This window comes from Abramis brama (assembly GCF_963993115.1).
Source record: "Abramis brama genome assembly, chromosome: 1".
Taxonomy (NCBI): Eukaryota; Metazoa; Chordata; class Actinopteri; order Cypriniformes; family Leuciscidae; genus Abramis; species Abramis brama.
In genome coordinates this window covers 67,511,339-67,567,505 of record NC_139963.1, presented here as the reverse complement: position 1 = coordinate 67,567,505, position 56,167 = coordinate 67,511,339, and the positions used below count along the sequence as shown (strand labels likewise).

The window sequence follows — 56,167 nt, the reverse complement described above, 5'->3', positions numbered from 1 at the left end:
ATGCACACTTAAGTGAATACACAGCAGTGAAAGTCCCGCCGAATGAATTCCCGCGTCTCGGCATTTTAGTTATTGAATAAGGCACTAAAATTCATAAAAGTAATCTCTCTGTGTACGTCTATGCAGTGTTGAATATGTTTTTCATTTCTTTCATTGTGTACAGTTGTTCGAGATTGCAGTGTGCTGAGGATGAGTTTTGCTCCTTCATTAAAAACAGAGGTAAGTCATTTTCAGTTATTGAATAATGCACTAAAATTCTTAAAAGTAATATCTCTGTGTACGTCTATGCAGTGTTGAATATGTTTTTCATTTCTTTCATTGTGTACAGTTGTTCGAGATTGCAGTGTGCTGAGGATGAGTTTTGCTCCTTCATTAAAAACAGAGGCAAGTCATTTTCAGTTGTTGAATAATGCACTAAAATTCATAAAAGTAATCTCTCTGTGTACGTCCATGCAGTGTTGAATATGTTTTTCATTTCTTTCATTGTGTACAGTTGTTCGAGATTACAGTGTGCTGAGGATGAGTTTTGCTCCTTCATTAAAAACAGAGGTAAGTCATTTTTAGTTATTGAATAAGGCACTAAAATTCATAAAAGTAATATCTCTGTGTACGTCTATGCAGTGTTGAATATGTTTTTCATTTCTTTCATTGTGTACAGTTGTTCGAGATTGCAGTGTGCTGAGGATGAGTTTTGCTCCTTCATTAAAAACAGAGGCAAGTCATTTTCAGTTATTGAATAAGGCACTAAAATTCATAAAAGTAATCTCTCTGTGTACGTCCATGCAGTGTTGAATATGTTTTTCATTTCTTTCATTGTGTACAGTTGTTCGAGATTGCAGTGTGCTGAGGATGAGTTTCGCTCTTTGCTTGGCCCTGCCAAGTCTGGAGTGTTTCTAGTTTAATGAATTAAATTTAATAAAGAATTTTAAACTTACTTCTGTGTGTTGTCATAATTGACGTAACATCTAAAAATCAGTAATATAACTTTGTGAAATATTTTTTGCATACATAACTTTAGCTTTCATTCTTTTTTTAAGTGTGTAACAGATTGTAGTTGGTTATATGTTCTGTGTATAAAAATACCATAATCAATTATACTGCATAGTAACTTTACAGTATTTTAAAATACAGTGCAAAAACAAGCACTGTAATTAATTTTACAGTATAAAAATGCTGTAAGTTATTATACGGTATGCTGTTAACTATTGTATTTTAAAATACAGTGCAAAAACAAGCACTGTAATTAATTTTACAGTATAAAAATGCTGTAAGTTATTATACGGTATGCTGTGAAGTACTGTTGTCAGATTTACAGTAATTTTACCGTGGAATAAAATACAGAAGCTTGCTGGATATTTGTTGCCAGTAAGTTACTGTTGATTTTACGTTAAATTTTTTACAGTGCATATATGTTTTTATTTAGTACTAACAATGAGATTTATTTATTAAACTCATTCCCCTGTTTTCATTCTCTCCCACAGACATTATGGACACATCAGCGCACCATGAACGCCTCCGAACCCCCGTCTCCAACTCTCCTCTGTTTCATAATGTCATTGTCCTGTGGACATAATACTGCTATAATAAAAACACATCCTGAAAAAAACATCCACATCCTTGTCACACAAGCAGATTTGGGGGTCATAAACACACAACCATAAACACACCGGACGCACACATGGTCAAATGTCACAAACCACCTGCTGGTTGTAAAAAAAAAAAACATAAATGGTCATATCATGTCATAGGGTATCAAATCATTGGGTCATAAATCATTTTTTATATAAACTACTATGGTGCAATCACTATTGAAGAGTGTTGGAGGTTGGGATGAACCTCTGCCAGCTGACCTCTTCTCAGAATGGCACGCATGGGAAGAAGAGCTTCTTAACTTACAGAGAATAACACTGCCTAGGTGTTACACACCAGCATCCTCCTCCATTGTCGATACGCATGTCTTCTGTGATGCCTCAGAGAAGGCATATGGCTCTGTATTTACGGGTGGAAACGGGTGATGACATCCAAATTGCATTCATCATGGCGAGGTCACGGGTGTCACCCAAGAAGCAACTCTCACAGAACTTACACTCAACCTCCGACAGACAATCATGTGGTCCGATTCAACAACCGTGCAACTATAAAGTGTTTGTTGGCACGCGAATCGCAGAGATTCAAGACCTCGTTGGATACGACAACTGGAAATACGTGGATTCGAATAACAACCCAGCCGACGATATAACCCAGGGTAAGACCCTCATAGATCTGTCCCACACCTGCAGATGAAAGCAAGGTCCAGAATTTCTGCACCAATCTCCAGACCACTGGCCAATCCACCCTTCAGTGCCAGTAGAAGATTCAGAAGAACTCAGTAAATCCACATTCTGTGGTAATGTCACAATCAGTCATGCCTCTTTACCTGATGTAGAAAACTGCAAATCATGGGACGACCTCATCTTGACCACATATCAGTCTCTGCATTATTCGGCAGAACCCCCTATGTCTGAAGACTGAAACTGCTGTACTCTAGACATACACAAACTGTTTTCTAAGGAAGTGCATGCCCAATTTAAATGTAAAGCCAATAAATCTGTGCATGCAAACAGTCGATTATACTCCCTTGCTTCCAACTTCACTCGAACCGGCTTCTGCACTGTACAATTTCCAGATTTGCCAACTGCATATAAGTGATGTTGGTCATCAAAACATGAAATCTGTATGAAACACATATGTGACCCTGGATCACAAAACCAGTCTTATGTTGCACAGGTATATTTGTGGCAATAGCCAACAAAACATTGTATGGGTCAAAATTATAGATTTTTCTTTTATGCCAAAAATCATTAGGATATTAAGTAAAGATCATGTTCCATGAAGATATTTTGTCAATTTCCCACCTTAAATATATAAAACATTTATTTTTGTGAATGGATGCAGCACTATCGCCAATAGAAATGGACAACTTCAAAGGCGATTTTCTCAATATTTCGATTTTTCTGTACCCTCAGATTCCAGATTATCAAATAATTTTATCTAATATCCAAATATTGTCCTATCCTAACAAACCATACATCAATGGAAAGATTATGTATTCAGCTTTCAGATGATGTATAAATCTCAATTTAAAAAAAATTACACATAAGACTGGATTTGTGGTCCAAGGTCACATATAAACAAATGACACAACATGTGTATAAATCCTATATGACTTTAATTTGACTAGCATATGACTCAATATAAGAACTTTAAATGATTTGTTTATGAACATCAGTTATTTTCTACTAATACTATACACCATTGCATACTTTTGTCATGTAAAACTCATATAAGACTTTTTACAGTATTAATATATAATGCAAACATCCCCTACAAGTTGCATGTGTGCTATTTAGCATGAAGGTGGCCACAATCGGTCTGATTTCCTATAGGACATGTATTGGCCTTACATGAAACAGAAGGTAATTCTGGCTGATTTATGTAAGGAAGATATATGGTTGCTGTATATGAACCATGCAGGTTTTTTGTTTTCATATGGGTATATTCCCTGTGTTCTTCCTCTGTCTGATGTTGGATAGTGTTTCTCCTGAGTTTCTCCATGTAATGTTGTGTTATATGATTAAAGTCTTCCTTCTACAGTGAGTACTTCTATGCACCACCTGACGTAACAACCTGGGCTTGCCTTAATAAAATAATTATTGACAAATGTAAAATTTAGACAATGATATGAAATTGAAAAAAATCACTTAATTCACTGCATCAGTCCATTACCAGATATTTACAACGTTTAGAAGACTTATGATTATAAACTTGCTACAAAAACAGTTACACTGTTTATGAAAATTATTTACTTGCAATAATTATGTTTATATAAGACATTTCTCCAAGAGGCTGGTGCCACAGGTCTACAGTATGCTGTTTTTTTTATAGTGTGGTTTCATGTAACTTTGTAGTGTTTGGCCAGAGCTCTTCTCTGAGAGGCTTCCCAATAATTTTTTTTTCTAGAACATTCCAATAATATTTTAGCCTGAGCCCCTGCTTTACCAACGTGTCAAATAGAAGGTTAATTGTGAGAGGGCTACACCTGGCAGTTTACTGGTGATATAGCAGTGTTATAAAAACTGTGCTGTTTCACTTCAGAAAGCAGCATATTGAGGTCAAGGCCCAATAATTACATTTAGAACTGATGTCACATCCATTTGAAAATGCTTGTATTTCAGGTGAGTGTCGAGTAACAGTAAGCAGTTGTAATTGACACGCCCAGAAAATGTATTTTTGGCTCATGCACTTGCTTCGCTGCCCTAGGAGGCCACTCCCAAGCCACACCTACCGGTAAGAGAGCGCAGTTGAAAACAACAAGGCTAAGCTACTAGCGAGTCTCCGTGATGAGTTTGCCAGGGATTTCGAGATCGCCCAAAATGTCCGGGATTCGGCTTTTGCGTTCTACAGTCGACATTCATCATGTTTACTGTGGCGAGCAGTACAAGGCTGACGGCCGCGGGAGAACGGCAAGAGGCCAGTGGTGTCATTAATGACACCACTACAAGATTCTTAATACGAGTATTAGTAGACTGTTAGGATAGTTAAAAACTTACTTACATCTGTTATGGAGCATCAAAATCAGATTGGCTCGGACAGGCTGTGCGCCTCTAGAAAGATATTCAGTTTGGCTCCAAGTCTCAGTCTTGCTGGAACTAGCATGATAAACCTGACAGTATGTGTTTACACTGACCAGACTGGGAAGTTGTGTACTTACTTTGGTCCCGAGTCAAGAGCTTGATTGCCACTGTAAACACAAACAAAATACTTTACATTTATCATGTCGTTCCAAACCCATAAGTCTCCCGTTCATCCTCAATGCCAAAACTATATTTTTAATGACACATCAGATATTTCTGCTATCCACCCAAAACTTTGACGTTCATAAAAACATTGTACAAGTAATCCATATTATTTGAGCAGTTTAATTCAAGTCTTCCAAAGAGCAGATCATTTAATATATTACAAACAGATTTAATTTACACTGTAAAAGTTGTGAGTGTTTAAAAAAAAAAATGTTTTAGTCTTTCTACTTCGTGTTTTAATTCAGTGTGTTACATGCTGTTGCGAAAAACAAGTGTTTACCTTTTTATGTATTTTTTTTAATTAATCATGGGCTTCTGTTGCTCTTCTGAACTACTGAAACTAGTTACTCAAGATTGTCCTCATCTGTCTTGTTATTTGATTAATAAGTGAAAAAATAAATAAATAAATAAATCACAAATCAACCATTAAAATTCAAGAAACCTTGTAATTTTGTAATTGGATACCAACAGTACCCATAAAAGCGGTGGAATAAGCAGCCTCAAAATGAGAAGATGGCAACAGTGGGAGAGCTGAAATAAGAAACATCCCTCCTCCTTCTAAAGCAAAAAATAAAATAAAATATATATATATAAAAAACTCAAGCACTCTTGGCCTCTGATTGGTGAGGAGACCACATAGAAAGCAGTAGTGCTGTCAAGATTCGAGTAGTTGAGTTTTCATCAAATCAGTTTACAATCCATGATGATTAACCGAAAAAAACCCAGAAGTGCTGCGTCCCACAGACCAGAATCTATGAATCGCATGACTGTCACACTCACACACACATCAGATGGACTTTGTTTTCAGTTTGCACCATTTGTCATTTACATTTATATAGTGTTTTTAACAATATAGATTGTTTCAAATGAGCTTTAGAGTGATAATAGGAAATTTTACAGAGATTGTTTTGGCTTTACAGCAGCTCTAGAATAAAGTTATTCTCCAGCTAAATTTATTACCTTGTTTGTTATTACCTTGTTACCTAAATTACCTTGTTTGTCTCTTGTATTTACAGTAAGTTCCTGTGTTTCAGTTCTTAGTTTCGCCAAAAATATGTGTGGTTGTGCTTAACCTGTTTGGATCTATGTTTGCCTTTTGTATTATATATTAAATATGTTTATTTGATGACTTTCAAATTACTATCATTTGATGACTATAAGATGACTATCATCTTCATCGTCGTGTGCATATCTGCAACCGGAAGTTTTGACAATGAACTTTGAAATCATAATATGTAATGGTACTATTGTGAGGGCAATCTGACCAATCATAACGCTGCATTTTGTCAGAAAAACACACAGGAGAGTTAAAATATGTCAGTGTACTCAAACTTAAAATATGGTGTGCATTGACGTCTTTCTGCAGATGAAACAACAAACTTTCTGATGTTCATTCATGTTTATTACGTGCTATAACTAGAAGAGATGATCGGTTCACATGCTGCTTAAAGTGAGGTGCTACATACAGTATAAAACCTTATTTCACATCAATAGTAACTGCTCTGTCTTATCTGTTGGCAGTTTGTCAGTGTCCTCATATTGCTCTACCATGGATTGACGCAACAGTGACTACATGTTTCTCAGAGCTGCTCCATTAACAGTAAATGCTGCTCCACACAATCTCAGTCTCTGCATGAACTGCTTGTTTGGGTTTCCAGTAAAGTGCATTCAGGGACGCATATAAAGCGCATATGTAAGCGCATATGTATATGTACCGTTTTATTAAATCAATAAGGTACTCGAGTATTGTGAATAAGTCACGACTGAAGGGTGTTGTTAGGCATGACGTGAAGCGGAGTAACCCCTTCAGCCGTGACTTATTCACGATACAGCACATGCCTCCAGTACCTTATTGTTTTTATAAAATGGTTAACACACAATAAAAAATATTTAAGCCAAAAAATATATCAATGCATCTTTTATGAAGTAAAATCCCTAAAAGCCTTCCTTCCGCTAGAAAAAAAAAAGTCCCTGACCGTGGACAGTAACAGAGTGTTCCTATGCGTCATCTCATGGAGCTAAAAAAAAAAAAAACAGACTAACTATTCCCATACACTGTGTCATTATTTTTATCTGACATTTCCAGCACATCTTCTGAGATGTACACAGTGACTAACAGTGATTTTGCCAAGTTAGACATGATGTTGTTCCAGGAATATGTTGTACTGTAAACACATCATATAATAACAGCATTCATTGGTGGACAGGTTTGCTCTCACTGGCTGCTAGGCTGTAACAACAGCACTCTGTATACCTTGTCTAACCTCTCGAAAAAGGTGATGTTGTCAAACTTACCTCCGTTTATCTCTGATAAAGCGGTTTAGAGTATTTTAGCTCGTTATGGAAAATTGGTTGGGCAATAAAAATGATTCCTCTGGGTTTGAAAACCCAAGAGTTGAAACATGTCATGTCATTCAGACATCAGGCTGTTAAAACAAATGCTGAATTCACAACACTTGAGGTGTCTGTTGAAAATATATGGTCACATTAAAACTAAGGGTGTGAACCTACACTGCTCTCATGGTTCGGTTCAATTACGATTATCTCTGTCATCGATTCAGTTCAATTTGATATCACAATGCATCACCGAAAACCTAATCAGAGATTAAGAGTATTGGGATGGTGGGGTTGATGGATAAGTGTTTGAGTGAATGTCAATGTTAAATGTATGTTAAATGTTGTGGTAAACATGGATACTGTCATGTAAGAAACATTTCAGACTTCAGTCTGACAATAAAGTATAAAGTAAAGTAAAGTATCACGATGCACTGCATCCTCGATTTTCAGTTTTACTTCACAAGTGATGTGTACGTATGCCTGTTTGCCTGTTCGGGAAGTGGCAGTGACATTCCAGTTTAAGTTTCAAGGGAGTAAAGCCTGTTTATGCCAATAAGAAAATGAAATTCTGTCAAATCAATTTTGTTTTAAAGAAATGTTCATTTAAAGCAGCGCTCATTCCTCAGTGTATTATGTGATTAGATGCAGGAACCATGAGCACATATCCAGGCCGGGTCTCAGATTTGCTGAGAGTTAGCCAGCCCGAATTCCAGGCACGATTCGTTGACCGAAAATGTGTGCAAGTCCCTACCCTCTAGAGAGAGACCAAACAAGCAGGAGAACGGTTTCTCTGAAAACAGGATGTTTAACTCACTGCCTGCAGGGCTCAAGGGATGTCTCTGCAGTGCCAGATATAAGTCCCAAGAGGGTAAAGAGCGGATTCTGTCTCCTTGCTCCCCTCAGTAACCTGACAATCAAGTCGTGCTTCCCACGGATTTGTATCCACTGCATCATAATGTGCGTCAATACAAAAACAACATTTTGAGGTGGAGGAGACAGCCCTCGGTCCAACCCATTAGCAGGAAAGAAGCACTGAAGTGATTGAACACCTTCGGGATCTCCTCACAGAGAGAAGACTCAATTTGACGAATAGGTTCCACTTCTAAGGGGGAGCGTGCCTCATTTTGAGAGGGTGCTCTCACAGAAGTTTTTTTTTTTTACCTAAAACCACGTAAATTGCATTTACCCAAATATACAAAATAATGTTTTATTAAGAACCATCATATGACCCCTTTAACAATACAGACTGTTTCAAAGCAGCTTTACAGTGATAATAGGAAATTAAAGTGCACATCGGCCCAACGGGAAAGTGCCAAAATTATTAAAACATACTGGAACAGATACTGAGAAATACTTTACAGTGAGCCTATAATGAGCCATGTGAGACATTTTAAATCTATACATAAATGTTAATATAGATAAATATGAATACAGTTTGACAGAGAATTTTTTTCAATGTCAGTTTTTGTACATATAAAAACTGTAACATGTCAATGATCTAATTACATAATCACAGTGAATGTAGGTTTAAAATCAGACTATATATATATATATATATATATATATATATATATATATATATATATATATATATATATATATATATATGGACATATCATGGTGCTGTATTTATTAAGGTGTAGTGGTTAATCAAATTGAGTGTCATTGGTGTTTGTTTTTTTATTATTGATGTTTTGTCCATGTCATATTGCGAGAACAGTATTAAGGCCCGTTCACACCAAGAATGATAACTACAAAGATAACGATAAAGATATAGTTCTTAAAATTGTTCTACATAAAGAATAGCTGAGTTCACTTCACAGTTTTAATGATAACGGCACAGAGAAACATTATTGTTGGAATTACTTTTAGAACTATTTTCTCCAGCTGATAAACGTGTTTTGGATATTGATGTTGATATTGCTATTCAAAAGAAACCTGTATCACATAAATGTTATTTTGCTTGCTTTTAAGTTAATGCCATATAAAGATGTTTGAATGTTGCTTGGAAAGAACCTGCAATACTTGAAACTTGTATTTGACTTCCACTTTTTGAAGAAGAAGAAGAAGAAGAAGAAGAACTGGGCGAGATGGGCAATAGTTGAGAAAGTTAGTTTCCTGAACCTAATGTTTTTTAACCAACCATGAGAGGGAAGAGAACCTTTTTGAAACCACCAGACAGACGAAGACTACAGTGAAGAAGAGCAAGAGTGCTTGAAGAAGACAACAATGTATATGACAGAAGAAGGACGGTTTGTATAAAACTGAACCTCAAAAAAAGAAGCAGCACAAGTTAGTCTCCGTCAATTCTGAAAGTCTTCAACCTGCGGGCGGGGGAATATTACGACTGTGTTGTTTCAACTGAAGCACATCCTTCAAAATGACAATAATGTACAGCTATAGGATATAACAATGACAAATCATGCATTCAGTTAACATCCAACAGTCATCTGCTATGAATACACAGAGTATGTGTCTTGAGACATCTCAAGATCAAATAAGACATTCATGTTCATTTCCAAAGTCAAAATCCTGCCTCCCACTCTCCCACCCAGACCCATACTGTTTTTTTTTTCTTTTTCGTTTTTTTCTGAAAGTTATGTAATTTACTGGAAAGCAGACATATGATATCTCAGTAACATGCAGATCCTGATTGGCTGACATGCATCTTACGTCACATGAGTCGTATATAAGCCCACAATGTCGTGGCAAAAGAATACAGCAAAATAATTCAAGAAAACAAGACACATCTCTTATAAACTATCCAGCAGAAAAACTGTTTGCTGTTTGGAACACAGATTTCCTCAGGTTTGACTTTTTCACATTCACATTTACATTCCCAGAACAGAGCCTAGATTATTATTTATTTTAGTTATTAAGAATGTAGCCTGTGTTTTATGTTGTGCATGTGTGTCTCACAGCATGTGTGTCTTATAGGCAGATTAGTGATTGTAAAATGCTCAATGTGGAACCGCTGAATGTGCTTTAATGCATTAGACAGTAATGTTGGAGGATACGCCTCATCTATGCAGCCCTCTTGATAATCTCTGTGCTTGGTTAAGAAACATTATGTTCAAGAACCTAACTTTCAAAACTTTTGCTTATCTCATCATGCGCTACAAAAAAAGAGGAAGTCAAATACAGTTGTTTCTACATTAACTCCATTTTAAGAAATGCAGGTTCTTTCCAAGCATTATTTAAGCATTGCATTTCAACCCAAGGTCCATACCAGCCTGATCTCATTGTTAATACGTAGGTAATAGTATGTAATTTTCAAAGATAGTTTGTATAGATATGGACGTATGATATGAAACGTATGACCCACATAGCAACATTGTTTCGGCCCAGATCTGGCCCACATCTGGCACACGTGGAAAGATGATCTGGCCCTCATGCAGTGTGGAATGACGGCCCTTGGGCGGACCGCTCCTGTTTGCCAGATCTGGGCCACAAGCAGGCCATAGCAATGCCACATGTCAGCCAAGAGCAAAGAAATAAACCAGAACTGGACCTTATCTGAGCCACAAAACCTGTGTATATTAAATATGGAGTCACCTCAGCCTTAATAAGCCTGTTAACAAGCATAATCACTGAACAGAACAGAAAAAGAGACGAGCAGAAACACAAGAACTACGACTGACTTCAGACACAGTTTTAGATGAAATCAACTGAAGATAAAGACATTAAATCTGTGAAGATCTCAGCAGAGGAGGATTATACAACTCCACAAACAGTATTACCAGCTTCACTTATTACTAACCCGACTGACTTTATTTCTGTCAGACGTGTACACAAGTTTTATTGAGAATTAACAGAGGTTTAACTCTAATGTGTTTCATTTGAAGTCAGCATAACAGTGATTAGTGTTTCCATTAGTTGGGCTCTTAACTCTTATTATATCTATTGTCTTTTTCTGGCTGCAGTGACAGTGTGTTTGTTAAAGACATTTGCAGCAGCAAAGAAAGCTAAAGTGAAATGAGATCAGGTGATGATTGTTTCCTGTTGATGGATTTACAATCATCATGCAAGACTTATCCACTGATATTTTTTTGTATATAACAGTTGTGTTGTACCATTAATATATTCACATCACAAACCCTATGTGAGATCCCTGTGTGAGAGGGTTTGGACGTTTTTCGGATTTCCAAATTCGGGGAACAGACACCGTCTCTATATGATGATAGCTAGGTGAAAGAGGCTCTATGTGATGGGATTTATCTGACCTTGGTGACGCGAGGCCGCTAGCAGACGGTCGGTTTAGCCAGTCTGTCTGCTTCCTGACCTGAGCCCCAGATTGTCATGTTTGAACTCTAAGACTATGTGCCATATTACTAGAGAGAAGAGCAGCACCATCCCAGGAGGGATGAATACCATCTCTTTTCAACAGGTCAGGTTTGCCCCAAAAACTTTTCCAATTGTCTATGAATTCTATATTATTACACGGACACCACTTAGACAGCCAGCCATTCAGTGAACACAATCTACTAACTATCTCATCACTCCTGCGAACAGGAAGGGGGCCAGAGCAAATTACAGTGCCTAACTGTCTCCTTGCATTTATCACATATAAATCCTATATTGCTGACAGAGAAGGCTATGCTAAACATGTGACATGAAGTGCAGGTGACAACAACAGGACAAGACATTACTCACCGTGTTTGTTGAGTGATTCTTACTCACCTGAGCTTTTTATGAACTCAAAGGCGCGAGCGCGCGAGAGAAAATAAATAATAAATAGCTGAGCGCACGGGTGGCGCGTTAACAGCCTAGCGAATTACTCGCGTGATGTGCAAGTACAGTAGTAACGGAAGCTAGCGATGTCAGGTTAATCCGAGATGTTGGGTAAGCTGTATTTAGTAGTATAAACAACTAGAAATTATAGTAAATGATGGTTCAAAACAGAGAGAAATACGAAGCTATACGAAGCTTACAGCACCGAAGCAAACAAACTCACACAGCAGGCAGCGAGGCAGACAGGAGCAGCATTTAGTGCAGTTTCGCATCTTGATGCAAGATTCTCTGAAAACTTTAATACATTTTACTTAGGGTGACGATACGTCTTCTTTTTCCCTGACATGTCCTCTTTTTTAACCTAAAAATTGCATCCAGCCGGGATTTCTAGATCACCCAAAATGTCTGTGATTCTGCTTTTGCTTTCTACAGTCACCATTCCTTATGTTTACATGCACAACTTTTGTTTCATTAAGACTGAATTCATTCTGATTGATGAATCTGAATGTAGTGTTTACATGAACGCTAAACAAGTGATTGGGTTGATGTGCGTTTTTGCATTGCTTTAGGTCCCGCCTTCTCACACGCCACCATTGGTCGGTCATGTACGTAACACTAAACATTGGTCAAACTACATGTTGTAACAAAAAAGCAAGCTTCATTTTTTTTATGTTTTAAATACTGCTGTTGACGCCTGACTGGATGACTTTTCTGATCTTCTCTCATCAATGTTCCTGAGCAACTGAAGAACCTTACAAAAAAAAATTACCATATTCCAAGGTAATTTACATTTACATTTAATCATTTAGCAGACACTTTTATCCAAATTGACTTACAAATGAGAAGAGCAATATAAGCAATCAAACTAACAGTAGGACATTCATACTCAGTTACAGTACATGTAGCAACGTTTATATATATATAAACCTAGAGATTGGCATGGTTTTATTTCAGTTAGCCTAATAGCTAGTTTGATTTGCATTGAGAGATGATCTTATGGAAAGTACCCCATGCCAATCTCTAGGTATGGTGAAGGCTATGTGATGATGTGGGGCTATTTTAATTCCAAAGGCCAAGGGAACTTTATCAGGATGCATAGTATCCTATTTTTTTTTTTTTTTTAAATACTTAAAAATAAAAATCTGCCTGCCTCTATGGGAATTTAACATAGGGGTGTACTCACTTATGCACCATGTATTTTAAGGAAGAACATTTATTTTTTTTTACGATACATTATTCATTCACAAAGAAAATTGGTGTCCTTAAAGGTTGGATTTTTCCTAATTTTTTAAATTAAGGCATTAAGTTCAATTTCCAAAATATGATTTTTTATTCCTCTTTTTAGTCAACTTTAGCATGGGTGTATTCACTTATGCATTGCACTGTATATATATATATATATATATATATATATATATATATATATATATATATATATATATATATATATATATATATATATATATATATATATATATATATTACTTACAAAAAAATTGGGATATGCGATTTTCGGGTGAAATTTCAGAATGCCCCTAAAATGCAACCTTTACACGTGAACTTAATTTTGCATTTCTACTTAAATGCCCTACTTTCATGATATAATATCACTTTTTGTAAAATTTTCTATAAATTTCATACGAAACGAAAGTCGAATATCCCTAACCTTTTGTGAGTAGTGTATAGAATAGATATAGAATAGTAAGTGTTAATGGGTCAAGTGTTAACAAAAGAGATGCGTCTTCAGCAGTTTCTTGACAATGGCTCAAACATTAGCAGCTCGGTTTGAGTTAGGCAGGTCATGCCACCAGCTTGGAACAGTCAAGGTAAAGTCAATAGTAGTGATATTGTGTCTTTTTGGGATGGCACCACAAGGCGCCGTTCACTTGCAGAATGCAAGCCTCTGGATGGCAAGAGGTTTTTTTTTTTTTAAATATTTCAAGGGATTAAATGTATTATTCTTTTTTTTTTAATAAATTCACTGATTAATTCCTTCATTCATTATTTTCAAATGGTTTGCAATCTAGCAGAACATTCCAAGGACACCAGGGTAAAATCTGTACATATTCCTCTTGGAGTGATTGGAGATTTTGTGAAATACTGTTCTCGTTGTCTTTCATCATCCGTTCTTCACTAGATCTACTAGATCATCTGAAGGATTTGACTGAATCAAAATGCTGCTCATCATTGAAGCTCTTCTTCTCATTCTAGCTGCTCTAGGACAGGTAAGCTTGTGTTCTAGTTTGAATATTACAGACATGAATACTGATGATGTGATCAATATGATTCATGTTTTTTGCAGGATCACAGAGCTGCTGCTGCTGCTGCTGTTGAAGGACAGATATATCCATTAGATATGGCACCGAATTCAGTTGATGATCAATATATGGCCTGTGGTAAAAAAATGGCATATTTGGTGAGGAATAAATATCTAAAGAAGGAAATCAATAACTCAGCTGAATTTGAAAAGGCTTGGCAAGAAGGTGAAAATAATGCCAGAGCCCCAGAAGATAAATTGACAAAGAATCATTCTATTGCCTTGTATGTGTACACTAACCTTAATTCTAGCATATATAGCAATTTTGAGATGGCTGTTTATAATGGTAAACAAAACTACAGAAACCGGACATTCAAATGGTATTCACTTCAATTTTTGATAACAGATGCAATACAGATATTGACTAAAAAACAAAAGAAATGCAAGTCAACATATCGTGGTACAAAAGCTGAATTTTATAAGAATGTCACAGGCGCAGAGATTCGTTTCGGCTCGTTTGCTTCGTCCTCTCTTGATCGTAAAGTAGCACAGGGTTTTGGAACTAAATCTTGTTTTGAAATCAAAACTTGCAACGGTGTTAATGTGATCAAATACTCCAAGTATCCTGAACAGAAAGAGGTGCTGATTCCTCCATATGAGACGTTTAAAGTCACTGCTGTCAAGACAAGAAAAGACCAGAAAAATCTCTGGTGTGAGACTGTGTACAAGTTGGAAAGCTCTGGAAAAAGAAGTGAGCTGAATTGTTCAGTGGCTTTCCAGAAAGCACCTATATTTACATGCGGATGCTCAAAGGCAACGGGCGAATGCACAATGTATGGAATATCACGGTAAAGCTACTCTGAAACTACAATCTGTATTGTATAAATAAATATCTAAAAGTGCTATATACATAAAATGACAATGTCTCCAAGCAATCAGTACGAGGGCTTTTTCTAGGGTGGAACAAAACTGACAGGATAACAATTGAGCGAACTCAATCCCACTGAAGGAGAAATTCACATTAGGCAGAAAATTGGTCAAAATTTGTATTCCCTGTTATTTGATCCCATGATCTTGGCATTACTAAAGCCTTGCTGTACCGCTTGAACTAAAGTAATACTTCAAAATGTATGCTGAGTGCTTTGAATTTACATCCTTACATTGTTTACTTCACTTCCACACTTAATTACCCACTTTTTTTTTTTTATTCTTCGAAAATAATTTGATTATGTAATTGTGACGTAAATGATTTAAAGATCTGTATTGATTTCTGTTTTTTTTTCTATTACTGTAATCTTATGTTGTGTGCTGTATTGTCTTAGTAAGTAAGTTAGATATAAGCGAATGATAATGTTGTGTAGCAGTTTCCATTGCTTTTGCTTTGCTTGAATAACATATGTTGAATTTGTGCTATAGTCAGATGGAGATTATTCAATAAACACAATAAATGCTCATTTTTATTATAACTTGGTCTCCTGAATCATGCTCTGTCTGCATCAGTTAGTTGGAAAGAGTTAAGCTTGTTCACACTGTATGATTTTGGTCAATATTTGGGCAACTTTTGTGAATCCTAAACGATTATTTTCATCCTAGGCAAAAATCTCAAGTCTTCCATCACTAGTTTGACATGTTCGCCGAAAGCTGATTAATGACCATTGTGATCAAGTTTTGCCTTCGACGAAATTCTGGCAGTGTCAGAAGTTTTGAGACACAGTCCTGCAGTGTGACTTCTTTGACAAACATCACATCAAAAACCAATAGGAGCACAGAATCTGAAGACGCAACTTTAACGAGACAACAACAAAACACCACTTGCTCCATAAATAGATAAACTAAAATATTGTTTCAATAAAAGCCATTTATTTACTGTAGTTGTTAAAAAAAGTATTAAGCCCATGAGAATGAACAAACAACACAACAAAGTCAGCAAAAACAATATCAATAAACAAAGCAATAAACACATATCTTATCCTTAAGAGTTGAATTACAGTATTAGAGGCCATTCACCAAAGATGCATTGACATATATTGTATCTGTACATTTTCTTATTATTCTGCTCTCTTTGCCACTGACAGGCAGAACTGTACGATAACATGTTACGAAATTTGGCAGTTATAAGGGCAGTTTCTGAAAAATAATCTAACCAAATTTATTAGTCACTCAAACTCACTAGCGCCACCAACAGGTCATATTTTATTTCATTTTTAGCTAACAATTTTTTTTTGAATAAACGGTTTAACCACATTTAACCCTCCTGTTACCCTCAAATCTACCAACATTTCTTACCCAGCAATTTAAACCTCCAGAATGTGACAGTTCTTGTGTTTCTGCTTGTCTCTTTTTCTGTTCTCTTCTTTCCTTCAGTGATTCTGCTTGTTAATACAGTGCAGTCACCCTGTCCCATGTGCAGAAAAACACCCCCAAAGCATGATGCTACCACCCCCATGCTTCACAGTAGGGATGGTGTTCTTGGGATGGTACTCATCATTCTTCTTCCTCCAAACACGTTTAGTGGAATTATGACCAAAAAGTTCTATTTTGGTCTCATCTGACCACATGACTTTCTCCCATGACTCCTCTGGATCATCCAAATGGTCATTGGCAAACTTAAGACAGGCCTTGACATGTGCTGGTTTAAGCAGGGGAACCTTCCGTGCCATGTATGATTTCAAACCATGACGTCTTAGTGTATTACCAACAGTAACCTTGGAAACGGTGGTCCCAGCTCTTTTCAGGTCATTGACCAGCTCCTCCCGTGTAGTTCTGGGCTGATTTCTCACCTTTCTTAGGATCATTGAGACCCCACGAGGTGAGATCTTGCATGGAGCCCCAGTCCGAGGGAGATTGACAGTCATGTTTAGCTTCTTCCATTTTCTAATGATTGCTCCAACAGTGGACCTTTTTTCACCAAGCTGCTTGGCAATTTCCCCGTAGCCCTTTCCAGCCTTGTGGAGGTGTACAATTTTGTCTCTAGTGTCTTTGGACAGCTCTTTGGTCTTGGCCATGTTAGTAGTTGGATTCTTACTGATTGTATGGGGTGGACAGGTGTCTTTATGCAGCTAACGACCTCAAACAGGTGCATCTAATTTAGGATAATTAATGGAGTGGAGGTGGACATTTTAAAGGCAGACTAACAGGTCTTTGAGGGTCAGAATTCTAGCTGATAGACAGGTGTTCAAATACTTATTTGCAGGTGTATCATACAAATAAATAGTTAAAAAATCATATATTGTGATTTCTGGATTTTTTTTTTTAGATTATGTCTCTCACAGTGGACATGCACCTACGATGACAATTTCAGACCCCTCCATGATTTCCAAGTGGGAGAACTTGCAAAATAGCAGGGTGTTCAAATACTTATTTTCCTCACTGTATATATATATTTATGCATTTGGCAGATGCTTACATTGCATTTCAAGGTACACATTTACATTCTTATCAGTTCTTGCTTTCCCTGAGAATCGAACCCGTGACTTTGGTGTTGCAAGTGCCAACGCTCTACTGTTTGAGCTTCAGGAAAGCTGTATTCCTGTTTCTTGGTGTGAACGGGCCTTAATACTGTTATTTATCACAATATGACATGTATAAAACATAAATAACACAAAAACAAACACTAATGACACTCGTCTTCAACCACTACAGATAAATAATTACAGCAGCATAATACGTATTGAGATTCATATGCTGATTCTTGACGTTTGTGTGTGTATCTAAAGTTTTTTTCTTTTTTTATGAAATAATTAATTAAATTCAGAATGTTTGATATCTGACAAGAAAGCATTGCTGCTGAAAATCTATTAATAACAAGCAACAACTTTTGATCACATTAGTCAATTTTCCTTTATGATGATGAGTGATGTATCACCTGACCATCTTTGTTAGCTAATAGTGACCTACCACATTCAGCAGAGTTATTAGAATGTCAATAGTGCATTACTCATTTGTTGCTGTGTAGTTATTCATTAATGAAGGAACAGTATTCAAAAGTCTTACCATTCACAGTATATTCCAGTAGGCTACTTTCTTGAAAACAACAAATATTACCCAGAATTCATTGTTTTCTACGGTATCTACGGTTCATTGATCTCAGTACAGTGTTAATGAAAAATGATATGTTACGGTCAGAATTTGGCCTTTTTTTTACAGCAAGGTTTTACAGTGTAAATATTTGTACATATTTGCTGATGACAGCAACAATCCTCCATTCATTCCAGGTGAACAAAGAGCATCTTATGAAGAGTGTGAGAAATAAACCATGTACATAAAACATGCACACTGATGCAATTACAGAATAGATGAATAATATCTATTCATTTATTCTGTATCCATACCGAGAACACACATAAAATACACATAGAACAAACTATACAAAAACAGTGTTTGCACAGGAAGAGTATGTGATGGATGATGCTGATGAACACACTCCCCTCCAGTATATAAAAAGATGAACCATTCTTTCTTTTTTTTTTCTCTCCTCTGGTGTATGTTCCGTTTCGTGTTTTCATGTTGATAATTTTATATTTGTTAACTTGTGTTTCTTTATATCTAATAAAAAAAAAAAATATATATATATATATATATATCCTATATAAAAAAATAAAAAAAAATAAAAAGATGAACCAGGGCTCCGCTCAACAACACAATATCCAGACGTTGACATTGAACTACTGAACTGGTTCGTGTCACAAAAATACAAAACTTTGTAATAATTAATTCTGTATATTTCTGTTTCAGTATTCAGAGAAACAATGGCGGCCTGGACTGTCTACCTGTCTCTCTGTCTTCTCATAGCTTTGACTGCTTCAGGTAAGAGCATTATTCCACGTTTCACATCATTACTGTTATTTTAACATGAACTATAGCACACCTGGGACTCTGTAATGACTAATCAGAAGAATGATCTAATAGAGTATGTGCACTAAAGTAAACCTGAGTTTGTTTCTTAATTATTATGATAACATTTAGACAATAAAACAACAACAATTATATCAGCTAACGTTATTGATTCTTATGAATGTATTTTATATTTGTATTTGTTGACAATAAACAAATACGCATGTTAAATCTATAGTATATTTATTATTTCCCAAGCCCTGAAAGGGCGAAGGCCCTATTGTTTGCGTTAGGATTATTTGTTATTATTATTTTTTTCTACTTCTCGGGCACTTTTGGGGCCCTTAACATGCTCGAAAACTCTTGAAACTTTGCACACAGGTCAGATACCCGCGGCCATCAGGGCCGGACTGAAGCTGGTACCCGGGCGTGGCAGGGGGGCTTGACAGCGCCCCCTTGAACGGGGTCCGAAAACTTGGTCCATATATCAAACACGCTTGGATGAATTAATATGAAACTCGGTACACATATAGATCTCATCGGGCCGAACAACTTCCGCACTCTAAGTTATTAGGAAGTCGGCTATTATGGGTTGTTTGAAAAACGCATGCTGTGGAATTTATCTCAAACGGTTTTGCTATGGCGAGGGATTAAAGTAATGTCAAAAAAGGAAACACTAAAAGCCTCATATCTTCTAAAAATATAATTAAACACCATTTATTTCTATATAAAATTATACAAATATCAGAACAAAACCCATTTTATTCTTTTTTTTTTCAATTTAAGAATTGTTTTGTTTAAAAACAGCCAGAATGTTTTATTTTTGTCCAAAAAATAAATAAATCATGTTATTTATAGTGCTATACTGCCCTCTTGTGTTCAAAATCAGGTAGGCCTATTGTATCTATATAAAAATAAACTAGGTATGTGGATGATTTTTTTCCGTCGATATTGGAACACAAGTGAAGTACAAAGCCTATAATAAAGAATTTAGCATCCAAATACATGGCAAATGTTGAAACATTTTGATTCTAATGAGAGGGTTACGTGAGACCAACACTGCTTACTTTCGTTCTTATTTTTACATTACATTTAAAGATTTGTTGTGGAATATTTTGAGTGTATCATCAAATCAGAATAAGGCAAGACAAGTAATATTTTCTGTCTCGTCAAGTGAGGTTGCTTAACTCTATCATATGTTATAAAATAAATAAAAACTCCATATTTGTAATTTTTATAATCAGTATGTTGTTAACTGGGTTTCTTTTTTGTGTGCTGCACTCATTTGTTTACATTTCTCCTGGAGAAGCTGCACGAGCCTCAGCAGCGCAACCTTGTTACCATTGATCAGTAATACATTTATTATCAACTGTTGATTGCAACTTAAAATGAATGTAATAAAATTAGAATAATCTCTCGTTTTAGTGATTCCCAAGTTATTTTTTTGTCATTGACGTTCTAATCAGGCTACTCTGGTCGGGCAAGCTAAATTCTCTTTCAGGTAGGCCTATTGTATTTATATATAAATATATATTAGGGATGTGACTGTGGGAAAATTTTCCCACCGGTTAATCGACGTGTGACACCGCTGGGGGCTTTTAAATCACTAACTTAAAGTAAGATACAGACGTCTGCACAGACTTTAAAGGTCCCATTCCATGGATTATTTTATTATTTTATAATGTTTCCTGGGGTGCCCTTATAATGTTAGTATGTTTTCTAGATTTTTTTTTTAATATAATTTAGAAATAAAAGGCATATTTCCTAGCCTGATTCCATCCCCTGATCTGAACGCTCTGTTTGAAGGGGCGTGTCTGCTGTGAGACTTCAGCGTAAACGCCCTCTGCTGTGATTGGCTGACATGCTTGCATATGAAATATCTGGCATTACATGTAGAACTATCTGGAAAACTTTTACTATTACAGCTATTATACGTTTTTACTATTACAGCTATCGGGATTAACGAATCGTGAGAAGTTTTTTAAGTATTTAGATATATTTCAATCACATAAAAGGTTGCAGTGATGAGCATTGAGCAGATGACAGCCTGCTGATCGCGTGAATGAAGATCTTATCATTGCAATGCAGTTTCTGCACTCTCACTAATGATTTCACCAATGCAAACATGAGGTATATAAATACAGTAAGAGCTTCGTTGTGCAGTGTAACAGCGTCATTGATTTCATAAAGAGTTTTGGCAAGTGTCCAGATAAACTCGCGCTGTGTGATTGACAGCTTGGGCGATTGGAAAGGGATTGTTCTTTGATCGCTTTCTGTATATATTAATCACAGTTTAAGTAAGATTATTTTCATCCTACTAAGAGAAACGATGTGAAGTTGATCGCTACTTCCATAGTAAATCACTACTTACCGCTTGCTGGAATATAGTTGAAATTGCCCCCTTCGTCAGTAAGAGACGCTGAGAGAAGCCTGCTTGATACTGTATTATCCCAGGTTAGAAAAACAGTCCGTGGTGAAATGGACAGAGCAAACTAACAACTTCGAATTAAACTTTTGCGGTATCCGATTAACGTTAGATAAACATCAACCACGTCTGTTGACATTTCGCCATCAATACGCCTGTATTCCTGTGGGCGGAGGTTAGTCAAAAAACGGTTTTACTGACGTCATTAAAGAAAGAAGTAGAGGGGTGTAGTCCAATCCAGCCATTTTCAATGAATTCCTATGGAAGTAGGAATGAACTAAAAAACGTTCGCTCTGTTCTGCTCGTTCCTCGCTGTGGGCGCACACAGTTATGAATGCCTGTTTAGCCATGAGCTTTTAGTTTAATTTTAAAATTAACGCCATTTTTGGGGGCGGATTGCTTGAATTTATTTTACAAAAGCACAATGTTGTGTTTTATTGCGAGTGTACATAAATATAAGTGAACACTTTGCAGTTTGAATGATGTCCTGAATGAACAAAATTACAGAGTATGTTTTTATGTCTACTGTTAAATCACACACATATTCCAGCATTGCAAACTTGACATCGCCGCCTGTTCATTATAGCCTTAATAAAATATAATAATAAAATAGTCAACCTAACATATAAAAATTACACTGCTCTGTTTAAATAGTCAGTAGTACAATTCGTACATCCACAGTAAGCAGAGCTCCACTGTGATTTTTCCAAGCACATTTTTGCACGTGTGAAGAGGATGATTTTTTCCGTCGATATTGGAACACGAGTGAAGTACAAAGCCTATAATAAAGAATAGTTTAGCATACAAATACATTGATTGCAAATGTTGAGGGTAATGTCAGCCCAACACTGCTTACTTTCGTTTTTATTTTTACATTAAATTTAAAGGATTTGTTGTGGAATATTTTGAGTGTATCATAAAATCAGAATAAGGTAAGTCAAGTAATATTTTCTGTCTTTTATATATATATATGTATGAGGCCGATCTCATGGATATAAATATTGTGAGTCGAATGAACCTCATTGGTTGTTCCGAAGTTGAACGAAAGTTTTGGAACAACATGAGGGTGACTTGGAAGAACTTTTTGGAGAACTAACCCTCCAAGTAAATTCTATAATCGCTGGTACGTTTACCTTGAAGGTCGTCCCAAGACCCAGTGTGAGGAGCAGAGAGACAGTTCTCACCTGCCTGGAGCTTTCATCCCTCAGTGTAATGAGGAGGGTCAGTACAGGCCTCGGCAGTGCTGGTCGTCCACAGGTTACTGCTGGTGTGTGGACAGTAAGGGGCAGGAGATACTGGGAACCCGAACTCCACCTGGAACCCCGCCAATAAACTGTGTCAAGCCTGGTAAGCATGTCTACCTGAACTTGAAGTTTTTTGTAGAAAATTGTCATAGTCCTCTCTCAATAGGTCACTTGTCCCATTTTAAATAACTATTTCTAATGTTTTTTTACTAATTAATTGTCTTGGGATCTGATATAGAGAGGTAGCAAATGCTTTTTTGTTTTTTGGGGTCAGTTTTAAAGTTCTTAAAATACGTCTCTTCTGCTCATGAAGGCTGCATTTATTTGATCAAAAATACAGTAAAAACTGTAATATTGTTAAATATTATTACACTTTAAAATAACTGTTTTATGTTATTAGGGCCCAAGCCCTGAAAGGGCGAAGGCCCTATTGTTTTCCTTAGGATTCTTTATTATTATTTTTCTTTCAACCTTTCGGGCACTTTTGGGGCCCTTAACATGCTCAAAAACTCTTGAAACTTTGCACTCAGAACCCGCGGCCATTAATATGAAACTCAGTACACATATAGATCTCATCGGGCCAAACAACTTTCCCTTTGTCAAGTTTTACGCCATCCCAACAGGAAGTCGGCTATTATGGGTTGTTTGGAAAACGCTTGCTGTGGAATTTGAAATACCCCTTCTAGGAAATTCATCCAATCGCCACCAAACTCGGTCAACATTAAGACATTGAGGATGCTAAATTGCGGACAGATTTTTGATATCTCGAACGCTTTGGCAGTGGCGAGGAAACTAATTTATGGCGAATAAGGGACACAGGAAGTGTATTATAACTTCAGCGTACATTAACTGATCTTGGTGAAACTTCAAGCAGTGTGTTCATTGTAAGAGGCCAATCACATGGATGCAACTATTGTGAGTCAAATTAATAGCGCCACCAACGGGCAGCAGGAAGTGTGTCACTTTCAAAATGCTTTTGACAAAAGTGTGTGTGTGGGGGGGGGGGGGGTTAGTTTTACATACAGTAACAAAAATCAAGACGTTTATTGTTCTCATCGAGCCGGACAACTTTCTAATTTACAGTCATTAGCTCCGACCACCAAACTTTTTCAACATGATGAAAATACATTAAAGATGCTAAATTGTGAATGGATATTAAACATCTCAAACGGTTTTGCTATAGAGAGGGATTAAAATAATGTCCAAAAAGGAAACACTAAAAGCCTCATATCTTCTAAAAATGTAATTATACACCATTTATTTCTATATAAATGTATACAAATTAGGGCTGCACGCAAGGCCGGACTTACCATTGGGCTTGACTGGGCTCAAGCCCATGGGCCCCGCCCAATAGGGGGCCCCGCCGGTTTACGTTTGATTTTTTTCAATAATATGTCAGTCATTTAATTTTTCATTTAAAGTTTGTTGATTGGTCTAGCATTGTTACCTGGCCCTGCCCTGCAATGAAAAATGTAATTTAATTAGCTAAATTAAATGTCAGTCATCTTGAGGTTTGCTGATTGGTTATTGGCAGTTACTTAGAGCCTCGTTTACTGCCGAACCGTTGAAAAAACCTGTCTGCATTAGACAGTAGCCGCGTTTCCATTAGGCCTACCCTTCAAATTGCGCAAATTGAAAATGCGAATTGAAAATATGCACAATGGAAACACGTCAATTTCGCAAAAACTCCCGTTTATCGCAAAAAAATTTTTTTACGCTCGCATGAGGTGGTTTTTCAGGCAATTCGAAAAAGGAATATTTCGCTAAACTGCAATGGAAACAGTTTTTGCGCATTACAGTCACCTGACTTAGAAGACGCGGTGTGTTTGAGGTCCATGTATAGCTACGCAAATAATAATAATTTTATATTATTTAATTATAATATCTAATAGGCTATATTTAGCAGACGCTTTTATGCAAAAAAGGAACAAAGCTGTGTGGAGCGCGCACTGCATGACACGGAGGCGCGGGCGCGCCGCGAACACTTGCATTTTCCAACATTGGAAACAACTTAAAATACTCTATCATTTCTGGTCATACAGTAAATAATAATACATTATTCTCAACTACTTTTATTTGTGTAAACTCACAATAACAAGAAAACGTGTTTTTGTAAAATAAAAGAAAACAACCAGACGCACTTTCTTGATCTCCGTAAACTGGAGCGCGAGAACTGAAACAAAATAGCCTATGTAGGCTAAAGCTTGAAATGTCCACTTTAAAACGAACAAATTCGAATCGAAAGCGAATAATTTCTGATTAATCTGTATGAAAGGAGCATTTCTCTCTGAAAGCGCATCTGCTTAACAGCGGAGATGGAGATGTGATTTTAGCCAAAACAATAGTTTTTTAATAGGCTAATATTAATGGCTCTTCTCATCCAGCACTGCGGGAAAAACACCAATTCCAGGTTCTAATTTGGCCTTAGAAAACCAGTAAAATCGACATGTTTTCCATATTAATTTGTGAATATTTTAAATGTTTAATAAAGGGGCAAAAAGTCATAAACAGAAATCTGAAAATTCGTCGATATTTACTTTTTTGCGCAGCAGTTGGTGTAGCCAGTTCAAATTAAAATGTTGGTGTTCAACTTTGCGTTTTAAAAAGACAACAACCGTTCATTTTTCGTTTTTCAATTACGGGTTAAAAAAGGAAAAACGAATGGACACAAAAGTAGCCTACATGGATCGTATGGACAGAATATGAGACAGAGTTCTTTATTAAATTCATAAAAGAAACAATAATTAGCCTATAGGAATACTGGATTCTAAATCTCAAAGAAATGCCACAATCAAAACATAATGTTTTCCAGGTAAATAAGTGTTTTATTCTCATTCTGACCAAGACATTTGTGCATTGCAATAAACATGATCACTTTGAACTTTTTTAATCATTATTTATTTATTGGAAAAAACTTTTTCAAGCATCAATCAGTGGTCATATAAATAAATTATTACGTTTTTTTTAACATGTAACACTGTCTATGGTACCAGTCACCTTTTGAAAGTAGCTTTGCACTTCAAATAACGATTGGATCGATTATATTGTTACACCACCAGATGGCGACAAATGACTTTTAAAAAACATTTGTCATTGAATCGTTCATTCAGGAGCTTCGTTCAAAAATGCTGATTCATCTATGAAACAAGTGTATTTGATTGAGGAATTGAATCATTCATTCAAACCCAAGTTTTTTTTAAAAATAATTCAGATTAATTAAACATTTTTAATAGACTTCAGCAATTAACATAAATTATGTTATTTTGTTTAGCCTAGTTGTTTGTTCAGAATCGTGATCTCTATTTTTATTCTCAGTTTATCCAGAATTGTGTAGCTCTAATACATAGCTTGTGTATGTATCATTTTGTTCTATTTAAAGTAATGTATAGAAGGTAGGGCCCGAAAGTGACTCAAGCCCAGGGGCCCCCACCACCCTAAGTCCTGCCCTGGCTGCACGATATTGGGAAAAAATTACATTGCGATATTTTTTCCCCCAACGATATATATTGTGATATTGAGAGCCATAAATCCAGGCTAAAGTCAATAATTACCATTCCATGATATTAATAATTTCACTAATAAGCAAGCTTCATTACAAGTGACAAAAAGGTCACTTAATATTTTATTCCAAAATTAGAACATTTCTGTAAACACAAAAGCAGAACACAGCAGCTTTACACCAACCCCCCTGATTGGTTTACAACAATATAACTTAAAATAAATAATTTTTTTATAAAACAAATTATAAGAAGCATTTTGGTTCACAATCTTTTAAGTCAACTTTTCTTAACTAAAGTGTCAAAGTAAAACAGTGTTGGTGTTGGTCATCATAATCATGAAATAAACAAAATGAAATAAAACTTTAATATATTTTGTATTAAATCTTCTAAACAGATTAGAGAACATACTTCTGTAAACAGAAAAGCCGAACACGTTTAAACAGCAGCTTTACAACACCAACCCCCCGATTGGTTCATAACATAACTTAAAATAAATATAATTTTTATTAAAAAAACTTATAAGCATTTTGGTTGACAATCTTTTGTTTTTAAGTCAACTTTTCTTAGCAAAAGTGCCAAAGTAAAACAGTGTTGGTCATCATCATAATCATGGCTAAACAAAATGAAATTAAACTTCTAAACTGAGTATTCTTTTGCATGATCATGATCATGCATGCTTATGTATGCTGTATGCTTTGCTTACTCAAGGTTTTTAGCTAAGAACACAAGTCTATCAACCTTTGCAGGCTTAAGACAGGTTCGTTGGCAAGTGACGATGTTGCCACTAGTACTGAAAAGTCTCTCCGACGGCGAGCTTGTCTCAGGAATACACAGGTATTTGCGGGCAAGTCTGGCGAGACGAGGAAAGCTTAGTTTGTGTACTTTCCACCATGCAAGTGGATCCTCCTCTTTGTCTATTGGAGGTGTTAGCAGGTAGGTGTTTAACTCTGCTTCCAAAGCATCCTTTAGGGTCAGAGAGGAATCACCCTTTGCTGCAGTTTCACTCTGTTTAAAGAAGCTTCCCAATGACTTCTTTGCTTTCTTTGCCTGGGGTGCACTGGTAACGTTGGGCTCCATGTCAGTGCTGCAGCTTGATTTCTCCTGGCATTCCATCATCTCTGATGCCACTCTGGCCTTAACTTGAGTCTTGTCTGCACTGATGAAGTCCATCTTGAACCGGGGGTCCAAAAAAGATGCCATATCTAGCAGCTTCTGAGTATCATCATCTTCGTATTTCTCGTTGAGGTAGTCCAGCATCTTCTTCTTTATGTTCTTGGTCAGGTCTGTGTCTTCCTCTCGCATTTCCAGTAGTGAAGTGTTGAAGAGCTGAAGAACTGGCTTTACAAAGGAGACACTGACGTATTCATCCCCTGAAAGTGCATCAGTGAAATCCAGCATTGGGCCCAGTGACTTGCTTACAGATTCCAGGACATCTATATCTTGCCAGGTTGGAATTAGATGCCGCAACTTCTTGTCTGCAGACAAGACCTGAGTTAAAGCCTGCTGCTGCTCTAATATCCTGCTGATCATCATCTGTCTGGAACCCCATCTTGTTTGGCATTCTGAGATGAGACAATGTGATGGTAGATTGAGCTCCTTCTGGACTTTTGCCAGGGCATCGCTGGCCTTCCAGCTGTGAGAGAAGTGGCTCACCAGCTTCTTGCAGACTCCTACAGCACGATCAATGCGGCCATCCTTTTTCACTGCATTTTCTAAGCGGAGAAAACAAAAAAAAAAACATTGCAAACTTTAATCATTGAAGCACAGTTTTAATTTAAACAATAAATGAATAGCTCTTTTCCAAAACGCGATAAACGATAATAATAATTTCCTTGTTTAAAATGTACTGCAAGATGCAGTTTCTTTTCAAACCCCAATATGCGCCGAACCTATTTTTAGCCTAAACGCGATAAATCCTCTCGACTAATCAGAATTCGGTGAACGTTCTACGCAATCCTCTCTCTCTCTCTCTCTCTCTCTCTCTCTCTCTCTCTCTCTCTCTCTCTCTCTCGGTGCTAATGCAGTGACGCGTTCATGTAAACGGCACCTAAAAGCTGTCACAAAGAACCAGCAAAAGTATAAATATGTCAAATATTCTTCCATATTTTTGTAAAATATTGCAATGAGACATTTTAATTTTTTATTAATAAACAAGTGTTTTCTGTGTGGGCTGCAAAGATGAAGTTACTATACGATACTGACTCGCGATCTTCGCAGTAGTGAACGCGCCAGAGAGAAATGCACATTTCATACGAATTACATAGTTTTATTTTGTTTTGAATGGTTCTATTTAAAAGTAGAGATTTCTGTAGATAATAGATATATTTCTATTTTTTTAGGTGTGTGAGGCGAGTAGGCTACCTTATACGCTGGGTTTCGGTTCATGGATGATAGTTTAAGTTCCAGTTCAGGCGCTGTCGTGATCAATTGTCTGCTATATTTACTTTTTATTTATTAAAAGGAAATTGGATAACGAAACACTGATTGAAATTAAGATACAATTAATACAAAACGAAATTCGCTTTAAAGAAAGGCTTTGTGATTTCTGTTTGAGGTCTCTGTGAAGGTTTTAAATCAGTCTTAGTGCTGCTTTCAGAGCGCTCGCGTCCGTAATGGAGAACTGATACGTAACATTGTGTTTTCCTCATAAATGCGAACACGAAAAATAAAAGCCTTTAAAAAAATTACAAATAATTTTTTTTTTTCATTTTTGGAAAAAAATGGATGGATTTATAGCGTTTTGAAAAAGAAAAACAACAATATAGTTGTTTGATTTAATAATCATTATTCAACATGTTCAGACTGAGCAAAAAAAAAAAAAACACAAAAAAACACACACATTTTAACAGGATAAATTGAATATTCACAAAATGTGTGGGTCTAGGTAATAATGTAATTTTCCTGAAAACTACTGAAATGGATTTATCGCGTTTTGGAAAAGAGCTCCTCAAATGTGCTCAAACTCAAAACTATTTTTTGCCACTGATTCAATAATAACTTGTTTAAAATTAAATGTTTTGTGTCTGTATTTTTTCTTACGTTTTAAAGCTCAACACATGCAACACATTCATTTTACAAGTTTTGTTCAGGACATGTTATTAAGTAAAACAGCTGAGTACAAATGTATATTTATTTAGGATAAAGATCATGGTCATTACTCACCAACTGCAAGATGCAGTCTGTGGCCGAAGCACTGTAGTCTGGTCCACTTGTTCAGATCGACAGCTTTTACCATGTTCGCTGCATTATCTGTTGTTATACAGACTTGACGTGTCTCGTCTAAGCCCCAAGCGGTCACCGCTTCTCTCAGGGCCTCTGCGATATTCTCGGCTGAAAAATGCCGTCTGCAAACAGCGACTTTTTAGCTCGAAGTCCTCTGTGATGAAATGGACCGTCAGACTTATGTAGGGCTCCGTTGTCCTGCTGGACCACAAGTCTGTTGTAGTTGCATAGTATTCCACGTGCGACAGTTCTGCTTCAATCTTAGATTTGCATTTTTCATACAGCTCTTTTATCGCAACTTGGGAAAAATATGTGCGGGATGGTATAACATACCGCCTGTCAAGCGTTCGGATCATTTTCTTAAATCCCTCTTTGGCGACGGTATTTAATGGCAACATATCTTTAGCAATATGAAACATTATTGCGTCTGTTATTTCTTTCTGTCGTTGAGAGCCTTTCTGGTAAGGTGTTGCACTGGCAAAGGCATCGCAAATATTTGGTTGTTTTGGTTGACATCCAGATTTGACTTTGTATTCGTCATAAAGAGCTTTGTGGTGCCGTTTTAAGTGATCAGACAAATTGGTGGTGTTTCCTTTTTTTGTGGCCACAACTTTACGACACTCCATGCAAAGTACCTCTTTTTGGTCGACATCCTCCTTTTTGTAGCCGAAATAGTCCCAAATAGATGATTTCGACTTTCTGTTTGGTACGAATAAATAATTTTTTTGCGGCGGATCCTCTTCGTCGCGCATTTTTAGCAGTGATGTTGGCTGTGAGCAGTGAGCAGCAGCTGCACAGCGAACCAATCACTGTCCAGGCACGCGGAACGTGCATGTCACCCCAGCAACAAGCCATACAACAAACTCGTGTTTACTGTGTGCTACCCTGGTGGTGCTACTACAAACCTTAACATCGCATGTTCCGGCGATGTGACTATCGCTCACGCGCACATCGCGATGTCGATGTTAAAACAGAATATCGTTCAGCCCTAATACAAATATCACAACTAAACCCATTTTATTCTTTTTTATTTATTTAAGAATTATTTATTATTTATTTATATAATTTAACTTATTATTTATAAGTTTGAAAACAGTAAAGTAAAAAAAAAAAAAAAATCAAGTCATACATAGTGCTATACTGCCCTATTGTGTTCAAAATCAGGTATGGCCTATTGTATCTATATAAAAATATACTAGGTATGAGACAGAGAAAATATTTTACAACCGATTAATCGACGTGTGACACCGCTGGGGGCTTTTGAATCGCTAACTTAAAAACGAAAGTAAAATATGTTCGTCTGCACAGACATTGATAATGATGCGGAGCAGAGCGAGCGTTTTCAATTAATTCCTATGGAAGTAGGAATGAACTAAAAAACACTAAAAACACTAAGAACTAAAAACGTCCTCGCCGTGGACGCGCACCGTAATGAATGCCCGTGCAGCCATGAGAATTTTTGTTTAATTTTAAAATTAGTGCCTTTCGGGAGGCGGATTGCTTGAATTTATTTTACAAACGCACAATGTTGTGTTTTATTGCGAGTGTACACAAATATAAGTGAACACTTTGCAGTTTGAAAAATGTCCTGTATGAACAAAATGACGGACTATGTTTTTATGTGTCCACTGTTCAATCGCGCCCGCGCCACACACACACACACATTCCAGAATAGCAATCTTGACATCGCAGCCTGTTCATTATAGCTTTAATAAAATGTAATAATAAAATAGTCAACCTAACATATAAAAATTACACTGCTCTGTTTAAATAGTCAGAAGTACAATTTGAACCATTCACAGTAAGCACCGCTCCACTGTGATGTTTCCAAGCTAATTTTTGTGCGTGTGAAGAGGATGATTTTCTCCGTCGATATTGGAAAGTGAGTGAAGTACAAAGCCTATGATAAAGAATAGTTTAGCATCCAAATACATTGCAGATGTTGAAACATTTTGATTCTAATGAAAGAGTTACGTGAGCCCTACACTGACCAATTGACCAAGTGATAGTGTCATAACCATGACAAGTTTGACAACCAGTGTGGACCTGCCAAAAAACAGTTTCAACAGATTATTATTATTTTATTTTTTTTATGAGTTTTACATGAATTCAGTGCATATCAATAAATATTTTTGGAGATACACAAGACAGATGCTACTGTAGGAAGAGAAGCATCAGAGGCTATTATAGAATAGTTTCAAAAGGGTTTAAAATGGTATGTGGCAATGCCATGTCTGATTGTACATGTAGGTGAAGACGACACATCGAACTCAGAGGCAGGCAGTGGATTGACACCATGGGATTCTGGCCAGCCTAGGCCATCAGCAGGTGTGTGCATGTTTCTCATATGAAATACTGCTGTAATAGTTACTCTCATACACTGTATTTAATACACAGTATTATACACAGTATATTTTGCATACTTGAATTTAGGCAATTCTGCAATAATTATTAAATGTTTTCCTTAATGTTATGTTGTTGTTGTTTTTTATGGATGGTGCAAAACGTTGGTATGGTGTTGGGAGGGTGGAGCCATAAGAAACATCATGATGTGAAAAGACATTTAAGATTTTGCACTAATCAAATAAGTATTTTTTGAAGGATCAATTTTCATGGGAAATTGCGTATACATCACTCGCCTGTGTCAGGTTTTTGCAGGTTAAAGATGAGGAGACAGGATTTCAATACATCTGGTTTATTCCCAAACACAGATTACATGCACACTCAACACAAACCTTGACACTACAACGACCGACCATGACTGAAGGAACACACAGGGCTTAAATACACAAGGAAACAGATCAGGGAAATAAGACACAGCTGGGGCAAAACAAACGAGATAACTAAATGAGGTGATTAACAGGGCACAGGTGAGACAGGTGAATTAAAAACAATGACAACACAGTCCAAACACAACGGAAACGTGACAGTACTCCCCCCCTCCCCGAAGGCGCATCCTCGCGCCATATAACATCCAAAGGGGTGGGAGGGTGGGCGCCCTGGAGGCAGATGAAGGCGTGGTTGCACAGGACAGGGAGCCTCCAGGGCGGAGCTGGCTGCTCAGGGAACCAGGGCAGAACAGGCTGTGGGCGTGGCCACGACAGAGCTGTCGGACCCTCGAGCGTCCATGGCGGTGAAGACACTTCAGGTGACCAAGGCGGTGAGGACCCTTTGGGTGGCCATGGCAGAGAAGACCCTTCGGGCGGCCATGGCGGTGAAGACCCTTCAGGTGACCAAGGCGGTGACGACCCTTTGGGTGGCCATGGCGGTGAGGACCCTTCGGACGGCCATGGCGAAGAGGACTTATAGCCCCCCCCAAAAAAATTTCCTAGGGGAAATTCTCAGGTTTTGACACTGGGCTGGATGAGGCAGGGGGCGAAAGTGGCTCTGGGCTGGACAGGACCAGTGACGAAGGCGGCTCTGGGCTGGACAGGACCAGCCGCGACGAGGGCTCTGAGCTGGACAGGACCAGCGGTGAAAACGCCTTTGGGAAGACTGGTTCTGGCTCTTGCTCGAAGACTGGCTCTGGCTCTTGCTCGACAGGGCAGCCGACTTCATGACTCGGAACTAGACTCGAAACTAGACTCGGGACTGGACTCGGAACTGGATCTGGCCTCTCTGGGCCAACAACTGTCTCAGGCTCGGCGGGCATGACGCGAACTGCCTTGGCTTCGGCAGATCTGGCGTGAAGTGCGGGCTCGGCTGGACTCGGAACTGGACTCGGAACTGGACTCGGAACTGGATCTGGCCTCTCTGGACCAACAACTGTCTTAGGCTCGGCGGGCATGACGCGAACTGCCTTGGCTTCGGCAGATCTGGCGTGAAGTGCGGGCTCGGCTGGACTCAGAACTGGACTCGGAACTGGATCTGGCCTCTCTAGGCCAACAACTGTCTCAGGCTCGGCGGGCATGACGCAAACTGCCTTGGCTTCGGCAGATCTGATGTGAAGTGCGGGCTCGGCTGGACTCAGAACTGGACTCGGAACTGGATCTGGCCTCTCTACGCCAACAACTGGCTCAGGCTCGGCGGGTATGACGCTCTCAATCTCAGGCGCGGCGGGCATGACGCAAACTGCCTTTGCTTCGGCAGATCTGGCGTGAAGTGCGGGCTCGGCTGGACTGGCGTGAAGTGCAGGCTCGGCTGGACTGGCGTGAATTGCAGGCTCGGCTGGACTGGCGTGAAGTGCAGGCTCGGCTGGACTGGCGTGATGCAACAGATTGCGGCTATCCCGAGCCAAAGCCGCGATCTGTCCAGTGAGCTCCCAGCTCATGATGTGGTCGGTCGTTCTGTCAGGGTTTTGCAGGTTGAAGACGAGGAGACAGGATTTCAATACATCTGGTTTATTCCCAAACACAGATTACATGCACACTCAACACAAACCTTGACACTACAACGACCGACCAAAACTGAAGGAACACACAGGGCTTAAATACACAAGGAAACAGATCAGGGAAATAAGACACAGCTGGGGCAAAACAAATGAGATAACTAAATGAGGCACAGGTGAGACAGGTGAATTAAAGACAATGACAACACAGTCCAAACACAACGGAAACGTGACAGCCTGTGCGTGTCTCGTCATATACGTAAAGAGAGAAAAGTTGTTCTGGCTACTTTGCCATGTGTCTGGTGTGTGAGTGGCAGGGGTTAGCTTTCACATGAGCAAGAAAGGAAGAGATGGAGCAGCTAAATCTCCAACCTCTTGAGATTCACCCTGTAGACTTTGAAAAAAAAAACATTAAACAGTAAAAAAATTTGTCTTCACACCCGTTTTAAATAGAGATGCACCGATTGATCGGCTGGTGACCGGAATTGGCCGATTTTCACGTGATCAGGATTTTTATTTCTGTGCCCCTGAGAGTACGGTGCCACATTTACAATGTTCAGTGACGTTGCATAACTGCCAGATTCAAACTGTGCTTTCGCGCATTGGCTAGCGCTGAGCCAGAGTCGGACGCGTTCAGCGCTGTCATATATCAACTATGCAGTGTTTTCAATGTTTATTTTAGGTTTCAGATATTTAAATACACATAAGCACGAGTAAAACAATACATTTGGAGTTTGTAAAACACACACTGATGTCTGTGGAAGCAGCAATAACAATCTATTCAAATATAATTTGCCGACATGTGTTATTCATATCAGACAAACAGAGAGGAAGAAACTATAAAGTTTACTCTATTCTTCTCAGTTCACCGGCCACTTTCTTGCATTTATTTCGGGAGAAACTGATGAATTCACGTGCTGTAAATCCGACGGACAGGACAACATTGTGGCGCCCATCTCATGTTAAAGATCAAGATTATTTATAAAGGTTTTTAAACGACCAAACACACTCACTTACACGTATTTGAGAATCGGAATATCAGATAGGCTAGTTGATGACATGGTAAGCAAGTTTGTGAATATTTTGAATAAAAAAGAAAAGCGAAATAAAAGCGACACATCTGTCATACAGTATTATTGTGGCTGCGGTGTATCGCGTGACGCGTCGCCATGGAAACATTAAAGGGAACGTTCGCCTTGAAAAAACTCACTCTGGGGGTGGGGGTGTCAGTTAGAATATTTTAAACTTACGCGTGAAAGGGTTAAAGAAAAGATCGAAAATAAATATTTGTGTGTGCTGTAAAGTAATTAGAAAAAAATGTAATCGGTATCGGCAGGTCAAACTCAATGAAAAATCAGAAATCGGAATCGGCCTAGAAAATTGTAAACGGTGCATCTCTAGTTTTAAACAAACTCCGAACAGACGAGAGTCTGCTGGAGAAAAGAGAACGAGACAGAGCTTGTAATAAAACAAGAATCAACATCAGCTTGGCTTTAGGAGATGGAGAGAACTGAGGGATTTGAAAAGTTGTAAAAGCGAAGTGGAGATGATGGTGTTTTTATTACTCGACTGTTGAATAAGGTGTTTTATTGAACAGATGTCATATGTATCTCTCTAACAGAGTTCACTGTAAAGCATCTATTGTGAAGCGTCGCCTTCATCTGCACTGTCATGCAAAGCCGAAGCATGACCAAAACAATGTTGCATGCCTTTTTTGTTTTTTAACCGGTAAAGGGACAAAAATTACATACTGTACCTTAAAATTATTAATTTAATTAGATGAAAGGTCATTAATGCTAAAAAATGTTTCAAAAAAATAACACACAAAACTTCCCTTTAACAGCCTGTTGGGCAGGATGGTCTGCCTTTGGAAGCAGATGCTTCAAGTTTTTCTATTACTTTCAAACATGGATTGATGCAGAGGTATGATACATTCATCTTCTAATATGACATAAAAATCATATAAGTATATTCTTGGTTAAATACAACTTAAGCTCTGTAAACACCCGTGACACCTGTTAATTATTGCAGGAAAATAATTTCATCGTGTTCCTCAGTTTAAAAACAAAAATATGTTAATAGTAAATAAAATACAATGGAGCTCTAGGCTGTAAACATATATCACTGATAATAAAACATCACAATGGTATGAAAATAAAGACAACACATTTCATGTTATCATGAGAGGATAACTGAAAAACTTTATATATGTGAAGTTATATCTAATCTACATCTACAGTATAACCAGAACCTTTTCTAGAAAAGTAGTCCCACCTCTAATGGCAGATTTTAGACTTAACCAAATCAAAAAATAAACAGCACGAGTAAAAATTATTTTGATGGTAACTGAAGGCATGTCACAGATTTTGGAATATTAATTTAAAATAATATATATATTTTTATATATATATAAATAGTGGTGTTTGTTCATGTCTCTGTCTCTACAGAAATTCTGTTTGCAGTCTGATGGGAACCTTGCTTCTGTGCACAGCCTTGATGAGTACACTTTTATACAGAACCTGATTAGATCCGAAACTGCGAACTCAACTCGTGCCTGGATCGGAGGAAATGATGCTGTTCATGTATGTAATTCTTTTTTTGATCATGCTTTTTGTGCTACTGTGCATTTACAGTTACATTTACATTAAAACATTTTTCAAAATGCATAAAGATAGATGTGTTTTAATCTTTTTTGGTCCTTAGAATAGTTAGCTTAGGGCATTGGAAATCATGAGAAATCGTGAGACCACATAAGCCCTTAAGTATTTTTAACATATTCTTCACTGATACCCTGTTTGTGAAATCATTTCTGTTCATTTCTGTTTAGATTTCTGACATTTTTAAATTAAGCCATGTGAGCTGTGGACATAAACACAATGTCTTTTTTCTCTTCTGTTCACAGGAGGGAGTTTGGCTCTGGAGTGATGGATCCAGAATGAACTTTCAAATATGGTCGCCTGGAGAGCCCAATAACCTTCAAGGAGAGCACTGCCTTGGGATGAACTATGGCTGTAAGTAACTGCTGTTAATGCTCATCTAAATAGACTAAATAAACATTATTATATATATATATATATATATATATATATATATATATATATATATATATATAATACAAAAATATTTTGTTCTATCTTGCAACAGATGGTAACTGGAATGATGACATATGTTCCAGAAATAGGCCGTTTGTGTGTGTGAAGAGAATCAGCATGTGAAAAATCAATAGAAGAAACACCTTTAACTCATTTACTTTCCTTTAGAAATGTTCAATGGAGGTAATAAATGTGTTTTAAAGAAGGTTCATTTTGTTTCTTTGATTGTGTTTTGTGAATGATAAGTTAATGACTTGGTGACGCCTGTTAAACACCATTTTTTTTTATAATTTGGGTATCACTCCACAGTCTCTCTTTTTTCACACTAACACAAGTTAGAATAAGTAATTTGGCATCCTAAAATGGCACCAAGAGTTAAAACAACAACAAAAACACACACGGAGATTGCTAGAATAAATCCCAATAAATAAATAAATGAATAAACAAGTAAAATTATAATGTGAAAAAGTTAGTCACTGTGGAAGAAGTTTAATATGTTCTATATGTTTGCATTTAATTATATTTATAGAATCTTAGAAATATGATGGTAATTAGATTAATGTAGTGTTGATACATACCCTTATGAATATGTATGTGTATGACCTTGTATATGACCTGACAAAAGTTAATGTGTGACTAAGTGTATGATCGAGATCGAGAGTCTCCATTCAAGGGTATAATATGATTAATATGAGACAAATCTAAACAGTGTGTTAGTTATGGCTGAGAGATATCTTCATTTATCCTCGGGAAAACAGCCTTGGGGGAGGAACAACTATAAAGAAGGAAAGATCCCCCCACTCGTGGTCACACTCTGCAGGCTCTTTGTAATGACTGTATGACTGTTGACCTTTCCTTGCAAGAAAATAAATAACCTTAAAGACAATTGATACATGTTTGTCTCTTATTCGGTAATATAAATTTGTTTGCCACCCCATCACACTCACCCAATATATTAAAGTCACTCTTATTTTGTGTCTCACTATCAGGTTATTATCCTGTACCTTTAATAAATGTCAAGTATTTACTCCACTTTCTCCAAAACCAAGTAGTCTATATGACATTTTTTCATATGCATCAACTTTCTGTAAGGCATGAAGGACGGCGATCATGGCAAATCCACAGACTAACTCGTGATGACGTGATTGGCTGCCAAAAAAACCCTGTTAATCTTTAAGGTTTTATAAATTTAGATTTTATTTATTTATTTATATGTATTGGTTTATTTATTTTAAAGTTTTTATGGGATACCAAATAAAATATACGTTTTATTTTTCATAAACACAAACTGCCCTCCACCCAGTGTTATTCCATCCAGTTACATTTTAACACACATTGTGTGTTAAAAATCTACACAACATGTGTCAAAATACCATAAACACACTCTGTTGTTTTTAACACATCTCTTTTTACAGTGTGTAGACTTTAAGATCCTGTACGCAACGTCTCTTTAAAAACTAATGTGCAGATAACGGCAACATTGCTGATCTCGTGCTGTACAACCACAATCATAAAAACCTTTTTAAAAGTCACCAATCAGACATTACACACTTGCTGAGATTAACAATACTGTATAATATTATCATATGATTATATTTTTCATATCACATGGCTATTCTTGCTGCTTCAAATGTGCAAAATAAACACACAGTTAGTGTAACCAGAGAGAAACTAATGTTAAAGAGTCAAGGGCCCAAATAAAGCTGACACTAATCACGATTCTGGTGACTTCAAATGAAACATTCAATGAAACGTCTACATTTAAACATCTGTTAATTCTCAACAATAACTTCTGTAGACGTCTGACAGAAATAAAGTCAATCTGGTGACGACATAAGGGGGAAATTCAAGATCAGCCCGTCTGAGATTTCATTTTTTCGAAGGCAGAGAAAGATAGCCAAAAGCTCGGTTTACACCGACTGAAATTTCTAGCCACTTGGGGACCATATACTAGCCTGGCTCCGCCATCCTACGTACTTCCGCTCAATTTCATTTTCATTTTCCTTCAGTAACTCCGTCTGGGATTGTGGTGGATTCTTTGGTTTTCTCTGATCCTAAAAGATATCTATCAATGTAAGCAAATATCATTTGGGAATTACTTGTCTTTCGAATATCTGGGTATTGTGTTAAAAGGTGCTCCACGCATTTTACTTTTCATTATTTACAGGCCTCCAAAATACTCTCCAGCCTTTGCTGAGGACTTTACAGAACTGTTATCAACAATTACCTCAGAGTTTGACTGTTTTGCCATTGCTGGAGATTTTAACATCCATATAGATAATGCAGAAAACAATATGGCAAAAGAAATCAAAACTGTTTTAAAAACTTTTGATCTGACTCAGCATGTACATGGACCCACACACAATCGTGGACACACTTTAGATTTACTTATCAGTAAGGGTCTAAACATTTCATCGATTGTTATTAAGGATGTAGCACTGTCTGATCATTTCTGTATTTTCTTTGATATATTGATCTCTCCTGCCACTGAAGCTAGATCTGTGTCTGTCAAGAAGAGATGCTTAAATGAGAACACTAGTGTCCTATTTATGAAGGCTATATCTTTAACACCAAGCATATCTGCAGACTCTGTTGATTTTCTCCTTGATTCTTTTAACTCAAAAGTTAAAGGTGTAATTGATGATATTGCTCCTGTGAAAGTCAGGAAGAAGAGTGGCAGACAAAAGGCACCTTGGAGAAACTCAACAGCAGTGCAAAATATGAAAAGACAATGCAGAAAAGCAGAGCGCATGTGGCGGAAGACAAAACTTGTAGTCCATTATAACATCTACAAAGACAGCCTTCATGCTTTCAATATGGAACTAGGCAAAGCTAGACAGACTTTCTTCTCAAATATTATAAACAGCAATTTAAACAACACACGCACTCTTTTTGCTACTGTAGAGAGACTGACAAACCCCCCAAACCAGATTCCCAGTGAAATGCTCTCAGACAGCAAGTGCCGTGAGTTTGCTTCTTTCTTCTCTGAGAAAATCAATAATATCAGAAAGGTGATCAGCACATCCTTGACTTGCGCTGGGGTCAGACAGATCAAACCACCTGAGAAAGTAGTTACTATGTCTGATTTCAAAGAAATTGATGGCAAAATTTTGGAAGAAACCGTACAGCACCTTAAAACATCAACCTGCGCTCTTGACACACTTCCCACATCTTTTTTCAAAAGTGTGTTAAACAGTTTAGAAGCAGATCTTCTAGAAGTGGTAAATGCTTCACTTCTCTCTGGGAGTTTTCCAAACTCCCTGAAAACTGCAGTTGTCAAGCCCCTCCTGAAAAAGAACAATCTGGATAAGACCATATTAAGCAACTATAGGCCGATCTCAAATCTTCCTTTCATAGGCAAGATCATTGAAAAAGTTGTCTTCAATCAGCTGAACAAATTCTTATGCTCGAATGGATACTTTGACAATTTTCAATCTGGTTTCCGACCGCACCACAGCACAGAGACAGCGCTCATAAAGATAATAAACGATATTCGCTTAAATACTGATTCAGGCAAATTATCAGTGCTGGTACTACTCGACCTCAGTGCTGCATTCGACACTGTCGATCATAACATACTTCTTGACAGGCTGGAAAACTGGGTGGGGCTTTCTGGGATAGTCCTTAAATGGTTCAGGTCATACTTAGATGGGAGAGGTTATTATGTGAGTATAGGAGACTATAAGTCTGAGTGGACATCCATGACATGCGGAGTCCCTCAAGGCTCAATTCTTGCGCCACTCCTGTTCAACCTGTATATGCTCCCAATGAGCCAAATAATGAGAAAGAACCAAATTGCTTACCACAGCTATGCAGACGACACACAGCTCTACTTAGCCCTATCGCCCAACGATTTTAGCCCCATTGACTCCCTGTGCCAATGCATTGATGAAGTCAACAGTTGGATGTGTCAAAACTTTCTTCAGTTAAACAAAGACAAAACTGAAGTCATTGCGTTTGGAAACAAAGATGAAGTTCTCAAGGTGAACGCATACCTTCACTCTAGGGGTCAAACAACCAAAAATCAAGTCAGGAATCTTGGTGTGACACTAGAGTCAGAGCTTAGTTTCAGTAGTCATGTCAAAGCAATAACTAAATCAGCATACTATCATCTGAAAAATATTGCAAGAATTAGATGCTTTGTTTCCAGACAAGACTTAGAGAAACGTGTGCATGCTTTCATCACCAGCAGGGTGGATTATTGTAATGGACTCTTCACTGGCCTTCCCGAAAAGACCATAAGACAGTTGCAGCTCATACAGAACGCTGCCGCCAGGATTCTGAGCAGAACCAAAAAATATGAACATATCACACCAGTCCTCAGGTCTTTACACTGGCTCCCAGTTAAATTTAGGATTGATTTTAAAGTATTATTACTGGTATATAAATCATTCAATGGCCTAGGACCTCAATACATTGCAGATATGCTCACTGAATATAAACCCAACAGATCACTCAGATCATTAGGATCATATCAGCTAGAAATACCAAGGGTTCACTCTAAGCATGGCGAGTCTGCTTTTAGCTATTACTGTATGCCAGCCGCAGCTGGAACCAGCTTCCAGAGGAGATCAGATGTGCTCCTACAGTAGTCACATTCAAAGCCAGACTCAAAACACATCTGTTTAACTATGCATTTACTGAATGAGCACTGTGCCAATGTTCGTCCGACTGTTTGTACTGTATTTTATTTTTTATTTTTCTAAACTGTTTTAATTATTCTTATTTCTTTTTATTATTTTAATTTCTTCTATGTAAAGCACTTTGAATTGCCATTGTGTATGAAATGTGCTATATAAATAAACTTGCCTTGCCTTGCCTTGCCTTGATCAATTTTTAAACGGTCCAATCAGCGAACAGAGGCAGTGGCTGAGAACGATGACGTTGAGATTGTGCGCTAGTTTGAGTTGACATACGTCACGACCAAACGTTAGCAATTGGTTATGGCAGATCCAGAGTGACTCTGGGCAGATCCAATAGTTTTAAACTTCAACAGAGTACCCGCCTACAAGGAAGTTAACGCTTGTCAATGGAGAGAGGCCAGACTCTCTGTACAAATGAAATGTACGAGAGTCTGGTAGAACCAGGCTAGCCATATACAGGCTAAGGGAACTCATATTAATGTTAAAAAACCTCAGAAAATGAAAATTTCATGGAATGGGACCTTTAACACATCTCTTTTTACAGAGTAGACAGAGAAGAAAGGACACCGACTGAAAGCCCTTGAGAAAGTCCAGTGATTAAATGATGAACAAAATAGACATTGGGTGAGATGAAAGAAAGCTGGAGAGTGTTGGCGAGTAATGGAGGCTTTCCTCTCGTCGCAGGTTTGCAGTGTTGAGGGCAGAGAGCTTACAGGTGCGGGTCCTTGCAAAAACTACAAACATGCGAGAATTTACATTTAGGATAAGTCCAAACAGATTCGTTGAAATGATTACAAACGATGGACAGGCCTCTTATATCTAATGGAGCGTCTACATATTCAGCACCATGGACAGCAGATCCGACAGATTCAGCACCATGGACAGTGACTGGAGCTTTAGCCAATAACAGACTAATCTGGTGTTGAATACAGAGATGAATGAAGCAGATTTAGCTGAAAATGATCTGTGGTGTTCGTATCGGTGGCTAAAGTCTGCCATCATAGCCAGATAAAGCTCTAGTTCCTCCCTGTGCTCTGGGAAAACTTGACTGAGGATATCTCTGTAAATACCTAAAGCAATTCAATAACAGAGAAAGTTTTCAGGAAGACCACAGCCATGTCTCCACAGTTATCAGATGTGTTATTATGTGTGGAGACTCAGTAACAGCAGCAGCTGGAGAAGAAACATCTACTGGAAACCAGTGCTGGAACTGGAGAGGTGATGATGAGACGGCGAAGGAGGAGAAGATGCGGCAGTGCAAATCCATTTACTGAATAATGCTAACTTGACTGCTTCATTTCCACTGTAAGAGAGTCATTAAAATCCTTTGTGTTGCAGTTACATCAGAATCAGCTCTTCCTCATCCTCTGGTCAGCTGGAGAACCCAAAGCTAGAGCTGTTGTGTGCTAACAAGTTTCTATAACTCGTTCATATGGACAATCAGTGTGAAATGATACTGTTGAACTCTGACACTGAACAGAGAATGATACAAACATGAACTGTAATTGCCCAGTGGTTTTGTTAACAGTTTTGTCTTTTCAACTTTTATGAAGCTAGTGCTGCCTGATGAAGGTCGTGAGACCGCAACGTTGCTAATACAATTTTGACACTCATTTGCAAGCACGTATAGTGTGCGGGAGTTCCTTGTTTTTTTTTATTTTTATATATAAACCTTGTTCTAACACAGTCCACTGGAATTGCACTGCATTTCTGTTTTGACAAATGTGTTCTTGTATAGCCTTCGTTAATCATCAACACAAATCTTTCAGCAAGTAATCGCACAGATTTTCTCATGTGTCAAAGTCACACTGTGTGTTTGTGTCCCGTTGACTTTAGTTCTGTTGTTCAGACACACACAGGGCAGAAGTGGAAGTTCAAAGGTCATCAGTGAGAGTTTGAGGGCAGAATTAGAGATTTTGATCACAGTATTGTGTAATAAACATTATTTTCATGAGATATATTTTAGTAATGTCTAAGTAATGAATTTGAGTAAAGACTGAAATACTGTCAGCAAATTAAAATCTGCTATGGATCATTTCAGTTTTATCATTTCAATTCATTTCAAGTCAAAACTAGTTTTTTCATAATACAAGGTCTGTATTAAACAAGTGTAAAAGGACACTGGACAAGGTCAGTAAATTCATGATGTGTCCTCAGAGATGTGGACATTATTGAGTGAAGTAGTTTCCACTGGAGTAATTTTGATATAAATCAGATCGACGGCTCTGAGATGTTTAATTTGCCGTTTATTCCTCACACTTTCCTCCAACCGTTTGATCATCAGCACTTTAACAAACACATTTATATAGGGACTTCAATCATAAATCAACAATCTATCATTAATGTTCGTATCACAGATATTTTTCAGGTCATGATGGAGATTAAGCTGTTTTGATTAGTAATAAACTCTAATATTCATCAAGCATTTTGAGCTTTTATCATTTAGGCATATGTTCAGAAATATGTTGTTTTGTAGTTCAGATCATGTATGAGGAACTGGATCTTGTCTTTAACTCTTTTCTGGTGTATTTTATGATGATATCTGTGATCTGAATCTGAGAGGAGACATAAGAGTCTCATTCTTTATCTGCTTCATTATATGTATTTATCTAAACTCTCAATAGCTTCATGTTTTGAGTATTTTCTCCATTCATGTGGAATCTCACCACTCCCCTCAAATGTTTTACTGTAGTGTTTTTCCAGATCTTTCTGGAATCTGCACACAAACCACTTCCAGTAGTTCAGTTCAGAGAGATCAGGGCTGATGCTCCAGTCTGCATAATCTCCTCCTGCTCTTCTGTAGTCTCTATATTTAAACCTTCCATGTGGTGTATTAAATTCCTGATGACTTGCTACTAAACTTGTGCAAATATTAGGACAGAGATTCTGTGTTGAACTGTAATATGTTCCATTAATTCCCCACACTCTGTGGAAAGGAGCACTGTGATCTCCATCATGATTTTCTATGGTGTTGGTGCAGATGGCTCCACAGAACGGACACTGAACCCAACAGCACTGACAGAAGTGATCAATCAGAAGCTCATCTGGCCTGAGTTTACTGTCCAGCTTTACTGGAAATGTCTCTGTGTTGAATCTACAGCTGATGTTAGTCATTATAGCAGGAAGTTTGTGTCTTATCACATCTTCTAGGAGGCTGAAATCATCAACATCATCATGTTTGACTCCACTGAGGTCTTTTTCAGAGAAGATCAGCACATCTGAGAGCTTCTGTGTGAAACTCTTCAACCACAAACCAACATCTCCTCTGTTCTCTTCAACATGTTCAGTAGATTCATGTGCTGCTTTCATGATCTTCTGCTGCAGGAGTTTAATGTTCTCCTTCATCTTGGGTAAAACACTGACACTGAACATATCAGTGATGTACTGACTGACTTCATCTCTGATGAATCTCTTGAAGTGATCTCTGGGTTTATGAATGTAGTTCATGTATTTGTTGAAATCCTCCTCTTCTGCCAGTGTCTTCAGGATGTGTTTCTCCAGATTTGATCTGTTTGCATTCAGTGACGGACAGTTTGATCTCATTTCAACAGCCAGATATCTGGCAGTCTTCTTGTAGACGCTCTGCTCAAAGGGCTCTTTCAGTTTCTGACAGATGATCTCACCAAAAATGGCAGCTGATGTTGCTCCATGACAGTATTTCTGGAAAATACTATAGTAATCTTCTCTCAGCAGGATTTGCACCTGCCCACACTGCCAAAAGAACCAAAACCTGGTTCAATGACCATGGTATCACTGTGTAATTACTGTGTGATTTCATGTAATATTCTAATTTTCTGGGATTTTGATTTCGTGGGTTTCATAAGCTGTAAGCCATAATCATCAAAATTATAACAAATAAAGGCTTGAAATATCTCACTTTGCATGTAATGAGATTATATAATATATTAGTTTCACCTGTTAAGTTGAATTCTTGAAATAAATCAACTTTTTGATGATATTCTAATTTTATGACCAGCACCTGTATATTAGGTATCGGGTAATGATTAAAAAAATGTTTGTAAACCTTTAAGAAACCTTTTTAAAACATCTATAACCATTACATAGATAGACGGACCAGATATTCCTAACACTTTGTTAAGAGTTACTAGCTGGTTTATAATACCTTGTTAAATAGTGAATAAACAGTACCAGTAAAACATGTGGGTTATCCTGATACTGTACTTCAAAAAGTAACAGTGTAAAAATTGCCACACAGAATAAAGTAACTGTTCAAGATCCACTACCGTATATCCCGACACTTGCACATTAAGATAAGCTATGAAAAAATCATGTTCCTCTGCCTCTTTCTGGTTAAATAATGTTTATAGATGGGTTACAAAGTATTTATTAAGTAAAAAGACTGACAGTTAAATGACAATTAACTAAAGATTAAATAACTAACAATTTTCCATCTATTAATGATGGTTATTATAAAGTGTTAGCGAAAAGATATGTTAGCATTTCCATATTTTGATATTAGAAGAGAAGGGATGCAGCTGCTTTCACAACTACCAATGCTTAAAAACATCCCAAGCTAATGTTTGATGCACAGAATTTATTGTGTGGTTTTCCTAACCCCCATTTGGTAAATAGATTATCACGGTGGAATAGTAAGTATAGCATGCTATGCCACTTTCATCAAAACCTATTACAAAGCTATAGAAATGTTATACAGATGTATGAACGTCTTCCAGATGTAAGTTTCACTTCAAATAGTCTATCTGATGTGAAACTTACATCTGGAAGACGTATTTTAAAGAGTGTTTGCTCATCTGCAATACGTCTATAGGACGTTTCCTGTCAGATGTCAAATAGACGTTTAGAAGATGTCAGTTTAACATACATTCTAAATCATTACATCTTAAAGACATCTTCTAAACGTCTATTTGACATCTGACAGGAAACGTCCTATAGACGTATTGCAGATGAGCAAACACTCTTTAAAATACGTCTTCCAGATGTAAGTTTCACATCAAATAGTCGTGTGCTATCTGATTCTGGAACAGATCTGCGTCTTCCTTATCCCGTTAAAAATACATATTACAGTATGTAACCATATTCCGTCCGTCCGTTAGAAAAAAAAAAGTTGCACCAACTGTTCGTTACAAGCAGCATTTGCCGTCAGGCAGGTAGCTAACATAAAAATATTTTTGTGCAAGACAAGTAGAGCTATTTTATCCAGTGTAATTGATCACTTACCGCTATCTTGTTTTTTCACATCCTCCTCTTCCTTTCTCTTCTTTCTTTTCTGGCTTCCTGAAGCATAATTCCGCTTCATGACTGCAGAGGAGGTTTTGTATTTTGCCGGCAGCAGAGATCAGTGGTTGGCTGGCTGCTGTCAGCGACTACTGAGAGGGGCATGAGACTCAGGATTCTGAGAAAAAAAAAAAAGAGACTTGAGATCCTGAGATCATGTCGGAGCTGCACATCTGCTGAGATTCACAGGTTTCATTCCCGATGAACACACACACTGATCAAACATCACTTTAAATAAAAGCACCTGCTGATTTACTGATGGAAATAAGCTGCTCTCTATGACTTGGTACAATAAAAACGTCCAAAATATAAAATCAGTTGAACAACATGATATAGATCTTTAATCTCTACACTTACAGTTTATGCAGTGATTTGACATTGTTGGTGCTCCAAAATCTCATTGTACATGTTACATTTGTACCTAAAGAACTTTGCTTCTGATATAATAAACTGAAACCCACATTACAGCACCTCATCAAGTTATTAATCACATTCATCAGTTTTGTTACATCTCACATTTACATTTCATATAACAAACACAAAGAGGCTTTTTATAAGGAAACGTGATACCTCTGTGTCAAAGTTTCATTGAGTTTAGACGTTTCTTTCTTGCCAACATGAAAGTAGGAAGAGGTATTGGCTGGAGTCAGTCACACTACAGAAGTAAAAACCTGTTTCAATCTAGTCTGACAGCAAGTGCAGGTTAAAGTTCAAGATACAGTTTCTATGAGAATAGGCTCTGTCGTGTCTGCTGGAAAGATAACAACACAAGCTTCTGCTGTGTAATCACATCATTCTCTTTACTGAACTTTGAGCTGAGCTCGATCCTCAATACACTGTATGTAGATCACCACTAGAGGGCATAGTTACTCCAAACTAGAGGTTTTCTACATCTCTCAGTGTGAGCTTGTGTGAGGTTCAGGCAGAGGTGTAAAGTCCAGGGGCCAGAAAGTAAAAGTCTGCCATGAATCCACATCTCTGAGTTTACAAGAAGAGATTCAAAACTTCAAAACTGTTTAAATCATGTTTTTTATCACTGCTGAGCACCATACGTTAGATGTACACTTTTATTACTGAAATGCTGGAAAGTATTTACAAGAGCAATATTTCATCGCAGCTCCACCTCAGCGAACAAAAAATGGGAAAGAGAAGAAAGCGCGTAAAAAATGTAAATGGTTATTATTATTGTGAAAGCAATATATGGTACAAATTTTAAAATATGTGCTAGGCTATTATAGTTTTGATTATTTTTATAATATCCCATGAGTCCTAATAAATGCAATTTTTTACTATTTCTGAATTGCAATTCAGCAGCATCGCCACGGACAGCACCTGGTAACTTCGCCCGTAAGAAAGTATATAGGGGTCATGACATGAGAAACCAAATTTGCCTTGATCTTTTGGAATATAAGAGGTCTTTGTACCATTAAAACGTCCTGCAAGTTTCATAGCTTAAGACATCCTCCCCATTATAAATGAATCATTTATTTAATCAAGCTCTAAATACAGCTCGTTCTGGATCCATGGTATGAAGTGACGTCACGGTACGAAGTGACGTACCAGTCGTTTGCATATGACCGCATCCAGCGTAGACAACTACGCTTCAAGCGCAAGATAACTATGCCTCATTTCATCATCGCATCTGTCACGCGCTTCACATGTGTTCAGTCGACGTGCAGCGAGTGGGTCTGTTTACAAGAAGAATGCGATGTCATGCAGATGTGCTGTTCCTGGCTGTGGACAAACAACATGTTTGAATAATATACGCTGCTGAAAGATCCAGACGTCAGGGGAAGATGGATGCAGTTTATTTTTTGCGGACGTCCCAGTCACGGCAGTGTTAATTTAAGCGTGTGTTCTCCACATTTCAAGGATGAGTGACAGTTGAGAACAATCGCAGTATGATGCTGGCTTTGCCAGAAAACCTTTGTACAAGATAAGGCCGTGTGGACTATTCAGGGCTCAACAACGACGCAAACTGTAAGTAATGTAGGCTATTTAAAACTTTTAAACGTTTTAAAACGTTAATTGCAGTTTAATTCATTATGAATAATCACCGTGTTTTTACTTTAGCCTACTTATTGTTTTCATGACCGTCATGCCCCGTACCCAGATAGCACACGTCTATTTGATGTGATGTTTACATCTGGAAGACGTATTTTCAAGAGTGTTTGCTCATCTGCAATACGTCTATAGGACGTTTCCTGTCAGATGTCAAATAGACGTTTAGAAGATGTCAGTTTAACATACATTCTAAATAATTACATCTTAAAGACATCTTCTAAACGTCTATTTGTTAGGATAGTGTAGAACAGGGGTGTCAAACCGGTTCCACGGAGGGCCTAGTGTATGCAGGTTTTTGGTTTTTCCCTTCAATTAGTGCCCAATTAAGACCTAGACTACCAGGTGAGGGGAGATCTTAGCCAATTAGTGACCTACTCAATCAGTTTGGTTCAAGGTAAAAGAGAAAACCTGCATACACTAGGCCCTCCGTGGAACCGGTTTGACACCCCTGGTGTAGATTAAATTTGTTTACATTTCACTGTCCTGTTTTTTTTAGAAAAATCTATTTGTTTAGTCATTCCAAACAAAGTCTGTTTACAAAATAGCTCTCTACTTTTGATTATCGCCCTAAAATCGCCCATTTTGTGTTTAGTTTCGGTTTCGTTTCATTTCGCTGCATTCCGCTGCATTCATTTCGCCTGATAAATTACTACGAAATAAAGTTGCAAACTAAACATTAACGGGACCCCAAAACACATCACAATATTACACTAGTCTGACCTTGTTGCAGTCCAGATCGAAGCTCCTGTCCGTGTTTTGCGTAATGATGATGAAGCCGGAGGAGCTCGACTGAACTCGCTTCACGCGTCGAATCAAAGCACAATAACCCTCCCCTTCTTTCTTCTCCTCCGCCCTCAAACTTGTGCACTGCAAACCACTCACAATATATGGGCAAAATAAGACTTAAAATAACAAAGCAAGACAAAAAAATAATAATAATTAATGAAAATGTTTTTTTATAAGCGATGGAAAATGACTTCATGGTAAATATGGGTTTTATACATACAAGTGTATTTAACCATATTACTGCTTAATTGACTAAAAGAGAAACACTTTGCATTATAAAGTAAAAGAGAACAGAATTGAACTGTTTTTTTTTTTTTTGTGGTTGAATAAGTTAACATATGTTTCAGTTTTAACACATCTTGTGTGTGTGCTCAGGGACAACTCATGTTGTGTCAAATTTTACACAATAGATGTGTAAGTATAAATTATTAAATTATTCAAGCACAACCCCTAATAGATAATTCTGCTTTCCTTTCAGTCGGTCACGATCGACGTCAGGTCGACCATTCAAGCAGATGTAATAATAACGTTAAAATCTTAATGGTTATAGACAGGCCATATAATATATGACAGAAAACTAATAAGTAATATATAATTTATATATACACCTTATTCCTTAATGCGTTTTGAATTATGGGAGGCACTTCCGGTTTGGGGAACTTCCATTCAAAAAGACTGAAACAATTCATTTCAAATCATAAGGTCGCGCTGCACATAAAGCTGATATTCAGTCTGACTCAATGAGCTCTCCGTTTTCTATCATGTTTTATTTAAGAATAACATGAGAATAACGTAACACTTGGTATTTTAACGTCACATGATATAACAAGAATATTGTAATGAAGTGACATTGGATAAATGCATTGTTATGACTGTTGTGTGTGGGGGGGGGGGATTTGAGGGAAGAGTGGGTTGAGATAATGGATTGTTCGCACCTGACGACTGATGAGCGTGAGTTTCAATGGGAAGCAGGGAGATAAAAAGAAGGGCATAGCGAAGGGTGTGGGGCTCTGGGAAGCGGTGTGTTGTTGCTAACGCCGAGCTGCACTCAAGGTTGAGGGGTGGGTGCCGTTCGCATGCTATTTAGGGCTGCCGGCGGCGAAGATAGCTTAGCGGGCTAACCTGTAGATAAGGCCGGGTGTAGGAGTGTGTGGGCGGCACGGCTTCTCAGCAAGGGGTGCTCCGTTTCCGTTATAGTTCGGAGGCCTCCCGAGCGCTGGACTGGTGTTGATCTTCTCCCTCTGCCAACCAGCGCCAAAAGCCTAGACCCCGGGGGAGGGTCTCGAATCCCGGGAAAGTTAAGTGTTAAACTCTCTCTGTGTGTGTGTGTGTGTGTGTGTGTGTGTGTGTGTGAGAGAGAGAGTGATTTTAAATCTGGCAGTATAGCCATTTCATGGTTGGGTGGGAGGGTTATGATGAACTGAATGCTCATGTAGTAGCCTGATGGCGTCTTGGGTGTGAAGTTTATGTGCATTGTTAACGTGTGCAGTGTTCTTGTGTGTACTCTAGCTTTTTGCCTATTTATTGCGTGTGCGCTAGCTTTTGTATGGCCTATTTATTGCGGTGTTCTCTGTGTAGCATGCTCCATCAAGGTGTGGTTCGCCCAGGCTGATTAACATTAGTATTTGTGACTTCAAGAGCCCGACCCAGTCTGCCATGTTTGGTAACTGCATGAATTATATTTAATAAAGATTATTGTTTCTACCCCTGTGATATTATTTGCTTTGTAGAGTAGATTTCTCTAGCCTCAACAATTGGTTCAATCCTTCTAGGTTTATTACACTGGTGGCAGCGGTGGGGATTTGCTTAATTTTTGTGAACCCTATAAAAACCTAGATATTGTTGCAAAAATGTCACAGGAGGAGGATAATGTTAGGCTTGACGATGTGGACCGCGCTAGGGATGTGGGACCATTAAGAGCTACTGCGCGGCCAGTGTTTATGCCTGAGACTTTTACTGGTGTAGGTCGAGAGTGGTCTGATTGGTCAGAACAATTTGATCTGGCTGCTGACGTAAATAATTGGGATGAACCCTTAAAGCTTAAATTCATGTCTCTTCTACTCTCTGGGCGTGCAAGAGATATTTATAGTGGTTTGTCCGGTGAGGCTAAAGGAAATTACGCGCTGCTAAAAGCTGCTATGGCCAGATGTTTCGAGCCCTGTGACAGTGATTGGAGTAGGGCAATATTTACAGCTCGCCGTCGTATGCATAATGAGACCGCGAGGGAATTCGGAAATGCCCTACGGCGTCTCGCCATTAAAGCTTACCCTACAGCTGATAATTGCACTCGTGATATGTTGGCAAGAGATCAGTTTCTTACACATTTTGCAACTGGTGACTTCCGTATCAGCCTGCGTAGAGCAAAACCTAATACCCTAGAAGATGCAATTGATCTTGCTGCTGAATTAGAGTTTCTTAGGAATATGGAGCAAACCCATTTGATGTCTGATGCAAAAGTAAGGGGAGTGGTGGAGAATAAATCCAAAAGTGATGAACAAATGCAAGTGATGTTAGGAATGGTGGAGGAATTGAGGCAGGAAGTAAAATCTCTTCGTACAACAGTGAGTAACATTCAACAGTCTATGGCAAACCCCACTCCCACTCAATTTTCGAGGGAACCTGCCCGAGAGCCCAAGAACAGCTTTTCACAAGGGTCCGTAGATCGAGCCAGAGGGGCGGGGGGTGGTTGTTGGGAGTGTGGGTGTACTAGACACCTAAAACGAGACTGCCCATATTCGCAGGGAAACTACCGGGGGCAGGCATTGTAGGCCCACTGCCTGCCCCCCGGCGAGTTGGTACATATGCGGCCTCTGCAAGCAATCAGGGTGGCTCTGGATACATTGGAGCCAAAATAGGTGCGTCAGACTCCCTTCTCTTGGTAGATAGTGGGGCAACATTATCAGTCATACCAAAACAACTTTGGCTTGAAATCACTAAGGGGGGAACAGAACTGTCCGGACATCATGGTGATGTGTCTGCAGCTAATGGAGGGTTGATGGGGATTTTGGGAAAATGGCAAACAGTCTGTCAGTTTGATTCATTGGCATTAATTGCAGAGTTTTTGGTAGCTGATGTGCCGTCCCAGGATATTCTTTTGGGTTTTGACTTTTTGAGTAAATATGGTGTTGTTGTGGATTTTGGTAAAAAGGAGTGCAGAATACTGGGTAAAATGTTTCCTCTGATTGTTCCGGCAGATATTGATAAACCTTGGACTGTGATCGTCTTGGAAGACACTGTAATTCCCCCAAATGTTGTCAAATAATATAATTCAGCCTTCTCATAGTCCATGGGCAGCTCCAGTAGTTTTGGTACGCAAGCGTGACGGCGGTCTCCGTTTTTGTGTGGATTATCACAAGTTAAACGATGTAACCCGGAAGGACGCGTATCCATTGCCACGGATCGATGATGCCCTTGACAGTTTGAATAAAGCTTGCTGGTTCTCCACTCTTGATTTAGCCAGTGGTTACTGGCAGGTGGAGTTGGATCCTAGAGATAAATATAAGACTGCTTTTATCACTCGGCAAGGCCTGTTTGAATTTAATGTCCTCAGTTTTGGTCTTTGTAATAGTCCAAGTACATTTCAGCAACTGATGGATCTGGTGCTGGCAGATCTTCAGTGGACTACCTGTCTGGTGTACTTGGACGATATTATCATATTTGGACGGACATTTCAGGAACATTTAGGCCGTCTGGACGAAGTTTTGATAAAACTACGCCAGGCTAACCTTAAAGTCAAGCCCACTAAGTGTAACTTGTTTGCCACTCAAGTGCAGTATTTGGGACACATTATTTCATCAAAGGGGGTGAAAGCAGATCCCACAAAAGTAGAGGCTGTGCGTCAGTGGCCGGTGCCCAAAAATCAGACAGAGGTCAGGAGCTTTGTGGGTTTAGCCTCGTACTATCGGAGGTTTGTGAAGGGGTTTGCTGAGATTGCTCGTCCCCTGCACCAACTTACATGGCATGCCAAACAGCCTTTGAACAGCTCAAATTGAGTTTAATGTCAGCACCTGTTCTTATATGGCGTGCCACAGGGATCAGTGCTGGGTCCACTGCTTTTCATCCTATATATAAATGATATAAATCATAACATATTGAAAGGAAATTTTCATTTTTATGCAGATGACACTGTACTGTATTGCTCAGCACCTACAGCAGTCCAGGCCCTCTCCCAATTACAATTTGATTTTAATATGCTTCAACAGAACATTTATGATCTGAAACTTGTTTTAAATGCAGAAAAAACAAAAGTAATGCTTTTTTCAAATTCAAAATCCAAATTAAATTTGCCTTCAATCATCACTTCTCAGGGTAAGAAGATTGAATGTGTTTCTAAATACAGATATCTTGGTATTTTAATAGATGAATCTCTTTCTTTTACTTCTCATATTCAGCAGCTGGCAAAAAGATTAAAACTTAAACTAGGGTTTTATTTTAGAATCAAATCCTGTCTCTCATTCGAATCTAAAAAGAGGTTAGTTGCTGGTACTTTTATGTCTATTATTGACTATGGTGATGTTTTATATATGCATGCTTCGTCTCAAAGTTTACATGCTCTGGACACTATATACCATGGAGCTTTGAGGTTCATCACTGGTCTTAAAGTCCTCACTCACCACTGTGAACTGTATGAACGTGTTGGATGGTCTTCTCTGTCAACACGGAGACTTCAACACTGGTATGTTTTTATATACAAGGCTATTTTAGGTCTTCTTCCATCCTACCTTCTGACCTACATCAGTGTAAAAAATATTGGGACTTACAATCTTCGGTCCCAGGATCTTGTTCTTCTGTCTGTACCAAATGTTAGAACTGAGCTGGGGAAAAAGGCATTTAACTTTGCTGCTCCCTCTGCATGGAACAAGTTACAGAAAAATTTGAAACTTAATAAGCTTGTCTCATTGGTTACTTTTAAGAGGATATTAACTGACTTGGAAGCAGCCACATCTGGCTGTAGTTGTTCTGCATGATATGCTAAGGATTTGTGGTTGATGTATCTGCTATTTTAGTTGTTTTATGTTATTGTGTATTCTGTGTTGTATGTATGGTTGTACTGCTGCCTATCTTGGCCAGGACACTCTTGAAAAAGAGATTTTTAATCTCAACGAGTACTTTCCTGGTTAAATAAAGGTAAAAAAAAAAAAAAAAAAAAAAAAAAAATATACCCTGATCCCTCCAAAACATTTATTTTAGATACGGATGTTAGCAATGCCGGTATTGGGGCGGTGTTGTCACAAGAAGAGGGGGGGTGTGAACAGGTTATAGCATATGCCAGCAGAGCCCTTACTAAGGAGGAAAGAAAATATGCCACAACCAAGAAGGAGCTGTTAAGTATGATCACGTTCATTAGACATTTTAAACATTACCTGTTGGGTAAGGAATTTGTCCTGCGAACGGATCATAATTCCTTGAGGTGGCTGCATAATTTCCAGGGGTTGGAGGGACAGTTAGCCAGATGGGTGGAGCAGCTGACAAGCTTTCAGTATAAAATTGTTCATCGCCCTGGACGAGGGCATGCTAATGCTGACGCCCTTTCTAGGCTGCCTGCTTACCTGTCCTCTCCAGTGCCCCTGGAGCCAGCCCCACAGCCGCGAGGGGTGCCTGTAATAGCTGCAATACAAAATGTGCCTCCCAATGTAACCCCAGGGTGGGAAGGGGATGAGTTGGCTTGGGCGCAGCGGGAAGATGCCGAGTTACAAAAGATCATTGCTTGAAAAAAAGAGGGAGGGACTTGTTTGCAACCACCGGATGATTTACAAAAGTATGCACCGGTATGGTCCCAGTTACAAATGCAGGGCTCCCGTTTGGTGAGGTTTCCCCCATCGAACTCGGATGCCGCAAACCAGGTACAGGTGGTTATTCCCACTGTTATGGTGTCAGAAGTCTTAAGACAGTTGCATAGTGATGTTACGGGTGGGCACTTGGGAATACAGAAACTACAAGCAAAAGTGAAAGACCGTTTCTATTGGCTGGGCTGGTTTGGGGATGTGCAGCGTTGGTGTCGCGAATGTGTGGATTGTGGGTCTAGAAAAGCTGTGGGGAAACATTGGCGGGCTCCACTCCAATCGGTGGTAGCATCACGGCCATATGAGCGGGTGGCGTTGGACATTTTGGGACCTCTCCCTGAAACCCCCAAGAAAAACAAATATATTGTAGTTATTGGGGATTACTTTTCCAAATGGACGGAGGCGTTCCCTCTTCCGAATCAGGAAGCTGAGACGGTGGCTAAGTTGTTAGTTGAACAGTGGGTGTGCCGCTTCGGAGCCCCCAGGATAATCCATACTGATCAGGGCCGAAATTTTGAATCTAGGTTATTTAAAGAAGTGTGCCAGTTACTGAACATTCATAAGACCAGGACATCACCTTATCATCCTCAATCTGATGGAATGATTGAAAGGTTTAACAGAACACTGGCCTCCATGTTGTCTCTGTTTGTAGATGATAATCAAGCTAACTGGGACATCTTGTTGCCTTATGTAATGATGGCCTATAGAAGCAGCGTTCATTCCAGTACTGGGTTTACACCCTACAAAGTGGTTTTTGGGAAAGAGATAGTCCTTCCTGTGGATGTTATGCTTAACCTGGGTGATGGGGAAAGATTCTCTTCCGCTTCAG

The 56,167-nt window shown here is 38.2% G+C and overlaps 1 protein-coding gene across 5 annotated transcripts; it reads left to right on the top strand.

The window, feature by feature from the left end:
- Positions 1–9,893: 9,893 nt before the first annotated feature.
- On the top strand, positions 9,894–37,691 carry LOC311098409 (galactose-specific lectin nattectin-like). 5 transcript variants are annotated; one of them, XR_014609470.1, is made up of 9 exons: positions 9,894–9,983; positions 18,898–18,969; positions 22,562–22,768; positions 31,638–31,715; positions 35,558–35,637; positions 36,162–36,296; positions 36,617–36,725; positions 36,859–37,436; positions 37,516–37,683. XR_014609470.1 is itself a non-coding variant. In XM_084138592.1 (8 exons), the coding sequence occupies exons 2-8, from the start codon at positions 18,912–18,914 to the stop codon at positions 36,927–36,929; spliced, it is 738 nt and encodes a 245-aa protein (XP_083994718.1). In that variant the 5' UTR covers positions 9,894–9,983; positions 18,898–18,911; the 3' UTR covers positions 36,930–37,691. The 5 variants fall into 5 exon arrangements, 3 of the variants coding, with proteins under 3 accessions (XP_083994718.1, XP_083994716.1, XP_083994717.1); XM_084138592.1 differs by having other exon boundaries at positions 36,859–37,691; XM_084138590.1 differs by lacking the exons at positions 18,898–18,969; positions 22,562–22,768; positions 31,638–31,715; ... (3 more) ...; positions 36,859–37,436; positions 37,516–37,683 and adding exons at positions 14,044–14,131; positions 14,209–15,361 and having other exon boundaries at positions 9,901–9,983.
- Positions 37,692–56,167: the final 18,476 nt, after the last annotated feature.

Bases quoted from the DNA above. Each gene is read 5' to 3' on its own strand.
- LOC311098409 (XM_084138590.1), top strand. From the start codon at position 14,081: ATGCTGCTCATCATTGAAGCTCTTCTTCTCATTCTAGCTGCTCTAGGA. The intron at 14,132-14,208 runs GTAAGCTTGTGT...TGTTTTTTGCAG, and splicing joins TTCTAGCTGCTCTAGGACAG to GATCACAGAGCTGCTGCTGC.